This window comes from Lygodium microphyllum, chromosome 1 (assembly GCF_053477565.2).
Source record: "Lygodium microphyllum isolate KBCC chromosome 1, Lygodium_microphyllum_v1.1.10, whole genome shotgun sequence".
NCBI lineage: Eukaryota > Viridiplantae > Streptophyta > Polypodiopsida > Schizaeales > Lygodiaceae > Lygodium > Lygodium microphyllum.
The window spans coordinates 135,779,660-135,851,748 of NC_141135.1; the positions used below are offsets into that span (position 1 = coordinate 135,779,660).

The window sequence follows — 72,089 nt, forward strand, 5'->3', positions numbered from 1 at the left end:
TGTCAAAATCATGATTCTGTAGTGTAGCTACCCACCTACGCTGCTTAGGAGTAAGATTGGACTGAGTAATGAAATACTTAAGAACCCTGTGGTCACTCTGGACTCTAAATTGGCTACCATATAGATAATGGTGTCATTTCTTTATTGCATGCAAGATAGCCAACATCTCCTAGTCATAAACATTCATGGCCATTTCTTTATCTGTAAGCTTATGGCTCTCAAAGGGGATCACTGCAGGGTCTTGTGACAAAATAGCCCCAATGCCATGGCCACTGGCATCACACTGTATGGTAAATTATTTGGAGATGCCCGGGCATACTAAGATAGGAGCAGAAGTACAGAGTCCCTTTAACTGGTTGAAGCTACTATTTGCAAGAGCATCCCAAAAGAAAGCCTCCTTCTTCAACGTGTCAATCAAAGGAGCTGCAATAGCTACATAATGCTTGATGAATCAGCGATAGAATGAAGATAGACCAATGAATACTCTAAGAGAAGTAGTAATAGCGGGTGTTGGCTAATCTTTTATACATTGCACCTTCTTAGGATCAGCTTGTATCCCTTTTTCACTGACAATATGTCCCAAGTATTCCACTTCAGTCTGCATGAAAGAACATTTCTTCTCCTTAGAAGAAAGCTTGTGATGTCTTAATACATCAAAAACCCTCCTCATATGTGCTAAGGAAGAGGAAAGGCTGCAAAATCTTATTCATCAGGCTCTAGAATGTAGCTGGAGCATATGTAAGCCCAAATGGCATCACTAAGAAATGATAGAGTCCTCGATCAATCCTAAAAGCAGTCTTGACTTCATCACCCTCTCACATGCGAATCTGATGATACCCTGACCTCAAATCAATCTTTGTAAAGAATAGAGTCCCCTTGAGCTCATCAAGCAAATCATCAATCATGGGTATCGGATACCTGTTATTCACTGTAATCTTATTAAGATCCCTGTAGTCAATGCACATTCTAAAAGATCCATCTTTCTTTTTGACTAACAAAACTGGAGATGCATAAGTTGAAGAACTTGGTTCAATGAATCCCATCTCAAGAAGTTCCTTGATTTGCTTGGCTACTTCCTCTCGCTCACACTTAGACAATCTGTAAGGTGGCTTATTGACTGTCTTTGAGTTAGACTCCAAATCAATAGGGTGATCTACTGCTCTCTTGGGAGATAATGAAGTAGGCACCTCAAACAAATCCCTATACTCCTCAAGAAGAGCTGCCAAGGCTGGATGACTTGCTGAATTATTGGGCTGATCTTGCATCTCTTTATTCAAATGTAAAACAAATATTTGTGAACGTCTCTTGTCCTCCCTTTTGAGTTGCTAAATGGTGATAAGTTGAAAATCTGATCTACTAGGAATTCCCTGTAAATGGATGAGTTGTCTATTGAAGATAAACTCCATATACAACTGTGAGAAATCCATAGTGATTTTGCCTAATGTCATCAACCAATCACAACCGAGTACCCCATTTCCAAAGTAAGTAGGTTTACTTTTGCTTCAAAATTTTCAACTAGCTATAAAGAAACCTGTGGGCATATTTGTGTGTTGATTTCTTCTTCACCATTGGCCACTTGAACTCTAATGGGATGTTGTAAATCAGTGGGAATACAATTCAGCTTGTCCAAAATGGACTTATTCACAAAACGATGGGTACTGCCACTATCTATCATGATGAACACAGCCTTTCCATGAATGTTACCCTTCATACAGAGTGTATTAGGGCTCAGAACCTATCCAAGCATCCATGGAAATAGAACAACTAGTGGCAGCAAGTGGCTCAAGTCCCATCTGGATAAAAAAGAACACTTCCACCTAGATCAAAAGGAAAAGAGTCGGGTGGATCATAGAAATACTCTTGCCCAACTTCTTCCTCAAGACCTTCATTTTCAACATTAAGTGCAATTACATTAGCTTCATCAATCTCATGTTCAGGATTCTCAAAGACTAACATACTTTGAAGCTTGGGTTTAACACTTTTGTATACACAATTTGTGGCATGATCAGGCGAATACTTTTCCCCACACTTGAAACATAAGACTTTCTCCTTTCTTTCTTTGTAGAGATCCATAGGAACAGACTTAGGATTCATGTTGGTTGAAATGGATTTAGGATTGCTGTCCCCTTGTTTGAAGCCAACTCTAGGATTATTTGCTATCTTGAAATTACTTTGAGGTCTTGAAGCATTGAACAGTGGATAAGTTGGCACTCTTAAGCTTCCACTTGGCACATGATTGTTGCCATAAATATTACCAACTTGTCACTGTTTTAAAACAGTCCTTGGATGTCCAAAACCAGGCTGAAATGAAGATTCTCTTCTATATTTCCTTCCATAGTGCTCTGCAAGCTCAATACCCTTAAAGAGAGAAGTAGGGTTTTGTGCCATGACATCAGCTGATAAAGATGGCTCTAAACCATATACGTTCTTGTGGAGCTTAGCCTCATCACTGATGCTTTCTACATATATGGTTAGGTTGAGAAATTGGTTAGTATACTCTCTTACACTTAGGCCTCTTTGCTCCAAACCATACCATCTTCATGCCGATTTTTCTTTTTCAAGAGGGGAGACAAATACTTCAACCATAAGTGCCTTGAAAGCTTCCCAATTCTCTACAAGTATGTTTTTCCTTTTTATATACCTCCACCAAGTATGGACAAATCCCTCAAAATGCAAAGAAGCAAAATGAATCTTCATGTCATCAGTTTTGGGGAATATGTCAAAGTAAGATTCCATCTTAAAGGTCCACTCTCGGGGAAGTTACTATATATATATCCTCTACATCACGTGCGTTCAAGGCCTACTTCTAAATATCCTTATCTATGAATTTTTCTTGAATAAAACATAACCCTTTTCTATTCAATCTGTAAATAATCCCTTTATATTACACCCTTTTGTATGTAAAAAATGGTATTTTAAAAATACCTTATTTTGAACCCATGTGATACACACATATATTCATGAGTAACTTATCTGAGGATCCACTCCTCTAAATCAGATGGTGAAGATGAATGACTATTAAACTTGGCTAAAATGATATTGTCTTTCAGCTCTCTTTCATGGAATGGTTGCTGTCCGATCATGAGTGCCATGCATTGAACCCCCAAATTGAGATGGAAATCTCCCAATAGTGGCTGAGAACCACTATGCAATCTTCCCATTGGTAGAGGACCCTTAGGAAGTCGAGTATTCAGCCCAAAAGCTTGAGAATTGGCTTTATTCAAACTGCCTAAATAGTCATCATGCCTTTGTGAAGTCTCACCTATTTCATATTGTCTATTTGGGATGCCTCTTTATCCAATATTTCAATGACCATGACCATTTTGGTTAGATGGTTGAAGTGGGGCTAAAGGCTCATTGTTTGAATAAGCTTTCTCCTTTGCTTCTTTAGATCCCATTTGCATTTGCATCCATTGGAAGAATTGAGCCATAATTTGAGCATTGGATTCCACCAACTTGTCAATAGAAGCCTTTGTTTGAGTCATTGAATCCACTAACTTCTCAATGGAAGACTTCGTTTGATCAGTAGACAAAAGCATTTGCTCCATTCTTGATAATAGGGCCTCATGACATTCTCTATGCCTTCGTTCATGTACACACAAGGTATCATTGAGTACAATGATTTTCCCTTGTTGTTGAGGCTCTTCAAGGCTCTCTTGGGGTACATTATCCAACATGGAATCTTTGTTTTGCTGAGCATAATCATCCTGGACCTTATTTTTACCCTTATGCCCTGCCATAATAGTGTAGTCTTGTAGTATCCCCTGTCAGAAAAATGGCTATAACTTTGGCTAGGGAACTTCGATTCTAAAATTTTTAAGTTCAAATTGAAGCCAAGAATGCCCTCTTTGAGATGAGCTATAGCACTCTATAACATATTTAGGACAAAAAATTATGCAACTCAATCTTTGAGTCTGAACTGTTTAGGCCTACACCTTGTTTTAACCAGTGAATGCCCTGTTTTGACCCTGTAAGGTAAAATAGTAACCCTAAATGGCTACCAAACACTATAGAAGACTAAGTAGGACTTGTGGGTACCCTGTAGTACATGCACCTATACTTCAGTAATGAATTTTGTACTTGTATGGACCTATAAATGCCCTGCAGCATCTTGTAAAATCTCTGTTTTACCATGTTTTGAACTTGAAGATACTTGAGCCTTTAGAAACTCTTTAATCTTCAATTCTCCACTTGTTGTACTTGAATGTGGGATAAAATGGCATGACAGGCTCCTTACACGGGCTCTGAATCACTAGGAGGTGGGCAAAGCTCCCCCTGGGTCGGTTGGTTGCACCCCTTCGTGATCTTTGATAGTGAGGGAGGGTCATCTCTCTTTTGTCCCACTATCTCCCTCGGTATCCACCTTTTTCCTCAGTGGATATATCAACATGCCAATGGCATTCTACTCTAATCAACTAGCATGAAATGCATTGCTGAAATATTCATTTAGTCCCTTTCATGAGATGCAATTGAATAAAATCTAGAAAATTTGGATAAGGAAAGGGTCTTACCAATGCAATTCAGTGACTCACTGATTGCTTTAGTACTTACCCTTTTTACAATATTTTAGCTTGGGAAAAAGAATTCAACCAAACAAGTCAAGGTTATGCATCAAACTTGGCAAATTATACCTATGATGAGATTATGATTGAATCAATACTGAAATTCAATGGAATAGATTGAGATTAATGGAAATAATACTAATCTCTGATCTATTGATCAATTTAGAGAATTAATTGATCAATAATCTCTCATCAATAAGTGGAAAAGCATTAGCAAGTGGATTATTAAGAGATTTCAGAGATTAAGCAAGAGAAATACCTTGATTAAGCTTGAAGAGGATGATAGATATCAGCTCCAATCCCATTAATGAAAGAATTTTTCAAAATCCATCATAAATCCACCATGAAGCTTGAAATATCCATTAAATCAGTCCATATGAGCTCCAATATGATCAAATTTGTGAAGAATCAATGCCCCGAGCTTGCTTGAATACTTGAATACCAAAGATTCAAGCCTCTTGAAGGAAAGCCTCAAAATAAACCTTCAATATGAGCTCCAATGTCCTCCACAAGCTTAAATCTTTGCAATTTCTTGAAGAATCCTCACTAAAATGGTACCATGGGCTGAATTGATGAAGAATCCTTAGTGAATTTGTACCGCGGGCTGAATTGATGAAGAATCCTTAAGAAATTGTTGAAGAATGAAAGCTTGGGTTGAAGCTTTCATGGCTGCCCATGGACTGTTCATGTAGGGTTTCAAGAGAGAGAAAGGATGAAGAATGTGGCCCCATTTTGGAGTCTATACATCAGAGAGTTGAAGTAAACAATGCCAAAGATCATTGACAAGCATTAGTTTTGGAGATTAGTTGAAGATTGGTGAAGAACATGCTGAAAAAAATCAGTGCAAATTTTGGGTTGCTGTCCTACACACGTGGTTGTTCCTCTAGTCATGAAAATGGTGTTTAACCTGTAGCATTTGATGTCTAGAAGGCCATTATGCATGCCATTGTTGAAGGAGAGCAAAGATCAGTGAATAAAGAGAATATCTCTACTGAAGAACTCCATGGAAGCGTGGCCAAAGCTTGGAGAAAGAGGAAATGAAGACCTCTTTTGAAAATTAACCACAGTTTAACCCCAAACTAAGCCCAATTAACTCTCCTTTACCCTAGTTACCTCCAATTTTGCATAAAATTTGATGATGACCTGCTACTTTAGCCATCCTCTGCAATATCTAACCTTGGAGATCTCCAGATGTAGTCTTTTACTAATTGTAGATGGTTTGTAACCCTCCACTAGTCACTATCTTCACCAAGTACTTGTCTAAAATTGATTTTTGATGGAGAAAATAGGACTGAAAATAGAAGGAAAAATGGATCAAAGACCAATGCTTTGATACCACTTGTCAGAGAGTGGACTAGAGAGAGAGAAAGAGGAGAGAGAACTATAGAAGAGAGAGAAAGTGAGTGACGAGGAGAGAGAAATACTAGAATTGGAGAGAGAAAGACAGGAAAGAGAGAGAAGCCATAGAAGTTATGAGCAAGATGGGAGAGAAGGACATTAATTGTATTAATGTGTCAAAAGATGTGAAAAATTACATGCCCTCTCCTTTTATACCAATATCAGTGTGACATGGCATAACATCAATATTATTTGTACACTAAATCCTTATTCTTCCTAACTTCTTACAACAAATAGGGCCGAACTGAAGATGCCTAATTTTTTTTTGAATGGGAGAGGATTAATGGTGATCAACACATCCAAAATGGGCTTTTATACCTTGGGAAGGGTCTTACAAATTTTGGTTAACATTTGAGTTCGTATGCAAGAGATACAGAGTCGCGAAGGTTGATGTCTAGTTAGGACTACATGTTGTAATGAGTAGTTGCACAGAAAAGTTTAGGGGCTGAAATCTTCAGAATTTGGTCAAGTGTCTTCAGATAAGCTGTAGATCACAAGCACGCTACATTTTTGCTTTTTAAAGCTTGGGGATCTGAGTTATGGTTCAAAAGATATGAGTAGTTTTTTCCAGGGTGGTCCTATATGACAGTTTTTAGGACAAGATCACACTAAATCTAATGGATATAAAGTATTGCATGTGACATATGATTTGATAGAGACATTTGAGATTGACATGAGGTCATGTAGCTCCCTCTCCTGCCAACCTATCACAAAAGTAGCTCCTATAGAAGAATCCACAACAAAGACAGCTAGCTCGATGTAGACAATACGAGTCTCGAGACTAGGAATACCATGAATTGAGAAAAAAGAGAAGCCCAAGTCAAGAACATGTAGGGCCTCAAAAATAGAGCTCAATGAATGGTCAAACAATAGAGGCAAGGTACCAACATCACTAAAGGCATTATAGGAGAATACCAAAGATATAAAGATTTCGACTTTTGCTTAACAATACAGATGCACTAATGGTAGTTACAGATGCGATATTAGCAGATGGAGCACATGACATGCATGATGTTGAAAAACTTGATGATGTAGAGGAAACTATGGAAGAGCTTGCAGATGATATAGAGATTCAAGATGAAAAAAAAGCTCGAATATGACACATAATTTGTGTGGATGCTACAGAGTTTGATGGTGCAAATATGAAGATTGAAGATGTAGATGCTACAAAAATAGAAGGAATGAATGATATTGAGAAAGAGAATGTGGATAATGTTAAGGGTAAATAGATAATAGAAAATACAAGAGAGACATTGATGTAGGTTATAGAGGATACCGTTGTTCAGGATGCAAAGAAAGATGACCTAAATAGATTAAGTAGGTTAATGACATGAATCGTTGATCGTGGCATATTTCATGTGATATACAAGTTATTTAAAGCCGAAGGGGATGTCTTGCGTGTTTATGCCTTATTGGTCGATTATCTAGGATGTTTGACCCAGGAGGGCGATATGGTTGTTAGAAATTATAGTGACCCAGGAGGGTGATATGACCCATGAGGATTAATAGTGACCAATGCATCCAAAATGGGCTTTGATACCTTGGGAAGGGTCCTACAAAGTTTGGTTGATACCCATGTTCATATACAGGAGATACAATGTCGGGAAGGTCGATATCTGACCAAGATAGCATGTTATAATGAATAGTTGCAGGTTACGTAGAAAATTTTAGGGGCTAAAAACTTCAGAAGTTGATCCCAATGTCTTCAGCAAAGTTGTACACCACAAGTGGGGCTACATTTTTTATTTTTAAAGCTTAGTGATTTGAGTTATGATTCAAAAGATATGAGTAGTTTTTTGCAGGGTGGTCTTGTAGGACAATTTTCTAGATAAGATAAGATTGCATCTGATGGATGTAAATTATTGCATGCGACATATGCTTTGACAGAGATGTTTGAGATTGACATGATGGTACCAAGCCCTCAGACATGGATTTAACTTTGTGTAGATACAAGCCATGTCCCGCCTCTTTGGTAGTAGCCTAGCATACGTCACTGATGAGGAGTCCCTCCACAAGGCCTTCCAAGCACACTGCGAGGTTATCGATTGCCATGTCATCTTGGACTGCGAGACGAACATGTCAAAGGGCTTTGGCTTTGTCACCTTCCTTGAGGAGGCTCGAGAAGATGTTGCATAGTATAAAATGAATAATCAATTCTTGGATGGGTGCATGATAATGTGGACCACATGACACCTTGTCCGCACCGCTGCCTCCCCCTCCATCCTTGCTTGATTTGTCCCCCCAGTATCAAACTTGTTGGAGGTGCCATCAGAGGATTGGGGCTCCATCCCGTCTTCAATTGCTTTGATTCCTCAGAATGCAAGCATGGCATATGCTTCTCCAAAAAAATTGCAAGGACCTAGCAACATTGCAAAAGGCAAAGGAGAAGAAGAAGGGTAGGGACTCTACCAAAGACTCTTTTGCCTTCTAGCCCTAGTGGTGATGGCATCCCTTGCAACTCTCCAATGTCAGAGGAAGTGTATAGTTAGGCATCCTACCTTCATTGATATGCTAGTGAAGTGAACCCAAAGTGCAGTTTTCCACATGCATTTTTGAAGTTTGGTAAGCAAGTCGATATATTGAAAGTATACAAATTGCATTCTAAAGAGCCTCAAAACCTAACATTGTTGCGTGGCTCCAGTAGAAGAGACATGCTACCCAATGGAAACATCACAAACTTGCACTGTCATAGACTTGCCTTGAACACTAATGGATCTTCTCCATCATACATCCGTTTGACTAGTAGCTCCACTATCCACATGCCACAACTTGGGCTATCAAAATACCAAAGGTGACTGAATGACTCTCTCAAGTAGATGAGATGTTTGAAGACCTCCCTAATATTGCAACTCATGCGGGGTCCTTTCCCTTGGTGTAAAAAAACTCACCTTTGTGGGTAACAATGGCAATGCTCTAAGTGATGATGGAAATTATTATTAGAGCATTAATTCTCTTTGTGCTCATCCCTTTTGCAAAAAGCAATTACAAGTTAACTTTGGCAATCACCAAAACACCATTGGATGGCTATTGATGACAAGCTTTCTACTCAAGAACCATAGACACTAACATCTCTCATTCCAAACTATTATGCAAGTGCGAGATGATGAGAAGATTTTAATAAAGATATATCATATTGGGAAAGAAACATGGTCTGAACAGGATGCCATATCCTTTGATCCAATCTCCTTTCTACAAGGAATGATCTAACTACTAAGCTGGTCCATCCATATTGATGTAATCATTCGAGGTCAAGGAATAAAAAAGAATGTATGGATCCTATGGGATAACAACTCATGTTAAACTATTATGTGCCCAAGTGATGCTGCTAAACATAAATGAGCACATCATCAGTAACTTACTAGGAGCCAGGTCAAGAAACTCTCATAGAGCATCTCACAACACTACTCTCCTCAGACGATGATTAAAAGAATAGGTGATAGGATTTTAAAGGCCTCTCAGTACTCGTCCCTTAAGAAACTCTCATAGAGCATCTCACAACACTACTCTCCACACATGATGATTAAAGAATATGTGACAGGATTTGAAAGGCCTCTCATTACCTTTCTCGAGATCCACCCTTACAAGACAATTCCCTGAACATATTAACAATATTAGAAGTAAAACTTTTACATACCTGTGACCTTGGGTGACCCTAAAATACCCTAGGGACTTTGTGATATGTATGCAAACACATGAGCCTTCTAAATTAGGATCCTCATCCAATCCTCAGTTGTACTATTTTGCAAAAAGATTAGACCATACTGTTTAACTTTGTGGAACCATAGCTTTGGCTTAGGAACACCTTGGCAACCTGAAAGTAGGAGATACCATATTCACACCCTCGCTACCATGCTATTGCTTGGCAAACTTCTTTGGCTCCACTTTCTTTTTCGTCTTAACCACCCCAAAGTAGTTGCATCCCACTCCCTCTATTCTGTGCACTACATGATCCCTGAGAGCTTGCACTTGCTAGGATCACAAAATCACCACTCCAGTAATAACATAAGCACCACAATTTACTGTTTCACCAAAGTAAGAACCATGAAACATGTCAATTCAACTTGTGATGATCCCATGAACACTTTAGACCTCTAATAAGCCATGCATAGGATATCCTTAGGACTTCCAAATGCAGCAAACAGGAGCATACATCATCACTTCCGACTTCCTCTTTCGCTTGTTGGTACTACGAATCATCATAATTTGTTGGACGTGTATTGTCCCCTTGAAAACCACTTGCTGATCTAATATCCTTAAGAATGCCATTGTCCACGCAAGTATCTTCATCCTAGCAGCTCGAAGGCCATCCTCTGCCGCGAGCCACGGCTCATATGCTCCAATGGGACCATCAAGAAGTAATCATGATGTAGAAAGATAAAGAACCATCGCTCTTATTCCTAGAGTTGAGGTAAGCAGGACAATGAATAGGAATTTATAGGTACTCCACAAAGGAGTACAATACAAAACTATATAGGTTAGTCAATCTTGTAAAGTACCCTTGAGCCAATGTGGTCCTTACCTCGCTATCAGTCAGCAAGGAAATTGTGCGAACATTAAGTGCAGAAGCAGGATAAACTTGCCCTAGGTAATGGGTCACCGTGTCCATTGTAACATCAGTTTGTCCTGGAAAAGTGATATTCAGTGCCATCCATCATCCCTAAACAAAAGCAATTATGCATTAGGTATAAAACTGCAGGGAATAGCATCAGAATCTAGACTACCTGCATCACGAAACTGCAGGGAATAGCATCAAAATCTAGACTACTTGCATCATGAAACTGGATAGAGATGTACAATTCACAACCCATATCACATTTGAGCCTCAAGGCAAAGTATAAGCTTGATTTTTATTCATGTGAGATTAAAGACCGTGAAGTGGGGATTTGATTACAACCACACATTTGAGCCAAAGCTGCAGCTAGCACTCTTGGCCCTTGTTATGACGACAATTTCTTAGCAACAGGAAGAAAAATGTCCAACTCTGAAGCTACATTCTATATCTTAAAAACTACATGCTCTGCTGAGCATTTTACTACATCCTCCGCAGCAGGAGGCTATATTCTCAAACTTGAACCCCAGTTCATGCTCAAGTAGGTCAAGTGTAGCTTTTTGCATCTGATTACACATGAGAATCATAGTGCCTTTTTTGCTAGCTTGACATGTTTGCTCAGAACGATGTAGAAATACCTCAACATCATTTGCAACTTCATAATGGAAAACCTACACAAACAATATGGTTTAGCACCTCAATAACCTTCCAGAAAAAGGTACATTCCTTTCCACCCAGAATAGAAAACACCAGTAACCAATGTCATGGGAAAAACATTTCATGCTAATATGAAAACATAGATACTATAGTTTTAAGAAGGCATTTTGGATACTACTAAGCCTCAAGGGTACATGTTTTGCAGCGTGTGACATGGTGCAGTAATAATCTCATGGATAAACTTTGCACCATGCACACTCCTTGCCCTTGATGACAAGTATTATGCATGGTTAAATGCAGCGATGATGATGGCAATGCATTTTTTAATAGTCAACTAATAGACCTTTGATTTTTCATGAAGGGATACACCCTACTTCACTTTGGGAATATGCACATGTTGATATACTATCAAAATATGATAAAATAAAAATGTGAATTTCATAATATTTCTTTTGTATGTCATCTCAATTGAAAGTGCCACTGGTTTTGCCAAGCACATGCTAATTGTTTCCAAGATTCGGTGCATAAAAAAATTGGCAAAACCAAAGTGTAATCTGGTACTTACATGCATATATGGGCCCAACCTGCAAAACTGGTCCATGCCTCTTCTACTCCATGCTTAACACTGAGACAACATTGAGATCAATGATTAGTCAAATTCAACTAACATCATATAGCATGAATAAAACTAAATGTGATAAACATGAGGCATCAATAAAATTATAGTAACTCACACTACAAATAATACAAGTACTTAGATCAATATGATGAATCAACCTCTTTATAGGTTTAGAGCTTGATGGGCAAGTAAGAAGATAAGACCCCTACTTACAACTATTCAAAAAGCTCTTGGTGTTGCTCCAATCAAAGCCCGTGATAGATTCTGTAATCCACATATTATAGGAATCATGAATGAAAATAGAGCTGCTATCACTTGAAAGGGAAAGATCTTCAAAGTATTCTAGTCCAGATCAAGCCAATTAAAAAAACATTTTTTTGTTTGTGATTGATCAAGTCTCTTTCTCTTATACTCCACTACTATTCATACAAATAGGCATCAACACCTGCAAGAGATCAGTTCCACTATAATAAGTTAAGGAGTACGTTTTTAAATCTATCCTCTCACTATTGGTCCAATTCTTTTGATTCAATCAAAATGAAAAGAGAAAAATATTTTGTTCTCTTATGTACTCCAACACAGAGGAAAACAGTAAAATTTATACTCACATTCATACAAAAGCAGCTCACATATAGGAATGTTTCACTCTCTTTAGGCTCTGTTGTGTATCTTTCCACAAGCATGCACATGTTGTACATGTACTTTTTTGCTTGGTCTTTCACAATGCCATATTTGTCTGATTACATTAAAATTTGCAGGTACAAATTCATCCAAAATGGCAATTCTAATTTCCTGGGAGTAACAATCCAACATCGATCCGTAGATAAATAGTGAGGCCTATCATCTCAAGCACTCCATTGCGCACAAGCATTTTCATTCCACCATTGCACACAAGTATTTTTATTCCACCACTTCCCCTCAATTCTTGACTATATGCAAAGGCAGAGGCTTACCCACCAATGAAGGCGCCATCTCGACTAGCCTGGTTGGGCATCATCATCGAAACTGGCTGTTGTAGCTGTCACCATGCGAAGTAGATAGTGTCCATGTATTGATAGTTTCCCGCCATGGCATTGAGGATTGAGAAAGAAGAGCCATAAATTTTTGTCTTTTGCGATGGTGCAGAGACAGAAGGGGGGATTGAGAAAGAAGAGTCGTGAATTTTTGTCACATGTCGAGGCCCTAATTTTGTTGTAAAAGGATTTTGAAAATTAACCTTACAAGTATTGGAACCTTAATTAGGCAAACCTATCCTGCATCAAAGAGTGATTAAGGCAAACGTCCACACCTGCATTGTCACCCCTCATACCAATCTCAAGAGTTAGGTGCCTCATTTCTTGAATAAGTGTTGAACCTCCACATTATGTGCCTCAAAAGAGCATCCATCTTCATATATTCCCACATTACGAATTAGCCATCATTTATTTTGGAGAAGTAGCCATCTTGGATTTCAATAGTAGTACAATTATGGTTGTAGACATGGAAAGACAATAGTGCCCTCTGATTTCCATTATGATATTCTAATCACCTTTATTCTTACATTGTGCTTGCTCTCTACTTGTGAATGATGGTGTAAACAACCTTATGGTTGAAATACATACCCAGCATGTGAGGTTGTACAATGCATGCGAAGCCCAGACTTAGTCTATTATAACACTCCCTTTGTCTTGCTTTCAAAAGAAATTGTCCACCCTTTTGTTGATTATTTGATGCAATCACTAGTTCTATTTAAATGAGCCTCTTTTCACGGTTTGATCACCTTATTCACCATGGTCTTCTTCTTGATACATGTCTAGAATATCATTTGCCTCCCTTAAAAGACAATAGCAGCCCCTACTCATGGTTCTGATGGGCCTATTTAGTTAGTGGATCAGTAGTATTTAGATGTGAAGGGGCTTGTAGCCACACCTTTAGATCCTATCATGAATCTTTTGAAGAATCCCCATGCATAACTTTTGATGAGCACACCTATCACTCGTCTGCATGGAAACACTTATGATTGATACACACTAGGCTAGACCTTTCATACTTAGTGTTTTAGTCAATATGTTAATGCACTAAAACTCTCACATTAGATTTCTTATTTACATATGTTAAGATAATTTAAGTGTACTTATGCATATTTCTTACCTTTTAGTAAAGGCTTGATTTTGTAGGGTTACACTAACTCTCATTGGGCAGGATACTTGAACACTTGACATTCCCATGGTGGCTATAATGTTCTTGTCGTGCACAACTCCCATTATTACCATAATCTGTTCCTTCTTTGTTTATCCAGAAACAGGCCCCCCGTTTGTTTTGTTTAGCTGCATGTGGCCCTGATGATGCATAATGGAATTGTCATACAACTAGCAAGAGGTCGATAAGCTGATGAAGGTTTAAATGAGAAATATATGCCTTAGCTATCTACCAGTACCTTTTAGGGCTCCATTAGCACATGAAACTGTATGGAATCCATTTTCATCTCCTAACGCTATAATATTGAAGTTATTGAGGCATGCTTTAGAAACCACATAGGCACAAATCATCCAAGAGGTCACATGCCATAACCAGAATCATACTCTATTCCTATTTCATGCACATCCATTTTTTCTCTATGTGATGTATTTTGATTGGTGTAATTTAATGTTCTATGTGATATCTTTGATAACTGTATTGTGTGAGATGTATATTCATCACTATATTCAAATTGTATCTTTGATCATTGTAAGTTGGAAAAGATTTTATCCCCTACAAGCCAACAAGTGTGATTTATGAATAGACTTGGAATGGTGCTCTATCTAATCTTGGTTAGACATACTAGGTTATCCATGTAAAGAGCCAAAGCTAACTTGTGGGAATCATCACCTTGAGAAAATTTGTTGGCTTAGGAAGGTTTCATGAATGTCTAGACAAAAAAACACCTTAGAATGCATAAATCGAAAGCAATGAAAGGCAGATCAAACATGATTTGAGCACTCTTGCTTTCAAAATTTTCTTGGATTCTTGCATGCATTTGTTTGGTACCAATGGCTAGCCACTCCTTTTTGTGCATTATAGAAAACTATCCACTCACCTCTTGCTTGTCAAATTCAACAAAACTAAGATAGTTCTATCCCACATTGGATAATTTCCACCTCAATTAATGGCTTTTTTGCACACATTTGTCCCCGAATGAATATGAAATGAGCCTGAATAATTTTAGAGCATCGATCCAAATGGCAAACACATTTGTCTTAATTTATATGCTTAGATCCCTTATGGATTACATGGAGATTGCTCAAAAATGGATGTTTGCAAACATCACCACTCTAGAATGAGTTGTGATAAAGAAGCAAAAGTGGAGTAATTCTTGTGTATGTCTAGGACCCCCACGAGAGCTTATAATGCCACCCTTACATTCATTTGGAGAATTTTCTCTCATACGAGTCTCATACTAACTATCGACCAAGCCATTGCAATGGGTTGTTGAACTATGTTGATGTTATTTTGTATTTTTCTTTTTTATGATTGTAATAGTTAAAGAGTGTAACTCCTCTTTTCCAAGGACCTCTCACAAGGGGCCTTACTAGGAGATCCTAGGGTTTTGGAGTTATTTAGAGTATACAACATATGTGTCTTGCTATTTCAAAAACTACTAAAGGAAGATTATGGCTCATTGGGCACTTGCTATCACTAAGGCAGTCAAAGGCTAGCATCATCTTGCTCATTTAAAGAAGTTATACAAATACCAACATTTTCTTCTAACAAGAGTAATAGGATATATAAAAAAGATTGGATCATTTCAACAATCTAGGTCATTAGTCCAAACACTACAACCATTCAAAAGTTTGATGGTATCTCACCCAAGGGTCATAGGGTGCTAGACCAAGATTATGTTTACATTGGCATGTCTAAGCTTACAAGGGTGAGTATTTTACTATTGTTCTTAAATTGACCATGAGTTGTAGACCAATTCATGCAAGGCATGCATGAGAACCTATAGGGTTTTTAATCCGAACATTGCCATGTAGGCCATTATACAATATTCTAAGTCTGCATGAAATGCATTAAATTGTTACACCACCAAAAAAGTTTGAGAAACGAGAGTAATGTTGTACAAAATAGGTATGTAGCTACTTGGTTTGAGGCCGCTTTTTGCAACATGGTGGTCATTTCCAACATTTAGTGCTAGGATAAACAAGCCCGTAACTATATTTAAATATCACCTTTTGATGACTAAAAGTGAAGACAGGTGCATGTGTGTGTGTACGCATGTACACACGTGTTCATATGTGTATGTGTGCACATGTATGTGCATGCAACATGTTCATATGTGTAGGGGGGTTAGAAAATCTAGGTTCACATCCATATGGTTATTTCCAATTTCATTAATTTCATTACAATTGGAGAATGGTGTTCTTACATAATTCTGTTATATAGAGAATTTTGAGAGAACATAGGGAATCTTCATAGTGACCTATGATTCCCTACAAGTAGAAGTAGGAAATTATGTTCATGTATACTCTTATATAGGAAAATTTTAAAGAAAGTAGGAAATAGTCTATATTGACCTTTAATTTCCTACTATTAGATGTGGGGAATGTGTTTCCCTAGTTGTACATAGGGAATACATGCATTCACACATAGGAAATATTACAACATTTTCTACATTACACAAGTTTTCCTATATAGGGATTGATTAAAAGTCCATTATGTATGTAAGTGGAAGGCATTATTCGAGATCCCTTTTTAGTAAGAAAATCATGGCTAGTTTTATGAATTAATAATACCCTTATGTAAAAAATACACATATGGAATATAGATACTCCTTTTATGAATAGATTTATGCATTTTAAATTTTTTCCTTTTGTGAATATATATCTGTAAGACTATATTTTTTAATATTCCCTTCTTTTGAACTCACGTGATGCACATTTTTATACATAGTAACTTACCCGAATTGTCAGCTTGCATTGAGAGCAAAGACACGGGACACGCTGATTAAGATACACCTTGTAATCTTGGACATCACGACCATCATCATTTTCCATTTTGTCTACATTATGATAGATAAGAGGTTTTTGTTCTCATTCTCTTTTTCTTTTGTTATTTGCCTCCCTTTATCCATCTTTGCTGCTCTCTCCCCCTTTATTTCTATAAATGTTTCTTTATTCCCCCCATCTTCCCTCCCCACTCTTACATCTTCTCTCTTTACCTTTCCATTTGCACTCGATGCATCTCACTAAAATCAAAATCAAAGATCAAAAATAAAAAACACACTAAACAAGGCATTGAAAGACTTTCTCACCCCTCTTCATGCCTCTCTTCCCTCTCAACCATTCTCTTTCTATAATATTGTTATCTCTAATTTACTCATTGTTTCTCTCTCTTTCTGTCGCTCTCTATTTTTTTTTCTATCTCTCTTTTTCTTCCTCTTTTTGTCTCTTTTTTTTCAATTTTCTTTTTAGCTCTCTTTTTTTTCAACTCTCCTCCTTCTCTTTACTTCACCCCAAGCTTCACCCTTTTATCCACCTCTCCCTTCACTCTCTATTTCTTGTTCTCTTCCCCCTCTCTCTTGTTTTTCTCCACTATCTTTCTTCTCTTTACTTCACCCTTTTATCCACCTCTTTCTTCACTCTTTGTTTCGTGTTCTCTCCCCCCTCTCTTTCTTTCTCTCTTTCTCTTTCTTTGTTGCCCCTCTCTTTGTTTCTCTTTGCCCCCTTGTTGTTCTTTTGTTCTCTCTCTCTTTCTTTGTTACCCCTCTCTTTGTTTCTCTTCGTCCCCTTGTTGTTTTCTCATCACTCTTCTCTCTCCCTTGCTCTCTCTCTCTCTCTCTCTCTCTCTCTCTCTCTCTCTCTCTCTCTCTCTTTCCACTATCCTTCTTCTCTTTAATTCACCCTTTTATCCACCTCTCCCTTCACTCTTCATTTTCTTGTTCTCTCTCTCTTCTCTTTCTTTCTCTCTTTCTCTTTCTTTGTTGTCCCTCTCTTTATTTCTCTCTGCCCCTCATTGTTTTCTCACTCATTCTCCTCTCTCCCTATTCTTTCATGTTTACTCTCTCTCTCTCTCTCTCTCTCTCTCTCTCTCTCTCTCTCTCTCTCTCTCTCTCTCTCTCTCTCTCTCTCCTTTCTTCATCTCCCTCACTCGTTTCCTCTCTTTCTCCCTCAATGCATCTCATTCTCAAGAAAAAACAAAAGAAAAGAAGAAAGAACAAGAACAAACCAAGAGGAGGCAATGTACTTACCTCAAATGCCCGATGATGAATTTGTTCGCCTTCTCTTTGCGACATCCCCTCTTTCTCCTTCATGCACTTCTCCCTCTTCTTCATGAATGATGGTGGTGGCGGCGATGGTGAGAAGCTCTCATTCTCTCTCATTCTCTCTTCCTCTTCCTTTCCCTCCCAAAGCCACGATCTTTTGCTCTCACTTAAACTCTTTGTGGCAAAATGCTGTGCTTAGATTTTCGTCGCTTTTTTTATCAGAGTGGCATTGCTATTTACGTCACATTTGCAATGCAAATAAATGCGACGCAAATAGCGACGCCGCTATTTTGCATCGAAAACGACCATTGCTATACCCCCATTCCCTTGTAGTGTTAGACATAGTACATACCATAACGATAGAGTTTCTCATGGATTTGGGCCTACATTTATACCATGTTTTGCTATTATAATAAAATTATAATTATAATACTTAAGTGCTTTTGAAGTCCTATAGAGGATATTTACATTGATTTATGCATTTCGACTCATGTGTCTTGTCTATGATGGTACCACTTATCATGTTTCATCAACACATTGATGTATGCATGAGATTTTGAGGTATAATCTATAGATTTTGGTTTATATCTAGTAGATATTATTCATATATTAGTGTGTATCCTAAGCCATAGTCTCAATTTGTGTTGGGCTATCATCCCGAGTGTATGCATGTGCCTTTGTCTTGGGTATATCAATAAGATCTATTAGATGTGCTGTAGATTGATTGCTCTAATGAGTTGTATGAAATGAAATCACTTGATTTCACCTCTATCTTTCTGCATTAAATCTTTCAAATTCCAAATTCTCTTCTTTAATATTATTCTATCTCTTAATCTTCCTACACCCTTCTATCTCTTACCCCTGTAGTAGATCTTGAACCCTATATACTCTGATAACGTGTGTGTATATGCATGCATATATGTGTGCAAATCTATGTATGCATGTGTGCTCATTACAAGGATATGAGGGTATAGCGATGGCCATTTGCGATGAGAAATAGTAGCGTCACTATTTGCGACGGTAATAGCGACGCAAATAGCGACACTACCTAGACGAAAAAAACGCGAGCCGAAATCTGAGCGCGTCATTTTGCGCACATTCAGGAAAGAGAGAGCAAGAGGGAGAGCGAACATCTTGCATTTGAGAGGGAGAGAAAGAGAGAAAGAGAGAGAAAGAAGGCTTCTCATTGTCGCCGCCGCCACCGCCGTTCGCGAAGAAGAAGAGGAGGTGTACGGAGGGCGAAGAGGAGCTGCCATCATGAAGAGGAGCCGCCAAACCCTTCTTTGAGCATTTACAGTGAGTGCATTGTCCATTTTTGCTTTGCTTTTGTGTTTTCCCTCTCTCTTTTACTTGTTTTTGGTATAATTCGTGTGTATTGAGAGAGGGAGAGGAAATGAGAGAGAAAGAGAGGGAGAGGGAGAGGAAATGAGAGAGGGAGAGGGAGAGAGAGGGAGAGAGAAAGAGAGGGAGAGGGAGAGGGGGAGGGAGAGAAAATGAGAGAGGGAGAGGGAGTTTTCTCTCTCTCTTTTACTTGTTTTTGATATAATTCGTGTGTATTGAGAGAGGGAGAGGAAATGAGAGAGAAAGAGAGGGAGAGGGAGGGAGAGGGAGGAAATGGGAGAGGGAGGGAGGGAAAGAGAAAGAGAGGGAGACATTAAACATAATAGGGAAATGAGTGGGAGAGGAAATGAGAGAGGGAGAGGGAGGGAGACATCAAACATAATAGGGAAAGAAAGAAATAGAGGGAGAGGGAGAGGGGGGGAGAGGAAAGGAGAGAAAAAACATTAAACATAATAGGGAAAGAGAGAAAGAGAGGGAGAGGGTGAGGGAGGGAGAAGAAATGAGAGAGGGAGAGGAAGAGAGCAAAAGGAAATGAGAGGGAAAGAGAGAAAGAGAGGGTGAGGGTGAGGGAGGGAGAAGAAATAAGAGAGGGAGAGGAAGAGAGCAAAAGGAAATGAGAGAGGAGAGGAGAGAGAAAAAATGAGAGAAGGAAAGGAGAGAGAAAAAGAGAGTAAAGATGTTAAACATAATAGGAAAAGAGAGAAAGAGAGGGAAAGGGTTAGGGTGAGGGAGGAAGAGGAAATGAGAGAGAGAGAGAGGAGAGAGAAAAAGAGAGAAAAAACATTAAACATAATAGGGAAAGAGAGAAAGAGAGGGAGAGGGTGAGGGAGGGAGAGAAAATGAGAGAGGGAGAGAAAAAATGAGAGAAAGAGAAAAAAAATGAGAGAGGGATAAAAAAATGAGAGAAAGAGAGAGAAAAAAAGAGAAAGGGAGAGGAGAGAGAAAAACATTAAAACTGATAGGGAAAGAGAGAAAGAGAGGGTGAGGGTGAGGGAGGGAGAGGAAACGAGAGAGGGAGAGAAAGAGAGAAAAGGAAATGAGAGAGGGGGAGGAGAGATAAAAAATGAGAGAGGGAGAGGAGAGAGAAAAAGAGATAAAAAACATTAAACCTAATAGGAGAGAAAGAGAGAAAAGAAAATGAGAGAGGGAAAAAATGAGAGAGGGAGAGGAGAGAGAAAAAGAGAGAAAAAACATTAAACCTGATAGGGAAAGAGAGAAAGAGAGAGAGAAGGTGAGGGAGGGAGAGGAAATGAGAGAGGGAGAGGAAGAGAGAAAAGGAAATTAATTGTTGTTTTTTGTAGTAGTAGTAGTAGTTTTTTTTTCTTTTCTTGTTTATTGTTGTTTAGTTTTTTTTTTTTTTGTAGTAGTTGTTTTTTATTTCCTTCTTTTCTTGTTTATTATAGTGGTCATAGTCGTGGTAGTGGTAGTGGTAGATGTGGTGGTCGTAGTCGTGGTAGTGGTAGTCGTGGTCGTGGTCGTTGTCATGGTCATGGTCGTCATAGTCGTGGTTGTAGTCGTGGTCGTGGTCGTGGTCATAGTCGTGGTCGTAGTCGTAGTCGTAGTTGTAGTCGTGGTCATGGTCGTCGTAGTCGTAGTCGTGATCGTTAAAGAAAATGAGAGAGGGGGAGGAATAGAAAAAAGAATAAGGAATGAGAGAGAGGGAATAAACATACAGCATAATAAAGAAAGAGAAAAAGAGAGAGAGATGGAAGGAGAGGAGATAATGAATGGATAAAAAACAAAGAGAGAGTGGTGGCGAGGTCCGGTGCAACACCACGAGACGGGAAATACTCTGACATATATATGTTAATCTATGGGTGGGTGGGTGGAGACTTTACATGCGTTAATTTTTGCTAAGTTACAAGAGAATAAATCCCTTCTCAAACAATTTAAGAAAGAAAAAAATAATGATAACAAAAACAAATTGTTTGTCGTAACGTAGACAAAATGGAAAACAATGAAGGTCTTGTTGTTCAAGATCGCGAGGCGTATCTTAATCAGCGTGTCCCATGTCCTTACTCTCAATGCAAGCTGGCAATTAGACGAAAACGTCCATTGTCTATAGAATACGTATACGACGCTTCGGCGAGTTTTAATCTGAGATCATTGATTAGGCGATCTTGGATTTTCAACAAACGGTAAGAAAAGTTAATATCAATCATGCATTGTACTCGCAAGCTAATTGAATACCATATACAAGAAGATTGGGTGTGACTGGCGAATTTTCTATCTAGGGAGGTGACGTCTCGTCCCAAGGAGGAGTGCACCCTTTGTAGCCAATTAGAAGAGTTCGTGGGCGTGCGATGGATGGAGTGCCTGAGCCAATCCACCACTTGGAAGGTACTACCCAATCTATACCGTCAATACCAGAGGAGACAGGCCGCCTTCCAGACGTACCTACAATCTTGGAGCCTGAGATGGAGGCAATGATCGATGCATTGATTCCCATGGATGTCGAGACTTCTGATCCGCTTAGAGAGGAAGCATCCATACCATTATATGATGGGTGCCAAGTATCTCACCTGAAGACACTACTTGCACTCCTAAGTGTGCAAGCAAAATACGGGTGGAGGGGTGTGAGTGTGACCGAGTTGTTTAGGTATCTTGTACGTACTCTTCATTGATTTCTTTTCAGCACTATCATTAAAAATATTTGTGCTTTTTCGAGGCGTTTTATGATTTTTTTCAAGTTACTAAAATATCATATATTACCACCTGCAAATACCATGCTTGAGTCTCCTGATGATGCACGACATGTTTTACGAAAGCTTGGCATGGACTACAACAGCATCCATGCATGTATCAATGATTGCATACTGTTTCAAGAAGAATACGAGACTATGGAGACATGTCCAAAGTGTGGTGCTCACAGGTATCGATAGGACTTGCAAGGGCAAACCATCCCTCAAAAAGTTCTTAGACACTTTTTTCTTATCCCTCGCATAAACCACATGTTTCATACGTCTGGCATGGTGAGCTTGACAACCTGGCATGCACAGAATAGGTCCACAGATGGAGTTCAACGAATATCAGTGAATTCACGCGCATAGAGCCACATTGACTCTACCTTCCCAGGCTTTGCCCGAGAGCCAAGGAATCTTTGGCTCGGTCTTGCAATGGATGGTGTGAACCCATTCGGTCTGTGCTCAACTTCTTACAGTGTGTGGCCTATAGTCCTTGTCAACTACAATATCCCTCCATGGCTGTCTACGAAGAAAGGACATCTCATCCTTATCTTACTCATCCCTGGCCGCTACAAAGTAAAAAATATGGACGTGTATCTTCGTCCATTAGTCGATGAGCTTAAGATTTTGTGGGAGGAGGGGGTCACCGTGCAAGATATGAGTAAGCGCGATGGTCGAAGGTCCGCCAATATTTGAGCCATTCTCATGTGGACGATGCATGACTTTCCGGGATTCGGAGAGTGCTCAAGTAAATAGGCTTTCGTCCTCGTTGGTAATATCTATATTTTATCTCATTTAAGTTTGTATTCGCTGGATAGAGGTGTTGGAACAGGTCTGGTTACCTCAGGTTATCATGCATGTCCATTGTGCGGGCCACAGTTAGACTCTCAAAGGTCACAAACCATAAAGAAGATGGTATATCAAGGACACACCGCTTTCTTGCTAGAGGGTCATGAACTCAGGGAAGGTTTTCTTGGACGACCTCCAGCATGTATGAATGCCGCAACTGGTATGAGCTGAAAATGGTCCATGCGGAGTCACATCCAAATGGAATGCGACAGTTCTTAGTTTTCTATGAGTTGCCATATTGGACCCACTCACAGATTAACCACTTGTTGGATCCCATGCATATTTTCAAGAATGTGGCCAACTTGCTATGGGATCAGATCACAGGAAAGAGAGACACTATAGGGGCACAAATGGATTTGAAGGAGATAGGCAAGATGGAGGCACTTTGGATGCAGTCGAGTGCTGATGGTCGCATGCAGCTACCTCGCGCTCCTTGGGTTTTGCCCACTAAAGAAGAGCGCATTGTGAAGCAAGTAGTCAAGTCTATCTGCACTTCGACGGGTATGATGTGTTCTCTCAGGTCTGCATTTTCTAAAGGCGACCAATTATCAGGGCTAAAATCCCATGATTGGCATAAGATATGTCAGGTTTGTACTACGAATGGATTGTAATTGGCATGCACATTTTGCTATTTGGAGTGTAGCCATTGTTCATAGTGCTTTCTCATTTGTGGCAATTTGTACTACTGATCGCGATCGTAGGATGCCTTACTCCAGAAATACGCGGGGCCATTTATAGGTTGTCGACTTTAGTGGAAAGGATCTCACAGAAGGAGATTAAGACGTCCTCTATTGAATCCGCGAGGCGGGGAGCAGTGGAGACGGTCTGTCTCTTTGAGAAATACCTGTCTATCAGCATGCTCACGATACAAATCCACCTTCTTGTGTATCTTGTAGATGAAGTGGAGATTGCTGTGGACCTGTCCATATGCGATGAATGTTCTTCTTGGAGCGCTTCATGAAAGCCCTGAAAGACTTTATGCAACAATGAGCTCGGCCAGAAGGTAGCATGGTTGAAGGTTGGTTGGTGTCTGAGACGCTAGTGCATATTTGACAATGGCTACCAATGGTGGATCTAGACAACAAAATGCTATGGTCGCTGAAGGATGATGATAGACTGACCGGAGATGTGGTGGTTGGAAATGGGGTAGAAAAAAGAATGGATACTCAATGGAGGAGAAGGTGAATTGCTTTTGTATATTGTACCATGCCTCTATGGAGACGTGGCTCACCACGTACCAGATCGCTAGGTAAGATCGAGAGGAAGTGCGATCTGAATTTTGACGTAGTATGAGCCATTGACTGATTTGATATCCCCAGGGCATGGAGGAGATACCACATTTCTTGTCAATGCGATGGTTGCATGGAGCTTTGACCGCAGCGTCTCACGAAGGGGTGGAGGTCTCAATTGAGGAGTGGGAATTCTCGAGGGGATGTAGTCCAAAGGTGATGATGTTTTTAGGATTTGTCGTATCTATATTTTATATGCGACAACTAATTTGAGTGTTTCAATGTACAATACAAAATATATAGTGCAGCGTGGTCGTGCAGACTGCATTTTCACATGGAGTGTACTGACAAAATACGCTCCACAATGGACTGTGGTATCATGTCAAGGTTCGAGCAAGAGAGCCGACGACGAGAAACGGATCCAAATACGGTTATAGATGAGATGGAGCATTTTGGGAACTTGCAAAGTATTGTTACGGTAGATTATCGTAGCTTCTCCATGATACTATTCGATGTATAGTGGTTCAAAGTGGTACTTGAAGGAGCTAGAGCAACAATTCGACGAGGTTCATCTAGATTTCTCAAAATAGATTCCGAAAAAAAAGGATGGATTTGCACGACACCTTTGTGTTGCCGACCCATTGTGAATAGGTGCATGAACTCATTTGTTTATTAATTGTATTACGACATGGTACATGTCATAATAGTTTAATTTCTCTTGTACGTGTTTGTGAACAGGTTTACTTTTTTATCCAAACCCCCGACAGCCTCAATGGTGGTATGTTACACCTTCAGCACCCCGAAGTGCGAGAGTATATGATCAAAGTGATGTTCTGAGCATAGATGAGGATAATATGCAAATAGAGGGATCAATATTGCAAGGGGTGGAGGCCACCGAAATCTTGGAGCATGTAGAGGAGCCAGCATTGGCTAATAATGATGGAAATATAGGAGTCCAAGAATTCTTTGAGAACAAGGTGGACTAATCCTTTTGTGGTGACATGTCTATCGACCGTTGAGTGTATGTGGAGTTGTGTGAGGAGATTAACATGGGACCATAGGATACTTCATACTTGGAGCATCCACTTACTCAATTCGTTGACTAATCTCTTATAAGGGTACATAAGATATGCATTTTAAGCGAGATCATTTTTTTATGATTTGTATTACCGTGCTTTGTATGATTTAAATTAATTATGCTAACATCATTTTTTATCTATGTAGGTGACCTTTTTGGATACTTAGATCATCAGGATGAGTCGAGGGATGAGCGATAAGGAGTTGCATGATATCTTCACGCGTATGTCTCCAGATCAGATGGTAAGATTCAGAGACATGGCGGACCAGGAGCTGTCTTGGATATCGTCAGGCCGCTCTATTAGATCTACTTCGGCGCGATCAGATGCTTCAGCTTTGAGCAAACGAGGTTGACACTTCAGACTTGGGCCAGAGGGAGGGAGTGCTTCACGGTTAGGGGGATGCTATAGAGATACGGAGGCAGTGAGCATGCGGTCGGTACAGGATACAGGTGCTACTGCTTGCTCTCGTGGCGGTTCCAAGGAGCGTGGCTTAGGTGGTTGCTATGGAGGCACAGACATGGTGTCTCCATCTTGTCATTCTGCTGGAGTTGTGTCACCTCCAGGATTTGCCACACTTGTGGGGATGTCTACTCCAGTTACTCCGTCTGCAGGTGGCACCCCTATGGGTGCTACACCGATAGATACTATCCCGATCGGTACACCGGATGTACAGAGGTCTCCTAGATATGCCTAGGAGCATGGACGCAGGTGGGAGAGGACCCATCTTAGGCATACCCCAGAGGGATATGCCTATCTTGTCGATGATAGGTTACGAGACATCATCATGAATGATGAGGGGAGGAGGGTGATGGCTCGCATGAGAGAGTTGTGCCAACAAGTTTTTCGGCACAACGTCTTAGATCATTGGAAAAACATACTGGAGGGGAGCAAGGACTACATAGTAGCATCCTTGCATGAGGAGTTTCCGGTTCCAACCACAATAGATAGATTTTCTATGGGTTGGATAATGGACTGCATGCGTGCATATATGTCACACAGACGATCGGACGCACGCAAGGCACTCAAGAGTGGGGCTGCAAAGCCCGAGTGGCTAGACGCGGACGATTGGCGCCGACTGAGGGAGGAGGCTACAAATTCTCCAGGACGTTGGAGTCAGCAGCGCGAGGTGACGAGGGTATGACGAGAGGCCGGAGTGGTCCATTATCTTAGGAGTGGCGGCCACAGGACATATCTGGAGGACTTTCTAAGTTCTTCTTTTGTTTTACTTGCTTATTTTTTGTAATATCCTTTGTACTGACAATCATGTTTCTAACAGTTAGTATTTTGTTTTCTTTGTAGCACTCCATTAGAAATCATGATCCGACCGGCCTTGAGACTCGATATGTAGAGAGGCACGGTCTCACTACATTGATCAACCCATTGTATAGACGTGATGGCCCTGTAAGTCACTCATCTTTCTTGTCTGTAGTTACCATGTTTAATTAGAATGCATTATTGTATGGTGGGCTGATGTGTAGTTATTTCTTTTTTTGCAGAGTCCGTTCGATGCTCCTTTGCAGCAGGACGAGCTTTTGGATGGCGAGGATGTATAGCTCACCCTTGGATCCCTGGAGCTCACACACCCTTCTTTTTTAGTCGCCTGATTTGTGTAGACATTTTCTAGGTAGTAGTGATATCTTGCCATGATTGTACCAATCACTTTCATTATGCGATCATGTATTTATTTCATGTATCAGTGTTATGATTTAAGTACACTTTGTTTTTGTTTACATGAGCATTGTATATAGTGCAGAAACTATTTTGTATGGCCCAAATAAAGCACATAGTGCTATATGTGGCAGGGCAGCTTGCTGCCTTGCCACAAATTTTTTTCCATGTTACTGTCACTATTAGCGTCGCAAATTTATTGCATGCATCGTTATTGGCATTGTTATTAGCGTCACAGAGTGTCGTTATCAGCATTGTTATTTGCATTGGTATCAGCGTCGACGCTGATACTGACACAAATAGCGACGCTGATATCGACTGTTCTACGACGTCGCCAATAACGACACTTTTTGCGACGACGGGGGCAAATTTTGTTATTTACATTTTCGTCGCTTTTAACGTTAGTATAAGGCCTATATCGTGTAGTGGCTTAATACATATGCTTCCATGCATATGTTCTGATCTCTCTCCCTCTTATTATTTTTATCTTGCATTATTTCTTTCTTTTCTTGAGTCTCCTATCTCTCATCCTTTTTCACCTCGTACGTGTGCATGTCATTTACGCATATATGTATGCATGGATGTATGTGCCAAGTATGTGTTCGTGCATGGATGTATATATCTACATGTGTGTGTATGCATGTATGTATGTGCATGTTGTATAAGTTTTTATCCATTGTCTTGTGTCTCCTTTATTTCCTCTCTTTTCTCTTTCATAGTCCTCTTTCTCTTTCTCATTGAGTTTTTCTATCTCCCTCCCTCCTCTTTCTCTCCATTTTTTTCCTTACTCCTATGTTTATGTGTATATAGACATGTGTGTGTATGCGTATACATAAATGAATGTGTTTGCACATATGTATACATGTGTACATATATTATGTGTGCTTTTATAGAGCATGTACATTTATGCATGTTTTTAGAATATGCACACATTACATGCATGTGTTTAACCATTGAAATATCATTTGATCAAGAAAATCAATCTCTCTTATTTTAGAGTATGTGCATCTTTGTGGCTATTTTTAGAGTATGCATACATTGCATACACATGTTTAATCGTTAGCACATCATTTCATCTCATATCTTCAATTAGAAAAGAAATTCATCTCTCTAGGAGAGAGAGAGAGAGAGAGAGAGAGAGAGAGAGAGAGAGAGAGAGAGAGAGAGAGAGAGAGAGAGAGAGAGAGAGAGAGAGAGAGAGAGAGAGAGAGAGAGAGAGAGAGAGAGAGAGAGAGCCACAAATAACTTTTCAAAGACTCATGTATTCTCTTTTCATCATCATAAAGCCCTTCAAAAGAAAACCCCTCTTATTTATTGTATGTGCAACCTTTCTCCTGCTCTCTTAGAGAGAGAGAGAGAGAGAGAGAGAGAGAGAGAGAGAGAGAGAGAGAGAACCACATGCAAGTTTTCAAAGATTCATATTTCCCTTTTTCATTATTATAATATCAGCCTTCAAAAAAAATTCTCTTTATTTCTTAAGTACCAAACCTCTTCTCACATAGGCTCGAGGATTTTCTCCTTGGTTTGGGAGTCACCCAAGTAAACCTTTAAATAATAAATATTAATCACACATAGAAATGTAAACTAAATTGCAAAAATTACCTTGCTCTTCTTGACATGACATTTCGAGTCGTAATACTTACTTTGGAGCATTACCTTCTCTTGTCAACCTTCCTATGTATCTTAATCTCCATTTCATTAAGTATGATGTATACACAGGATTATAAGTTAGCCATCATACTACTGGTACCTTACCCTTGATTTGAGAGAGAGAGAGAGAGAGAGAGAGAGAGAGAGAGAGAGAGAGAGAGAATGTGATACCAAGTTAATGGTGTCATAAAATGATCGGATATGAAGACATAAAATACATCACAATGGCCTACAAATGGATGGCCATAAATTCTCTAGAAAAATAACTCATTTTGGGCCTAACCCATTGGAAGCCATTGTGAACATACTCAACAATCTCCTTACGAGTTTTCGATGGGGGAAATCCTAGAATGGGTAGGACAACATATCCATGGAAAAGGTGATGATACATAAGATTGTGAATATGGAGTTCGAGGAGGGTAGCTCAAGGGCTGTTAATGAATAAGTTCGTGAAGAATGGCTACTTTGAATATGGAGGTCTAGGAAGGTAGCTCAGGGGCCGTTAATTAATAAGTTCGTGAAGAATGGATAGTAGGTGGTAATCAGGAGACGGCGCGGGAGGGGGGCTGCTTGTTGCAAGAGGAGAGGGCGGTGGGGGGGTAGATGAAGCGGCCTTGGAGGAAGCGCTGGAGGATGCCGTGGATGGTGTGGTCGGTGAAGTGGATGCCGTCCCAGCTCAGGAAGGACTGGGGGTCCTGGCAGACCCGGGTGTCCGGCCCGCACGACGCCAGCGCGTGGAAGCCGTTCACAGTCCCCGGCAGGCTCTCCGGCGCGCCGCAGCAGGCGTTCAATGTATCCGTCAGGCCTGCATCCCATCCCCATGCACCACCACCCCCTTTATGACATGTATGATGCATGTGCACATTGGACCTCCCTGTTATTATCCTTATCCTCGTTTTGTATAATTATCCTTATCCCACATTTATGACATGTATGTACACATTGGACGTCACTCTTATTATTATCCTTATCCACGTTTTTTATAATTAACCTCATCCCACATTTTCTATCGTCTTTTTAAAAAAAAAGGGAGTGCTCATCCCACATTTTCTAATGTCTAGGGTTATTCTACTTATAAAATGGCCCAAAAACTACAAAATCCAAGGCAATCCTAACTTTCTCGGAATACATTTTTTAAAAATATTTTTCCTTTCAACAATAATGCCTCTAGAGGTCTACATAGGATTCAAACACACACACACACACACACACACACACACACACACACACACACACACACACACGCACACCCCTATGAAACTCAATCCGTGCCTCTACCATTGAGCTATGACCCCATTGGCTTGTGTAGTGTGAACACTCTTGACACCATAACTTTCTTTTTTGAACACTCTCGATACTGTATCTAAGAAACTTACTTAGAGCTATGTTGTCCCAAGATGAGTGGCAGCAAACGATTGAAATTCTAGCCCCACTCACCTTGAGGTTGCACCATAGGGTGAATGCAGGGGGAAATTTAATATAAGTCATAATTTCTAGCAACCAACACACTCAAGTTTCAAGGAAATGTAAAAAGAGACTGACATCTGATAGGCTCATCATCTCTACACCTCGTTAGATGATCCAATCAAAAAGAAGAAATTGAGTTCGCCCTACTAGTCTTGTGCTAGCACCAAGATTTTCACAAGTGCTAATAGGGTGACTGTGTAATTAAGATCACCCCACTCAACTTGCAGACCTTGGGTGCGACCAAGTGTTAACAGGGGGAGTGGGGTTCCACTCTCCCTCCTGCTAACCCTAGCTATAACCCAACTCTTACTTTGCTAACTTGTTTTTAGCTTTCAAAAGTATTTGGGATACCAATTTCTACGACGTATTTTAGTTTTAGAATTTCCAAGTACTTGAAAGTACTTTCCAAATTACTTCAATAGTTTGCATATCTCATTGGGGAAGCACATTAGTAGTCTCTGACAAAAATGTTGGGAAAACAAATTTCTTGCTCTGTTAGTAACGTTTTTAACCACAAATGATAGAAAAACTTTATAGAAAATGCATATCTTAGAAGTTTAATTCGAAGCATTTGAAGTCAAAGACCGATGTATGCCTTTGAGAGATTATTAGAAGAAACACTTTGTAATGTGCATTATTTATTGGCATATGTTTAAAACAAGTCTTACCATAATCACTAGGGTTTGCGATAATATCCTCAAATGCTGCATAGAGGTCAAGGAAAACAAAGCTTGAGTTGGGAAGAGTATCTTGCATATATGATGCAAGAGAGCCCAATGAGTTTGTATAGTTACGAGAAATCTCATTAACCCATGCAATACATCCTTGTGTATCTAGAGTACTTCTAGGTAGGAAGTATTTTGTTTGGGGACTACATCCCATAGTGCCAATTCCACTAATTACAAAAGTGCGAGCCCCTTGCTCATACAAGTGCTGCATCAAACGAAAGGAAACATTAGATATTCAACCAACACATGTATTCATATTTATGGGATATATCAATAAATATCACTTATATGCCCAGTTTTATGTACAAGGTGTTATCACATGGCATCACCCAAAAGTCATGTACATATATGCATATTTATGCGATATATCAATAGTCATTTAAATGCCCAGCTAAGTACAAGGTGTTATCACATGGCATGACCCAAAAGTCATGTACATATATGCATATCTATGGGATATATCAACGATCACTTAAATGCCAAGCTATACATACAAGGTGTTATCACATGGCATCACCCAAAAGTCACGTACATATAGTGGTCTTATGCATTATGCGAGTAGAAAAAGTTGTACGCACTAAGTTTTACTATCCTAGAAGACAAAAAAAGTACTATTTAAGTAAAGCATAAAAACACACGTAAATGTTCATAAACAAAATGATGTACAAACCTCAATAGCATCCCTGATTTTTTCCAATATGGTTGGCAACATCCTTATGATCTCCTCATATGTCATTGAGTTTTCAAGGTAATTTGTAATGTCATTACCCCCAAACTCAATGTAATAAATGGAATCCTCAATTGCACTAGCATTTGGTAGCTTGGTCACTAGTCCATCTAACCCTACAATAGCAATGATATTATGTATGTGTCAAGACAAGGAATGTCAAGCTAGACCAAACACATTTACATTACATACGAATGCACAAGAAAATTTTTACTAGCTTACTTCTTCTAACCTGCATTTATGAGTTTCAAAACAGAGTCATGCCATTGGAGTTGGACATCCAAGGTATAAGGGACCATTGGAGGGGCACCAAGAGCTGTGGAATAGGATGTGTTGAGGGCAGTGGCACTTGCCATGGCATAGTTTACCCCTGCCGAGAAGTCTGTGCCCACAAAGTCCAAGAAGGGGTTCAAGAAGGGCAAGCCCAAGGTAGACACTGCAATTTAACAAAAACTAGGTGAATTATAAAATGATAGCTTCTCGAGACATAACAGACTTAATGCTCATTTGAATTCTCTCTTTCAAGACAAGGTGTTAAAAACATTATTCACAAAGAAACTAAGGTTTAGTGCTAAGTGAATTGCTAAATTTGAAAAAAATCCATGAAATTATTGGAGAGAATGTTGGGAATTTTTTAAATCTAGGATCATTTTGGTTATAATATGACAAAATACTTTCCAAATCCAAGAGACAACTATGCTATTCATGAACTATCCCATGTTCGGTATTAGAAGCATGGCCTCTATAGCTATAGTATAGGAAGATTGTTGAGGAAACCCACTCCCACCAATAGGTTCCCCTTCCCCCCACTACCACACAGTCACCCATATGCCAATAGTGGGAGTGGGGTTTGGATTCCCATGAGTACCCCCCCATGAACCTTAGCAAAAAAATACAGTTGTAGTACAAGGCTAGTAGGGTTAACAAGTTCCATGGGTTCCTATTGCTCCAAAAAAAAGCTCAAGAAATGATCCACCAATCACACATAGGAATTCAATGGCCTTTTTTGTCATGTTCCTTGAGAAAACCATTAACACAAAGGCTATCCCTAGCACTCGCACAAGGTGTGACCGTGAGGTGAGGGAGAGGATTTGAAAACCCCACTAGCCCCATTTGCACCACCCATTTGCACCAAGTGCAACAGTGCTCTAATAGTGGAGTAACTCTTTAGAAAGAGTTGTACTCTAGCCAAGTTTCGGCAAGCAACACTAAATGGGAGTCCATACAGTTCAGCCAAGAAATCCAGAAGGGTACATTGGTACTAATTAAGTGTTGAGTGTAATTAAACCCTTTGAACTGTAATCAAAGCCAAACGATACATTGGTCTTAATTACTTTTAGGCTGCTAATTAGAGATTAGTGCAAGTAAAACCTTTGAGAGTGAAGAATGTCTTCAATGAGAGGCTCTCGCTGAATGGAACGGAACTATTGAGGACTTCTCTTGCTGAACTTTATTTCTTTTGAACGTGTTGGCGTAGCCAAGAAGAGAACCAACCATAGAGAAGGTAAATAAGAATTTGACTAGAGCCTGCCAGCAGCTAGGTTGCCATGGCGGAGATTGAAGGCATGGAAGGGCTTATTGATAAGCAAAGGTGGAGCCTCATCTCTATGAAGTCGGAGAGAGAGAGAGAGAGAGAGAGAGAGAGAGAGAGAGAGAGAGAGAGAGAGAGAGCGCGTGTGTGTGTAATTACCGAGATGGTCGATGAGGATGCGGCCGTTGGAGAAGCGATCAGCGGGGCGCTGGAAGAAGGTGGAGCCGTAGGGGAGGGAGCGGGGCTGCTTGAGGACGGGGTGGAATATGCGCACCACGTTGCCTGTGTCAGTGAGAGAGTCCCCAAACGCGAAGACGGCAGGGGCGTCGCACAGTGCACTACTAGAGGAGGAGGATGACGATGATATGGAAGCAGCTGATGGCGTCGATGATGCAGTCTTATAAAGGACAGAAGAAAAAGAAGGTGATTCTGACGCTGATGGTGATAGTGCTAGCGTTGCCAAGAAGAAGAAGAAGAAGAAGAGCGCGGCCATGAGAGAGACGCCATGTCTGCCCGCCATGCTCCACGCTCTCTCTCTCTCTCTCGCTGCACTTCTCTGCTCCGAGCCCATCCTTTAAACCTCTCCCGATGAAGTGAATTCACTAGATCTACCTTTTTTTTATTCACATTTTCGATGTGAAATATATTGATATTGCGCTCGTCATTTAAGACGTTCCGCAAGTATAAAAAACGTTGGATGCCCGAAACATTATCATATCCTTCCCTTTATAAGGTACTAAAAAAGCTAATTAAAATCATGCTCATTGTGTCTAGCCTTATCCTTTACAATGCTTACAAAGATAACATAAGCCATGAGTATAGAGTTCTTATCTATGGCAACTCTATTTCTATTGTGCCAAACAGTTTTGATTGTACAAAGGCTCTAAGTATGTTCCATAGCTTCAAACTTGTCATCAAGCATTCCTTTGTCCCCAAAAATGCCAATTTCAAGCTTAGCATTTGAGTTAAATTTTGTAGATTGGACTCATAATTCCAAGCTTAGCATTCGAGTTAAATCTTGTAGATTGGACTCATAATTCCTTGGTCCTCTTCCATATCCCTTGGCTTGTTCGACATTGCCACAGAGCATGTGGAATGGACCCATTCCTTGCTCCTCTTCCATATCCCTTGGCTTGTTCCACATTGCTAGAAAGCATGTGGAATGGTGTTTTTGGCCTTAAGACAAAGAGGCCACCAAGAGGAGACCTTCATGAACTTCTCCACCCTATCATTTGTACTGAGTTGCCTAGAATACACCTTCCATAGCATGATACTTAGTTTGTTAAAGTGGGTATTTGATCAAAACTTATTGATCTTACATCTCCATCTCTTCCAATGATCCCTTGGAAATGTAGACTTCCAAGCCTCTTGAAGGATGAGGAAGTTGTCATTCTTCTTTTTCTCATAATCTCTCATTTTCTAATTTGTAGCATTGATTTGTTTACCTTTAGCTATTTCCAAATATTTAATCATTGCTTTCTCTATATAAACTTGAGACGTGAGCCAATCCTCTCCCTTAGCATTTAGTGTTTCATTAAGCCATTTAGCCGCATCTTAGCATAAGTTGACTCATGCTTGGGCATAAGCCATTCAGTATTAGTTTGAATCATGCTTGGGCTTCTTCTATCTCCATAAAATTTTTCCTAGAAGAAACCTAGGGGTCCTTGCATCTATGAATGCCTTTCTTATCCAAAGCAAAGGACATCATAAGATTCCTACAAATTAGGGGAATATGATCAATTTGTGTGAAGTAGTCCATCCTTGGTTATGGCGCATTAAGTATACCAATCCTTCTCTCCTTAGTGAGTTTACGCTAAATTGCTAACCTGGTTGTGTACTCACTTGCCCACCGTGCCTAAACGTGGTTTTTCTCTCTCCCACCTACTACCGTTTATATATATATATATATATACCTATAATAATAATAATGGCATACTAGGCACCACGTGCCTAGGACCCATTTAAGCATAAGTGCCTAGGGTGCCTATAAAGCAAGGGCGTGTAAACCCTTCCCTTCCCCCCCCCCCCCCCCCCTTCTCCTCTCTCTCTCTCTCTCTCTCTCAATTTCATTTTTGACCCTAGAAAGCTCGTTTGAGTAACTTTTTGATTGATCACTCATTGGTTTAATGAGGAATGGCCATATTTAGACCAATTGAGTAATGAAGAGACACCCACATATGGTCAACTTGCACTCATTGGGCGTGATCCTCACTTACATTTTGCACAACATGTGGACTTACTTAATGCTTTAAGTGCAAATTGTGTGCACATATTGCTCAAATTTGATATAAATTGCTCCAATTCAATACATACAAACCCAAAAACTCATACCATAAATCGAAGAAAAACAAAGGAAAACAAAAGATAAGAAAAAAAGGTTTGGGATGCCTTGAATCTTGCATGCAATATGACATACATACATACATACATACATACATACATACATACATACATACATACATACATACATACATACATACATACATACATACATACATACATACATACATACATACATACATACATACATACATACATACATACATATGAGAATCTATTTAAAAAATTAGAGAGAGAGCCATAGGTAGTGCATTTAATTGAAGCAATGCTTCATAGGTCACCCACATGCAAGATGTGTGTGTGTGTGTGTGTGATGTTAATAATGTTAAAAAATGCAATCCATGATCCATCCTCAAGTAATCAACAATATTAAATTACAACTGCATTTTACAAAAGAGCATGGCTTTACATAGCTTTGGCACTTTGGTTTCAACTTTATATTCTTGATTGCTTCTTAATGTAACATCATCCCCCTCCTAGATGAGTATCAATCCCTTAGCACTTGCTATCAAAGATCTCATGATATAGCTTGTACCATGATAGGTATGAAATGCTTGGGATAATCTTGATGTGGTCTATTGGACAAGAAATGGCTAATGTTTCTAATGAATGTGAAGAATGCATCTAGGATGCAATAGATGATAGGTGACATGGTAACTGATGGTAAGGCTTGTAGAGGATTGTGTAATTGATGAAGGTATACTTGTCCTTCCTTATTTGATGGAGGTTTGAAGTGTCATGGAGGATAGATTGTGAAGTAAAGATATTGGGTGAGGTTTTCCCACAAATTGTTGTACCTATAATTATAACCTCATATGATTTCAATTCCTAAGGAGATTCGTAGTCTTCTATTCATGTGCATTAGACATATTTTGTTGGATAACAATATGCATCAAACTCAAAGCAATCCTAAGGTATTATTCCACACTTGAAGACCTAATCTGTGCATAGATTATGGTGCAATTAATATGTGAGTATGCACATATAACTCCATGGGATTCTTCTTTTGGTAGTCAATAAATAAAGGAAACTCATTGTTGAATATGGTAAAAGTTCTCATTGGTGTGTTTACATAGAAGATCATGGGGGAACATAGGAAGTGGAGTAGATTTATGGATCTTAATTCAAGTATTTCTCGAAAGTCATGGCCTCTAGTGGACCAACTTCCAATGCCTTGTTTGAACAAGATTATTCCCTAGTTCTAAAGTGAATGAGATATAGAGGAGAAGATTGCAAGTGACTCAAAGAGACATGTCTAAGTATAGTTGACTAGAGATTCCTTAAGTGATAGAGTTGGAAGAAGAATGAAGATTGTAGAGAGAGAGAGAGAGAGAGAGAGAGAGAGAGAGAGAGAGAGAGAGAGAGAGAGAGAGAGAGAGAGAGAGAATTCACTATGTTTGTGGCACCTCAAAGAGCTCTATCATAAAGGAGCACCTTATTTTCTTATTTGCTAAATAATAAAGAATGTGTACATGTATTGCTAGAGTTAGTGAAACTAGCCACATTGGCCTTTACACCCACCACCTCCCAAATAAAGGCCAATGTGCCTTTAAGGGAGACAAAAAGAATTATGGTCACCCATTGCCCATCAACTTCCTACAATATGCAAACCTTTTCAAGGGTAGAATCTTGGTGAGAAAGTTTGCAAGGTTATCACCAGCATGAACTTGGACAAGCCCAACTTGCTTATCCTTAAGCACTTGATGAATGAATTGATATCTCATTTCTATGTGCTTCGTTTTTGCATGAAACACAAGATTATTTTCCAACATGATGGCACTCTAGTAAGTAACACTATGTAACAATGCCATGTCTTTGCTAAGGCCCAAGTCTTCTACTAGATGACTAAGCCATATGCTTTCTTTGCATGGCTCAAGTCTCCCACTAGAGGAGTAATAAAAAAGCCCAAGTATCCCACTAGATGACTAAGCCATATGGCTTCTTTGTATACCTCCATGGCTACAACATACTTAACCTCAATGGTGGATAATCATCACCTTTCTACTTCCGGACCATGGGCACACCCCTATTGTTTTGGGAGTTTGACCTACAAAGCATGGGCCATCTCTCACCTAGTCCATTTGTGCTTGCACAAACACACATATAATCCAAGCTATAATGTAGTGAGTGTGCTTACATTTACTGATCAATTTGTAGTCACAATGTTGGCATGTGTCACACCATGATCTATGCACATTGCACCTTGGTTACTACCTTGCATCCATGGTTTCTTAACATGACAAATGGTTGTAAGCAAATAGGGAGGAAAAAGAAAGAGACACGCTTCATAGATGCATCTCTTGCCCCCTTACGATCCCCTTACCCTCTCTATCTCTCACTCTCTCATGTCCACATGTACTTAGCATAATGAAATAAGAAGAGGTAGATAGGCTAGAAGGGAGAACGCTTCTCTCTTCGATCCTCACTATCTCACACTTCCTCACTCTCTTACAAGAACCACAAAAGAAGATAAGGGCATAGTTTCCACATACTTGAATAACTTCTACATTAGTTCTCATTCTTTTTATACACAATTGGTACGTGTTGTCTTGATGTCCACCCCATTTGCATGTGCTAATGTCTTCTTATGGACTCACTTAGGTTTCTTGAAAAATAGCGTTTATAATTTGCATAGAAGTGATCCCAAATCTCATTTTCAAAATCAAAATCTTTAACATAATCCAAAACATTTTGTAGCTTGTGTTGCATGATCAGGATGGTTAACATTACTTTCCCCCTAGATGAGTGCTAGTCCCCTCACATGTTGGTGAAGAATGAAGTGCAAGGGATGGTAGCTGATGTTACTTTGTTGGCAAGCCATACCTATCTAGAGATTCGATGAAAATGTAACTCTCTAGATCTATTGGGGATACATGAGAAGATAGAATAGGGTGATTCACCACCAATGTTGTTGGTTCTACAATAAAATCTTTAGCAAATCCATGGGTCTTCATAGAACCTGCAAGGTATGTGCTCTCCTTGGGGCATGCACATGCCATTGTGTAGTGTTTGTGCTCATGCATGTGTACTTGGGAGATGGATTGAGCTCTAAGAATACTTAGGTGTTATCCACCCTTGAGGACAAAGTTATTGTGCAAGGTTTTGTTGTGCAATTCATACATAGGGTGATAGATCATCTAAGGAAGCTTGGGATGGTCTACCTTGATGTGCCCTTAGGTTGCATAGTGGGGAGAAGGGCTCAGGGGTTTAGAAACAGAGCTAGCCAACCAAGGCCACAAGTTGCATCTAATTTAAGGATCCCTAGATGCAATTGTAGCTTTTGCTTTATTTCTTTTCTTTGTTCTTACTCTCTTTTTCTTTTCTCTTTTTCTTTTTTGTGGGATTTCACTTTTTTGGGACTAGTTGTAGGGTGACGCTAAGAAACCCCCTACTAATGAGCATATAATCATTGAGTGATTCTCTTAGGTCTATGGAGGACTCGAAGTAGAAGAGATGAGTACACAATGAAAAATGGATATCCACCATACCTTCTAATAGCACCATACTGGAAAGGAAGGAGAGCAGTGGGAAGGTGCACTCATACCATGGTCACCCTATCTAATGTCTACCTTGATGTTGAACAATAAAGCGAGCGCTCTTTCTTCATATTATATGATGTCATACTCCAACTTGATCATGAGATGGAGGTAGTTACAAATGGTAATGAAGGCAGGGCCCGGGCAATACAAAAAGTGTTTGAGGAACATGATAAAAGATGGCTATAAGTCCTTTGCGTAGAACAATAACAACTTCTCTTTCATTGGAGCATTTACATTGGTGAACATGGGAAAGTTCTATTGGTCATGGATCTATGGATTAAAATGTAGGTGTTTCCTTGGATAAGGACAATGAAGCTCATTTTCTCTATCATAGCTTTCAATATAGCAAAATGTTGACTTGGTGAGGTCATCTACTTCTAGGATTACATACCATCGTTCTAGCCAAAACTTCCAAATTTCTATAAGTTAGATGCTTACCTCAGCGCTTTCTCACTTAGAGTTGGCAAGCTTGCCATAGGGCATCTTCGTCATGTTGCTCCTTCCACTTCCTTGCAAGGTTTCTAGTTGCTCTAATTAATGAGTGCATTGATTTTGGAGGCAAGGTCTAATGCAACTTTCTTCTTTAGACACCTTAAAATCAAACACTACTTTCTAACCTACTTGTGGTTCCTGATACTTCCTTATTGGCCCCTCCAAGTCATCTCATTGCTTCTCATATTTGGTGTAGTTAAGTGGTTAATCAATGACTTTTTGAGTGGGGTCTTCAATGTATTATTGAATGTGAGAGGACTCTCCTACACTTTTGGTGGTATCTCCATTACTAGGGGTGGTCCTAGTGTTACGTCTTCTAAACCTTCCCTTGGATTATCAAATTCTTAAGGTTCTACAAATGTAATATTTCCGTTGAAAAATATTACTAGCCCACGTGAGACTCATGCAAGGAAATTCTGGCATCAAAGTTAGGGATGGTGCGAACTTTAACACGACGTATCATGATCTCCGTTGGCAGAATCGAGACTAAGGTTTAAAGAAACCCGCATATTTTCATGTGAACCTCCTCTTGGGAGGAGGTCAGGGGGATATTTGAGAAGATTTATGGCAAATTTTTTTAAATCCTTCTTTTTCCCCCAACCTAAGGCTGTGCTGGAAGAGGGGGAGTAAGGTGTGGGTGCGTAAGCCTCCTTGCTAGAGGTCATGGGGGGGAGAATGGCCATGCATTTGGCTGCGTGGGAGGGAGAGGTCTCCTCTCCCTACCCTATAAAAACCCCCTGTGGGGGGGAAAGTAAAGGGAGGGAAGAGCTGTAACGCCGCCAGTCTGAGAGAGAGAAGAGAGTAACATCGCCTCTGTGTGCACTGTGAGGGGGGAGGAAGTCTGCAGAAGAGCCGCCAGCTGCTATTGCGTTGCCATCGCTCGACTTCTGCCCGCCAACAAATGTCATTGAAAATCGTCTCTTCTTCTGTGAGCCACAGAAGCTTCCAAGAAGCTTCTCAGGAAGCTTCTAAGGGCCCCTTAGAAAGCCCCCTTTCCTATGGCCTTTCATAAGCCCCTTCCAAGTGGGTTTTATAAACCCCACCGCCCCCCCCCCCCCCCCCCCCGGTGGGATTTAAGCACCCATTCCCGTGGGGTACCACCCAAGTCCCCTTTCTCCTTGCAATTTCCACCCAAGTCCCCTTAATGTTCGACTTACTCTGAGAATTAAACCCCTTTTCCCCCCCTTGGTTTCCCCAAAAGACACCATAGCCGGGTTTTTCAAAGCCTTCCCCTTAGCATTTCCACAAAGCCATTCCCGTGGATTTCCCCCACACAAGTTCTTTTAAAGCCCTTCCTGGGGACTTTTATAAACCCTTCCCAAGGGGTCTTTATAACCCCCGAAATTTAAGTAACCTTTCCCCCTTGCATACTACAAAGCTATTTTTCTCATTTCCGTGGATTTCCACACTAGACAGTTAAGCCCCTTTCCGTGAAGAACAATTGTATTCCCGGAACTTCTATGAAAAGAAGGGGAGTTCACAAGTTTCCATTTCTAAAGCCCGGTTCTGAAAGATGGTGGAATTGGTCAAGGAAGCCGAATCTCAAAAAGGAATTGCGCGTGCGAGGAAGACGGGCCAAGATCATAAGTCTGCCGGCCAAGGCAAGAAGGTTGAATTCTCGATGGCCCCTAAAAAGGCACAAGGCGCAACCGCAGGAGGATCATCTCCTAACATCCATGTGGACATTTCACCGAATCCACAAGTCCAAGTTTTCTTCCTATTTTTGATTTATGTCGGAATATCGTAATTATGCATGGTTAATTCACGAAAGTAAGATGCACTTTTACGAATGAAAAACGTTGGCTATCTTAGGGAAAATAACTCACAATCGAGAAATTGGTCATTTGTATTTTTCAAAGGAACGAATGAAAGAAGGACATAAGACATCTTTGCATTCTTAGCAAATTTTTTATATGCATTGCAAAGTAACGAATTTAGATCAACTAATGATCATCTTTACAAGTCAAAATTATGGAAGTACACTTCGATTATGCATGGAAAGAATAAATCGCATGTCGCATTATTAGACATCTTTTCTTCGAAATGATTCTTTAAAGGAGGTTGCTAATAACCATAGGAATTTGCAAGGCATGGAAATGATTCTAGGGCTGCATGAAGTAGATTAATCTCTAGGAAATTGACATAAATCTCAATCAATTACGTAAGCAGTTACGAAAGGTTGTGTAAATTCAGCATGCGAATAATTCATTTAGAAAAATGAAACTAGGAAAAGGCTGCATGGTTCGTTTAAACATAAAACCCTAAAGCTTAGTAGCATGAATCTTGATTGCATGTTATAGAAGGGTCAATAGAAATTATGTCATAACTTAACATACGCTTTGATCTTAACCAGAAAAGTTAGAGATTGTAAATCTAATCATACGTAGGCAATAAATTGTGTGCTTACGAGAATGGTATCGTAATGCAATTAGTTTTTCTCCTATTCGATCAAGACAATATCTTCATGAATAGACAAGTAATTTGGTTTAACATAAACACCTAAAACCACGAAGAAATCGCTTAGGAAGACCGAAAACTTTTCTCAATCATGATGACAACAAGAGGATCGTTTCAAAGGAAATGAATAACAAGTGCGCTGACCTAGAGTCTAAGTTATAATAATCTTGATTTACGCTGTTTTAGGGGAACGGAATGGGACTATGCCTTATGGAAGAGAGGTTGAGCTTTGCATCCCTCTCGTTTCCCATTCTCCTTGAATCAAGTGCAGCGTGAATCCGCTTCGGCCTTGGCATTTCTGCGTAAAGTAGTTCGCTCAGGGTTCGACGCTAGTTGCCGTTTAGGAAATGATCATTAGGGAAAACCCTGATTTAGGTCGGTCCTAAGTGGGAACGATAGGGATACTTCTGCTACATAGCAGACGCGGAAAGTCCTAGATCGCAAACCCCGTAACATTCCATGGGAGTGCCGGGCGGAGCTTCCTAGATCTCCTTTCAGATGGACTGCTAAGACGTGTCCTGAAGGGAACAGGTGGACACGTTACAGCAAAATCTACTAAGGTGGATATTATCTCTAGTGGCTATAGTGGAAATGATAATTCTTATCCTAAAGTGTTTGGATTGCCTAGTCTGATAGCTTCCAATTCCTAGTCTTCATATCCAACACCTTTTAGATTATGTTGAAGTATTTCTTTAATTGAGGTTGAAGCTAAAGGATCTTGTACTTGGCCAAAGTTTATATTGCCTAATGCTACATTGGCCAAGGTAAATTGTGCCTTTAGCTCAGTTATATCATTATTGTTATAGTGAAGATTATTTGAACGCTTTTTTTGTAGACCTCTTACTATCTCATCATGAGAGATTTATAGATTTCTGGTTGTGATTGGAGCTAAGTCTCTTTGGCCACCCAGTGAATTGGCTAACTCATTTGTCAACATTTTGATACTTCCCCCAATCTCCTATTTTATTTCATTCTCAATTATTTTGACTACTTCAAGTAGGTCTACATCAATGGTTTGTTATAAACCTACATAGGCTATCTTCAAGTGCTCTTGAGCCCTTCAATTCACTTAGATTTCTCTCTCTTGCAAGGCTTCCTTAGTCTTCTCTTGTTGCAACAATGCTCTAAGGTCTATGATTTGAGCTTGCAATTCTTCTTTTCTCTTGATTCCATTGCCTCACCCTTTTCCTTTAATTGGATTTGGAGGTCCTGAATCTAACACTTTGGTTGGAATGAACTGAATGGTCCTAAATCTAACAATTTGGTTGGATGGATCGAATGGTTATGTTTTGTGTGCAATTTATAAGGGTTCCGAAGTTGATGTTAGTGAGCCTTTTGTGCTCAATTTGGGATCCAAATATGGCAATTTCCCTTGTAGTAGCCTTGCATGATTGGAAGCTTTTTGAGTATCCGTGTGGACTTGAAGTCGGGTTTTGACATGGTCTACTACTTGTGGTCTTTTTTCGACTTGACACGAGTTCTCATGATAATTTTGTGAGGGTTGCTATAGTGTCATGAAATTGCCAATGGGTAATCAGTGATTACTCTAGGCTAAAGGTAGCTCTTTTTGTAGAATTTCTACTTGTTTTGCAAGCATCATAGATTGACTAGGTTTGATGGAATTTAATCGATCATTACTCAAGTTTGTTTTGTTGAATGTGGAGATTATTTTAGCCCTTGGAAGAAAGATATGGATACATTTCTCTACAAAATCAACTTGACATTGGAATTTGCACTTGAATGGTCACCCAAACAAAATCTACCATCCTACATTTTGGTTAGGAAGGACATATACTAACAGAGGGATACTTTCTATCTCAATTGTTGCCATCAACTTACATTTGCCTAACACTGAGTATGAAAAACCTCCATATAAATTTAGCCTTGCATTAGATGGTGTTAAGGAGGGTTGACCTAGTTGTTGCCAAAACTCATAAGGAAAGATGGTGAAATCCGATCCCTCATCATGAGCATTGACTAGGTTTTCTTTCCAGTTGTTAGATTTAGACACAAGTATGCCAGTGGAATGATTTCCTTCTACTTCTTGTCTAGATTATTTATTGAGACTACTTAGAGTTGGAGGGCCTATTGTTAGCTTCATACACAAGTATGCTAGTGGGATGATGGCCTCCCCCTCGTCTAGATTGCTTATGAGACTACTCGAACTTGGAGGGCCTAATGTGATGCGATGTTTCCTTTTGGTGTAGGATTTCTTTTATTGCTCTGGGACCTTGCTATGGCATTATGTATTACGGTGTTCTTGTAATGCAAACATACGTTTGAGATGGAGGGATGCAAGTCCATATTGACTCCTATGGATCGGAATTGGAAGGCCACAACACATCTTTATTCATCATTGGTAGATCCTACTTGTTATAGGAAAATAATTAAGTCCTTGATTTGGCTTCTAAAAACTCATATTGATTTTTGTAATGATGTAGGCTTGTTGGCTGGGAACCTAAGAAGGTCCATTGGCAAGCTACTATGAGGATTTTGTGGTTCTTGAGGGGGACCCCTGATCTAGGGATCTTGTATCCAGCACATACAAATGGTTCAGATCTTGTGCTTACAGGTTGGAGTGAGGGCTAGAGATGTGGACCACATGAGGTCCATGATAGGTTATTGCTTTACCTTGGGTGTAGGTGATGTTTCATAGAGTAGTAAGAAGCAACCCACAGTTGCCTTATTTTCAATTTAGGCAAAGTATCAAGTGGCATCTTCCACCATATGCGAGATGGTGTGGCTTCAGAGGTTATAATTTGAGGAGCTTAGCTACTAGAAAATAGGTCCTACTACACTTCATTGTGATAATGAAATTTGCATTGGCTTGGGCCGGAACCTAGTGTTTCATGCTAGGACAAAGCACATTGAGATACAATATCATTTTATTCAAGAGAAGATTCTAGATGAGACTATCTATGTGGTTTACTGCAAGAAGGAGGACAATCTAGTAGATTTGTTTATGAAGGCACTTCCCCAAGCTTTACTCCAACAACATTCTAGATCCCTTAGCCTCATCCTATGTCCAAGATTTGAGAGAGGGCTCTAGAGATATGGTCATCCCCTACACAAATTGGGTAGTGTTTATGCATTTTACTGTCAGAGACAAGCATTTGAGAGAGGGCATACTATAATAGGAGCAAAAGTAAGGATATTTTTTAACTAGTTAAAGCTCGTATTTGCAAGTGCATCCCAAAAGAAAGCTTCATTCTTTAACTTGTGAGCCAAAGGAGCTACAACAGCCACATAATGCTTAATGAATTGGTGATAAAATGAGGATAGTAGACGAAGAAATCCTCTAAGTGAAGTAGTGGTAGTAGGTGTTGGCCAATCTTTAACACATTGCACCTTCTTAGGGTTAGCATGTATCCCTTTTTCACTAACAATATAGCCCAAACACTCCATGCCAGTCTGGATGAAAGAGCCCTTCTTCTCCTTTGTAAAGAGTCTGTGATGCCTCATTACATTAAAAAACCTTCCTCATATGTAATAAATGGTCCTATAGAGTCTTATTGTGAATTAATATAAGAAGAGTGGCACAAACTGAAAGAGAAAAGGATGCAAAATCTTGTTCATCAAACTGTGGAAGGTAGCTGGAGCATTAGTAAGCCCAAATGGCATCACCAAGAAATTCTATAGCCCTCAATCAGTCATCCTAAAGGAAGTCTTAATTATATCATGCTCTCGCATATGGATCTGATGATACCCTAACCTCAAGTCAATCTTGGTAAATAAACTAGCCCCCTTGAGTTCATCAAGTAAATCATCAACTCTAGGTATTGGGTACCTATTCTTCACTATGATCTTATTTAGATCCCTATAGTCAATACACATCTTGAAGGATCCATATTTCTTGTTCACTAACAAGACTAGAGATACATGAGGTGAAGAACTAGGTTCAAACAATCCCATCTCTAGAAGCTCCTCGACTTGCATAGCTACCTCTTCATACTCACACTTAGACAATTTGTAGGGTCACTTATTGATTGGCTTTGAGTTGGGTTCCAAATTGATAGGGTGATCTACTATTCTCTTAGGAGGTAATGAAGTAGGTACTTCAAGAAAATCCATGCACTCCTCAAGAAGAGCTTTCAAAATTGGATGATCTATTGAACTTTTGGACTGATCTTCAATCTCTTTATTTAGGTGCAAAACAAAAATCTATGAGCCCGTCTTGTACTCCTTCTTGAGTTGTTGAATGGTGATAAGTTGAAAATTAGATTTACTAGAGATTCCATGTAAATGGATAGGCCATCCACTATCAAAGATAAACTCCATATATAGCTATGAGAAATCCATGGTAATATTTTCTAACATCATCAGCTAATCACATCTGAGTACAACACCCATGGGCCCCATTTCCAAGGAAATCAGGTTTACTTTGGCTTTATAAATTTCAACCAGTTGTAAAGAAGCCTATGGGCAAATTTGAGTGCCTGATTTTTTCTTCACCATTTGCTATTTGAACTCTCATGGGCTATTGTAAATTAGTACTGGAAAGACAATTTGATCTATCTACAATGGACTTATTCACAAAATTGTGTGTATTGCCACTATCTATCAATATAAACACATCCTTCCCACCATGAATATTACCCTTTATACAAAGAAGTGTATTACAGATCTTAAAACTTATCCAAGTATCCATGGAAATGGAACAAATAGTGGTAGGCTCACCATGAGTTCCTTATACGAATTAAAAGGAAAACTACCACTCAGATAAAAAGAAAATGTGTCAGCAAGATCATAGAAGCGTTCTTGCCCAACTTCCTCCTTAACTTTCTCATTTTTAGTGGTAGTCACAAATGCATTGGCCTTATCATTTTCATCCTCCGAATCCTCAAAGACTAACATACTATGGACCTTCACTTTTGCACTTTTATACACACTGTTGCATGATGAGTTTCATACTTCTCTCCACATTTGAAACATAAGCCTTTTTTCTTTCTTTCTTTATAGAGATACATAGGAATAGACTTTGGATTCACATTTGGAAGCATTGAATGATGCATAAGTTGGCACTCTTAAGCTCCCACTTGGTACATGATTGCTACCATAAACATTGCCAGCTTGTCCATGTTTTAAAATAGTCAGTAGGGCAATCCATAACTAGGATGAAATAAAGACTCTCTTCTATACTTTCTTCCATAATGTTATGCAATCTCGATAGCTTTGAAAAGATTGGTGGGGTTTTGCACCAGAACATCAATTGATAAAGAAGGTTCTAAACCATACATATACTTATGGAGTTTAGCTTCATCACTAATACTCTCTACATACATGGTAAGGTTTAGAAATTGATTTGCATAATCCTGTACACTTAGGCCTCTTTGCTCTAATCCATACCATCTCCATTCCAATTTCTTTTTGTCAAGAGGAGAGACAAAGACTTCAACCATAAGTGTCTTGAATGGATCCCAACTCTCTACAAGAATGTTCTCTTTCTTGATGTATCTCCACCAAGTATGTGCAAACCCTTCCAAATGTAAGGATGCAAAATGAATCTTCATATCATCAGTTCTAGGGAATATATAAAAATAGGATACTAATTTTTAAATCCATTTCTCTAGATCGGATGGCGAAGATGACTGCCCACCATTGTACTTTGCTAAAATAATTTTATCCTTCAACTCCCTTTCACAACAATTTTGTTGTCCCAAAATAGAGTGCTCATGGTTACTAGGCATTGAACCTTCAAAATAAGATGGTACTCTTCCAAAAGGTATATGAGAGCTAGTGTGAAACCTTCTCGATGGTAGAGGATCTCTAGGGGGTTTAGCCCATAAGATTGGGAATTAGCACCATTTGTATGATCCAAATAGTCATCATATCTTTGTGAAGTCTCTCCTACTTCATATTGACTATTGGAAATAACCCTTTGTCCAAGGATTCCTTAACTTTGGTCATTTTTGTTAGGTGGTTGAAGTAGGGCTGTGGGATCACTGTTTGAATGAGCTTTCTTCCTAGCTTCCTTGGTTCCCATTTGAATTTGCATCCATTTGGAGAATTGAGCCATTATTTGAGCATTTAATTGTACTAATTTTTCAATTGAAGCCTTTGTTTGGGTAGTGGAATCCATCAACTTCTCAAAGGAAGACTTCGTTTGATTAGTAGATAATACTATATGTTCAAGTTTAGATAACAACTCCATATGCCTTTGAGCGTGTCTACTCTCATGTTCACACATGGTATTATTAAGTGTAATAATTTCTCCTTGTATTTGAGGCTCTTCAAGGCTCTCTTGAAGCGTATTTTCTAGCATAGAATCTTTGATTTGTTGAGCATATTCATCCTTGGCCTTACTCTTTCCCTTACGACCTACCATAGTAAGGCAGTCCTATAGTATCCCCTCTCAAAAAATTGACTATAACTTGAGCTAGGAAACTCCAATTTCCAAAGTTTTTGATTTAAAGTGGAGCCAACAATGTCATCTTTAAGAGGAGCTACAATATGCCATAACATGTTTAGGACAGAAAATTCTACAACTCAATATCTAATGCTCAATTGTCTAGGCCTGCACCTCGTTTTAACATATATGATAAAAATTTATGCAACTCAATCTTTGAGGCTGAACTATCTAGGCCTGCATCCTATTTTAACATGTAAGCATCGCGTTTCCACTTGTGAGAGCAAAATTGTGGTACTTAATGGCTTTTAAACCCTAGGGGGAGCTGAATAGGACCTGCGAGCAACTTGTAGTACTTGCACCTATACTTCAATGATGAAGAAATATCTCTAATAACCTGGATATACCTTGTATTGTCTTGTAAAATCCATTTTTTATCTTATTTTGATCTTCAAGGTACTTGAGCCTTTGAAAGTGCTTCAATCTTCAATTGTCCATTTGTTATATCTATGTGAGTGAAAGTAGTCCTCCCACAAATAAAAACAACCACAAAATCGAGGACAAAGCACACAAAATTTATGTGTATGGCTCTGCCTAATCTCAAAATAAAAAATAAACCATAAATCTCTCTCTCTTAATAATGAACCAATTCGTCATCTTCATCCATAGCTTCAACCATTATGCACAAAAGAAAGAGAAAAAGGAAAAAGAGGAATTCATGCACAAAAGACAGAGGAGAGAGGAGAAAGAAAGATTGGCACCATACAAAAAGAGAATGTGTGTGACTTGGAAGAAAGGAGAGAAAGAGGCACATAATCAGCCGTGCACTCCACCCCATCTTTTCCCCAAAAGACACACAATCCTTCATATTTTTATTATTTCTTTGATTTTTTGATACATTTGTATTCATAAGGCTTTAGCCTTTACATTTTAATTCTTTCTAACTTTTTACAAATGCATGCACATACACTTTTGTGTGTACCATTTATTTATGATGGTGGATGTGGCCCCCTCATGTCAAGTGTATTTTAGTGCTTTTTGCAACAATATAAATATTATTCACTTTACAAAAGATGAACTTGTGATATATACATGGACATTTTTTTGTTTCTTTTGGTGTCATCAATGAGGGATAAAACAGTAGGCCACACTCCCTATATAGGCTTTGAATCACTAGGAAGTGGGCAAAGTTTCCCCTTGGTCGGTTGGTTTCACCCTTTTGAGATCTTTAATAGTGGGGGAGGGTCACCTCTCTATTGTCCAACTATCTCCTATGGTATCCACCTTTTTCCTTGGTGTGGGAATATTAACATGGCAGTAATATACTACTCTAATCAATCAACATAATATGCATTACTGAAATTTCCATTCAGCTTTTTCCATGCAATGCAAGAGGATTGAAATTGGCAAAATGAATAGGGAGAGGGTCTTACCACACGTAGTGACTCATTGCCGACTTATCTTTTTACAATGGTTTATGATATATTTTGCCATGAAACATCAATCATTAGCAAATCAATGGATTAGAGTAAGAAATCTAATCAACCGATTGGACTTTAATCAATGGGTTTCAATGTTATGCTTAAACTTCAAGCAAGAGCTTCTAATTCACTGATTGAATCAAGTATGAACCAAGTAAATAATGCATTCCACGAATGAGCTAATTTAACCAATGATGAGTTGAATTTTGATAGAAATTTTACGATTCTTTAATCACTCAAAATCAATTGGATGAAGCTCAGCAATTGGATGAATGAGAGAGATTAAGAATTAAAGAGGAATACATTTTCTTAGCTCGATAAAGGCTTGAATGATCCCCAAATACTTGGTGAAGCCTCTAGTTGCTCAATGTTGCTGAAATAATCTTCAATCCTTGTCCATTTAATGCTTAAAGCAATATTTAAGCTTCAAAGGCTTAAGATTAAAGCATTGAACCGTTTTTCCCAAATTATGACTCCATGGAAGCTCTTGAAGTTGAATCCTTGGCCATTCTTGCTTGATCCTTGCAATTTCTTCAAGAATCTTTACTAAAATAAGTCCTAGGGCTGAAATGATGAAGAGTCTTCAAGAAATTGATGAGAAATCAAAGCTTGAGTTGAAGATTTCATGGTTGTCCATGAACTGCATTGGTAGGGTTTGGAGAAGAGGAAGACTATTGAAATAGTGGAAAAGAATGCTCAAATATGAAGATTACAACCTCTAATGATGAGTAACAATGATACTTGTCATCAAGGAACCTAGAGGAGGGAGAAAGAGGAGAGTGAAGACTACAAGAAAAAGAGAAGAAGAGCGCATAGGAGAGAAACTCTAGAGGATAGAGAAGTATTGAAAACAAAGAGAGAAAGAAAGGCAAGAAGGAAAGAGATGATTTGCAGCTATGAAAGAACATAAAGAGTTAGAGATGTGAAGGAAAAAGTTGTATTATTGTAAAAAAAAAAAGATGTTGTGCATATGTTCTTTTCCCTTTTTATATATATCCATACCCATTCTATTATAAGTATTAATTCCAAGAACTCACAAAATCATTCAATTTGTGAGAGAAATCTCCCTTGTAGAGTAAAGGTTGAAAGGAGATGGATAAAATGTGCACATCGCTCCCTCTCTAGTTGGTTTATTTCAAATATATGTTGCTTAATAAGGAGATTAAATCCTAATTTAAAATTCCCTTTTTGAGTCTATGTCTTCCTTGATGCTTTGGAGTACATTTTGCTTTGGGTAAAGAACTTGTTGGAGCCATATATAGCTCACCCTATTTAGATTAGGCCTCTTCTATATATATGTAGATTGTGATCAATATGAAATAGTCTTTGGGAGTGTACATGGTGTGTCTCTTTTCTCCCTCTCACATCTCTACATATCTTTTGTCTCTACATCTCTACGTACCTTTTCCTCCTTCGAAATCTCAATATCATTATTTCATGACTTTTATTAATAACTTATTAAGATACACCACTATTTTTCTCTTACGACACAAATCAAAATGTTTATTATTATTTTAAGCAATATCAAAAAGCTATAGAACTTCATACTCATCATCACATTAAGAAACTCCGCAGTGATAATGATGGAGAATATATTTTAAATAAATTTGATGATTATTGTAATAATCAAGGTATTCATTGTGAATATACGGCTCTCTACTCTCCTCAATAGAATGGTATTGTTGAATGTAAAAGCAAGACTATCCTCAATGCCATGCAATGTATACTCATTAATTTTGGCTTATCTCGATGTTTCTGGGATAAAGCAGTCTTAATAGCAATATTTGTGTAAAGCATCTCTTCTTATGATTAGTCCTTTTGGTAAAATACAAATTAGTACTTGGACATGTAAAACTCCTTCTATTTCATATTTTCAAACCTTTGGATGGATGATTTATATTCATGTGCCCAAAGAGACTCGCAAAAAACTCGATCCTCCTAGTTTAAAAGTTATTTCATTGGATATTCAAATTTTTCTAAGGGATACAAGTTTCATGATCCGTTCTCGCAGTGCGTAGGGTTGATGGTCACCATAGGGGTTTGGCAAGAAAACTGAACAAGATAGATAGAGATGTGTCTTCAAGAGATAAGTAGATTACAATGAATGTTTAAAGGTTCAAGAGGTACTTCACGGTCAATCACAGGGGTTTGAGAGAGAAGAATATATGGGGGTTCAAGAGCTTAGACTCTGCAGATGGTAAGGATAAGAGAAGGGTTGAAGGTTTCAAGCCAAGTTCTTGAAGATGTTAATAGAGCTTCCAACTGCATGTTCTTAGCAAAGATCACAAGAGTATTATCTCATGAGTTCTCACTCAAATCAAGCTTGTTTTCTTGACCATAAGAGCATTCACAAATTATAAAATCAAGTACAATATGATGTCATGTATCATAAACAACTCTGCATCCCATCATTCATACATGATGCCATAGCATGAATCAACTTTGCATGATTACATTCAATGTAGACTGTTAGGGACAAGAGCTTATGAGTCAATTACAAGGCTTGTATGGCAAATAAACTTACTTCAAGAGAGTTTCAAATTGAGTTCCTGATAAGGATAAGTTATCACCTCCAAGAAATAAGAGAAAAAGCTTCTCTTAATTCAACTCAAAACATCTATGAATGATCTACAAACATTGCCCTACCATAGAGGCACATAATACTTGCATATTTTGACAAGATGACTTCTTTAGAATAAGAAATGAATTAAAAGAAAAATGTTGTAGCTAATTCTTTGAAAATGGTTGAAGATATCAGCCCCCAATCAGCCTAAATATCTTCCAAACTTCACCTCTGATAATAGCATAAACTTCCCCTAACATGGTGTCGGAGTATTTGGTGTCGAAAGTCCACCACGGGGGTAAGAGAAAGTAGGGTGAATGTAGATTCAAGGAGAGGAGTGGACGGAAGAGAAGGGGTTCAAAGAAATTGAAGACGTTGAAGAATACTCCCAAAAAGAATTTAAAAATGTAGAAGAATACTAATAGAGATGAAGCCTGCCAGTTTATTTCAGCATTATGAGAAGATAAAAATCTAATAGACAAAAACGTGTATAAAATAATACCTTTCTCTATGCTACTCAAATCGCCAATTTGATCCTTCCATTGGCTCCAAAAGGGGGGTAAACTACTAGTACACCTGTCGGGAATTCAGCCAGATCACTCCTTCTTTATCTCCCACTTTGAAATGCTATTCACTGCTTAAAAACAACCATCGCACATTGCGCGATTTCGCCAATCTCTCTTTTTACATAAAATCCTCTCAATTTTGTTGAAAGCTACATGCTTTCTTTTATATGTTATCATAATCTAGAAGTTGTCTACAATTTTATGGATTTTTACAAGAGATAGTATTTAAAATATCAAAAATTGGCTAAAATCTAATATTTTTGAACCATGGACACTAACACTAATGTCTAAAATGGCATTGGCTCTCTAAATCATTAAGAAAGCCACACTCTAGTTTTTTTTACATAGTGTGTGCGTAGTGGCATGACATCCATCCCCTCCTAACCTGCACATCCTCTGGCATGTGCCAAAGTCTTACAGATCTGCAGTGTCATAAGAAGTATCTTCTGCCATTCTGCCATGTCAATATCTTCATCTTTTGCCTCTTCTTCTTTTTCTATGTCTTCATGCTCTTGAATTACATCCAAGTCTTTTAACTCATATGTTGAACTTTCTCTTTGTTTGAAGAGCTTGATTTTTTTTCCAGCTACTGGTATCTTTATGGTGGTCCCATCCAATTCAGCCAATGAATATGTGGCATTGTCATGAATGACCTTTACCACATATGGGACAAACCAACGCTTTACCATCTTCCTAGAAGCACTGTATTGATTGTCTAGGCTATTGTCATAGACAAGCACCCAGTCATTTTCTTGAATTGCTCTTGGCCGATGTCGATGTCATTTATCAAATCTTCTTTTGTTCTTTAGTCTTGCTGTCTTTAGCTTCTCAATAGCTGCTTGAACATCTTCAGGCCTTCTTTCTAGTTGATATATGCGCAAAGTCAGCAACTCTTCTCTACTGATATCTTCCTCCGAAGGTAGAAGACTCCATGTGAGAATAGATTCTTCAATTGGCATAATTGGTTGTTGTCCATGCATAAGTTCATTTGGCATATAGTCAGTCACTGTACTGTGAGTAGTCCGATCAGCCCATAATGCAAAAGGTAGCATTTTAGGCCATTCTTTGATCTTTCCTCTACAAGACTTTGCTAGAGCTTTGAGAATAGACTGGCACCCCCTCTCACTTTTCCCATTACCTTCAGGGTTGTAGGCTGATGTTAAAGCCAACTCAATACCCAATTGAGCAAAGAAGTTGCATGCCTCATTAGCATCCAACTCTCCTCTATCGGCAGTTACTTTATCCACACAACCATATCTGCAAAATGCATCTTCAAGCAAAAAATGACAAACAACTTGAGTGGTCTTGGTTGTTAAGGCTTTTCCTTCAACTTGATTGGTTAGATCCTCTCTTGCAAGTACTAAATATGTAAGAAGCTAGGAATAAGGATTTAGTGTAAATAACATTGATATTATGCCATGTCACACTGACATTGGTATAAAAGGAGAGGACATGTAAATTTTCATATCTTTTTGACACATTAATACAATTACTGTCCTTCTCTTCCATCTTGCTCACAGCTTCTATGGCTTCTCCCTCTTTCTTGTCTTTCTCTCTCCAAATCTAGTCTTTCTCTCTCCTCATCACTCTTCTTATCTCTCTTCCTACAATCTTTCTCTCTCTTCTGTAGTCTTCTCTCTTCTCTTTCTCTCTCCCTAGTTCACTCTCTGATAAAATATTGCATATTCCATATTCCTATATGCATGGTTACAAGATCAATAACCCATCTATACTACAAAACACATCTTCAAGCAAAAAACGACAAATAGCTTGAGTGGTCTTGGTTGTTAAGGATTTTCCTTCAACTTGATTGGTTAGATCCTCTCTTGCAAGTACTAAATATTGCATATTCCATATTCCTACAGGCATGGTTACAAGATCAATAACCCATCTATGACGTATAGACAAGGGATAAGTCGGTTGTAACCCATCTCAATGCTTGACCATAGAATACATCTGACACACATAACATGTTTCAATAAAATGTGCTATGTCTCGATACATGTTTTGCCACCAATATTTTTCTTTGACTTTACTAAAGGTTCCCCATATGCCTCTATGGCCAACCCGCAGGCTTTCATGAAATTCCTTCATTACCTATTGTTGCAATCTTTTGTTACCTAAAACTCGGACGTGCGCTCCTTTCTTCTTCTTTGTGTGCTTCCATAGATGCCCTTCTTTAAGAAAAAAGACATAAGCTTTCCTCTTAATATGCTTGAACTCTTCATCAGTCCAAAACTCCTTCATTGTGCTCAAATATTGGCCGATCTTCTTCATAATCTTCTTTAAGGAAATGAACTAGAACTTGAGCAATGCAATGAGCATGCTGGCTTTTAGTTGACCACCCTTCTTCCATAGATAAATCTTTGATCTTTGTTGTTGTATGGTGATTTACAGCAATACCTTTTCCTATTCCTAATGTACTTAATGCTATACCATTAAAAAGATCAGCTTCACCTGCAAGATTCAGCTTTGGGTTTGTATATGCAACAATTGAAAAGGTACTTTCAATAGCCATCGAATGAAATTCAGCAAGTATAGATTCTTCAACTTCATCTTCTTCCATAAGCTCTTCTTCATTGTCATATCTTGCACGTGATAGCATGTTAGCAACTGGATTCACCTTTCCTACAATATGCTTTAATTCAGGGTTGAGAGATTTAATATATGCAATCCATCTTAGCATAGCAATGTTGGGTGTAGAGCAGTTGGCAATCATGCCTAAGAGTGGAAGACAATTAGTTTCTACCACTACGGAAGCACCTATAAAGTATTCACGATCACGCTTTAATGCTGTTACAACTCCCCACAATTCCCTTTTTACTTGTGCATACCTTCTTTTACATTCATCGAGAACCTTTGCTCCAAAATGAATTGCATACATGTTACCTTCATGGTCTTCTTGGCCAATAGCCCATCCTATCCCAATGGGACTTGTATCCACAATAACGATGATGGGTTGACCATTTGAATAATTAGCTCTTTTGAGAGTGGGGACTAAAATTAACTTCTTTACTTTGCATACAGTGAGAGTATGCTCTTTCCCCCAAGAGAATCTTTGGCCTTTTCTTAATAATTGATAGAGATTCTTAGCGACATGAGTAAAATGTGGTATCCATATGAGATAGAATACATATGTGCCAAGAAATATTCTCACCTCTGATATATTTGTGCATTTTTCTTGCATTCTGCTGATGGCTTCTATCTTGATTAGTGAAGGTTTACATTTGTAGGGGCCACACAGATGTCCGACCACTAGGACTTCTTCTACTCCAAAAATCGACTTAGCTCCAGAAAGGGTAAGATGTATCTCTTCTAGCCTTGTCAAAATCTAGTCACAATCATGAATATGGTTAACTACAAAGGTCCTGCAGCCATCTTTGTCAAGCTCCTCATTCTTTTCGTTGACTTCACATCCGTTGATAGGTACATCATCAAGAAACGGAAGAGTAAGTTGTGGAATATAGTTCCTTAAGACTTTGTGCATGGCATTCATCATATGGGCTATGGAGTTTGTTGCACCTTGTGGTAGAGTGCACATGCGGACCAATCCAAGAGGTGTCTTCATTGTGGTAATGTCTCGAATTTCTAATGAAAGTTGAAATTGGTCATATCGTGAATATAGGTCACCCATAGAATAAATTGCTCTACCTACAAAAGCTTTAGCAAGCTCGTCAACAATTGGACCTGAACCAACATTTTGGATTGTGACATGATTAATAGACTATAGATCTTGAATGAATTGTAAAGATACATTTTTCTTGGGTACGGTAAACCATCAATTTGAGTAAGGTGCTGAAGAAGGTTCTAAAATCTTCATTTTAATATTTTCATTTAGAAGTTCCGGTAACTTGGGCAAATGTGCCCTTGAAACGGGAATGGGCTTGAGGTTCCAAGGCACATGTGGGACCGTAAAAATGACCATAGGAGCAACAATTATTGGATCCACATAGCCTATTTCACTTGGCTGAAATGCAAAATCTTTTCCATGTTTCATTAGCATTTGCATAAAAGAGTGTTTTTTAGCCCGGCAAAAGGAAAGAATTTTCACCTATTTTGAGCTCTTTTATACTTTTAGATGTGAACTTGTGACCAACGTTGGAAGGATCACAAAGACTTGACTGATTTGCTGCCCTATCAGCCAACCCTTCACTTTTAAGATAGTGGGACTGCCACAGGCTTGAATTTCTTATCCACTGTCTTGTATTTTGTCTCCACTTGCGCTTCAGCATTGTTGAGTAAACCAATGTCTTCCTGCTCAACAAATTCTTGAATTGTTTGATAAAAATCCAATGTACATACTTCTATGGACTGATTTTCAGCCTGATTTTTTGTATGAGCAGCTACATATATTTCAGCCAATGTGTCAGTAGTAACCAATCCAAAAAAAAAGCTCAAAATATCTTCATTTTTAGTCATCATATCATAAACACAATATTAGTGAGTTTGGGAATATCCCAATTTTTATTTTTTGAATACTAAAAAGGTGACACCCGGATAACATACCCATAAGTTTCTCAAAACCATATGATGTGACCTATCATTGGAAAGTGCTTGAAAAATGGAATCTATTGAGCTATAGAGTGCTTGATTTGGAGTTATAGTATTCAAGTTATGACAAATCCAAAGATTCGACCACGTGTCCCAAACTTATGGGAAATTTCCATATTCCCCAATATGTTGTTCATAAGTTTTTAGCTCCCTTTTTACATGACATAAATATTTTCTTTCAGCTTTAGTCATGGCTGGAAGAGGCTTATAACAACCCATACTATTGGTTGTACATACATACAAATTTGCTAGAGACACAGTTTCTGTAGTATAAGGAGGTTCAATATTTTTAGATAATGCACTGCCATAGCCTCCTTTTATAGCAGTGCATCCCAAAAATCCTTGAATTCTTGGGCATTAGGAGGCACCGATAATGACATAGTCGATCTCTGTTTCGATGATGGTTAACACACACAATAAGACTTCAGAAATGTAAGGTTGTCCAAGAATGATAGGGTAACTACAAGAATCATTTGGAGAGTTCTATTCGACAAAATAGGCTCTTTCTCCGTTACCCTACACAAATGGAACTTACACAGATCAAAGCCTTTGGTCCCCGACCCTAATAGCAAATCACCGTAAAAATACCTAAATTACCTGCCCTTTCATAACTAGACCTTTAGAATTGCATATAGCCATTGCTTTTTTCGGGAGGTTGGCCAGCCCCAGCCAATGTTTGGTCGCGTATTTTTTTGTCAGTATGTGGGCGGCATGATTATTTCTTAATTTCCGGTTGCCATCAGATGTAGTAAGGAGTTTATGAAATTGATGATTACTTAGCAAAGGATCCAGTGGTGTTGGGTTGAGTCCCATGTTGCCGTTGCCATTACCATTTTTAGAACCTGGCAACAGACTTTTACAAAGGTGATACTGAACGATGAGTTCATGTACTCGGACACGTCTCGAACAAAAAAGTGAAAATTGTCTTTTATGTCTCTAATAGGTACCTGCACATTAGGACATGCAGCATATAACTCTCCAGAAGAGTTGTTTGCAACTCTCATTTGCCAACCTGGATCAACATCTTTGGGCCATTCGTTGCTTTCATAGAGACTCCTTGCCATAACGTTTATCTCAGAACCATGGTCTAAGAGTGCAATACATGTTGTTTCTTTTTCTCTAATTTTGACGATTGTCTTTGTTGTTGCTCTTGCCCAATGTGTACGGGAGTAGTGACTGCTTGTAATGAATTGGGCTTCTTCCTCATCATGCATGTGTTGTAGACGACCTTCTTTTTAAGAGGTGAGCTGCTCAACTAGTTTGGACCAGTCGACCATTACATTTTCAGCCTTCACTTCTTTAATTTTTGCATCAATGCTTTCTTTGTCTTTAGCTTCAATTGCTGCAATTAACTTTTTAACTGCTTCAAGCTAGATTCCTTGTGCAGTCAGCTTCTCTTCATCCTACACAAAGACTCGAAGAGCTTGTAAAAAAGCATGCACTGTTTCTTCAGCATCATCACCAACATATTGTCTTTTTCTTTTGATTACATTAATAATTACATCATGAAATTCACGTTTGGAAATTTCAAGAATTTCACCTAAAACACCATATTGGGGAATATGGGAATTTTCCATAAGTTTGGGACACGTGGTCAAATCTTTGGATTTATCATAACTTGAACACTATAACTCCAAATCGAGTGCTCTATAGCTCAATATATTCCATTTTTCAAGCTCTTTCCAATGATAGGTCACATCATATGGTTTTGAGAAACTTATGGGCATGTTATCCGGGTGCCACCTTTTTAGTATTCAAAAAATGGAAATTGGGAGATTCCCAAACTCACTAATATTGTGTTCTAAGGTGAACTCAATTTTACTTCCTAGAATTCGTTCTTCTAGAACTCGTTTGAGATCGGTTGCAGATCTATGCCAGATTGCAATTTGTAGCCTGGTTTCTTGCCTTTTTTCTTTCCTTCGGTCTTCTTTGTTTGTGGCGCATCTTCCATCTCTTGATTTAGGGTTATATTTTCAGCAAGCTTTGGTTATTCAGACGTTCTTCTAGTTACCCGTTTCAGAGGGCCAGAGAGGAAGGCCCAGGTTCTTCTCTTCTTCTCTTTTCTTCAATCAAGACTTCTTTATGATGATTGACGTCAGCCAAATGTACAAAGGTAGAGAAAGAATCTACTGGTTCTTTCCAACTAGTTATTCCTCGAATGCACTGATTGGCGTTAGTTAAATCATCTTTGGCTACTTTTCCGCGTTCCATTCAATCTAATGCATGCATCCATACTTTAGATCGCACATTAGATTTACAAGCTTTCAAATTTGATTTACTTGGCTCAATCTACAACCCATAGGTAGCTGCATTAATTGTTGCATAGGCATTCTTTACAGTTAAATCTTCTAATCTTTTCTTCATTCCACCATTGCCAAAATTTGGCTCTAGTGGAAGACCAGTTTCAGCTACATGATTTTTTTTGTCTTTCCAAAAGACGAGCTTTTGTGCTTCAGCCTCACGGAAGGCAGAACACTCTCTCTTGTCATGTTGTTGGCTATCACACCAAATATAATGCCTCTTATAGCCTTCTCTCATGGGTCTTTGAGTTGATGATTGTCCTCGTTCTTCAACTTTGACATCCAACTTCTCCATCTTGGAACTAATTTCTGTAAGATACAGATGAAGGTCACAAATGCTCTTAATGAGTTCATCCATTACATCATTTTTAGAAGGAACAAAAGAAAAAAGATTTGGTTGATTAGTTAAAGGAATAGGGGATTTTGAAGGTGGAACAAGCTCCATCAATGGAGTTGTTGAAGTTAAAGTAGAGCCCAATCTTAGTTGCATCCGCTCTCTTCATGAAATCATGTTAATTGCATTAGTAACATCTGTCATGCAGTCTTGACTCCTGATTCAGAGGTAGCATCTTCTACGCGATCAGCAAGCTTCTCTTGCAGAATGGGATCTGCAGCCTTAAGGAATAATTCAATCTTCTGACCTTCCATACTTTGTTGGTCTTCAACATCAAGTTGCCCAAATTTACTTTCAAACTCATGGTATAAATCTATTGCAACTAAACCTTTGTTGGGTTTCTCAACCCAATCAGTGAAACTTTTCTTCGTCATTAGGCTAGATTCTTCTAAGAAGAAATCTTTGTGTAGGGCTTTTTTGAATGTAGCCCAATCCGCATCTCATTGGAAAAGACCATGGATTCTTTCTTAAGACCATGCTTGGCTAGTCTAGCAAAATAGCGACTCCATGCATGTTGCAGTACACCAAAGAAGAGCATTTTCTCAACATACAAGTGAATAAAAGCAAATACATTTTGACCATAAATTTTTTTAAATTCCCAGCTAACTTCCTCTAGGCCCTTGATAGCTGTGGAATCAATCTTCTCTTCGTCTTGCCTTTGTTATTGTTGTTGTAACATTTGGATTTGTTGTTGTTGAGTCTATTGCAGTATGTGTACCAATTGTTATAGAGTATCTCCTGAATAATTCCCCATCTTGGAGTTCTCTTACACCGACCTTCACATTGGTTCACCAATGTCGCAGTGTGTAGGGTTGAAGGTCACCATAGGGATTTGGCAAGAAAATTGAACAAGATAGATACAGATGTGTCTTCAAGAGATAACTAGATTACAGTGAATGTTTAAAGGTTCAAAAGGTACTTCACGGTCAATCACAGGGGTTTGAGAGAGAAGAATATATGGGGGTTCAAGAGCTTAGACTCCGGAGATGGTAGAGATAAGAGAAGGGTTAAAGGTTTCAAGCCAAGTTCTTGGAGATGTTAATAGAGCTTCCAACTGCATGTTCTTAGCAAAGATCACAATAGTATTATCTCATAAGGTCTCACTCAAATCAAGCTTGTTTTCTTGACCATAAGAGTAGTCACAAATTATAAAATCAAGTATAATATGCTGTCATGTATCATAAACAACTCTGCATCCCATCATTCATACATGATGCCATAGCATGAATCAACTTTGCATGATTACATTCAATGTAGACTGTTAGGGACAAAAGCTTTTGAGTCAATTACAAGGCTTGTAGGGAACTTTCTCTCGTGTTATTTGTATTACCAGTATTTGGGTCTTGTTAGTTTTTGCTATTGAGCTTGATTTGAGGTTCATCAAAAAGATGTGAGAACTTCTTTTGTTAATGATGATTTAAAAGGAAGAGATGTACATAGAGCAACTAGAGGGATTTATAGTCAAACATAAGGAAAATCTTGCTTGTATAGTTCATCGAGTACTCTATGGTCTCAAATAGTCTTCACGAGCTTGGTATTAAAAGATTGATCTCTTCCTTACAAAACAAGGTTTTATCTCTTGTTCTTTAGATCCTAACTTATATGTCAAGTGTTGTAATGATATTTTTGTTATTCTTGCTCTATATGTTGATGGTACCATACTTATTTCTAGCAATCTCAACCTCCTTCAATAAGTAAAGAAGGTTTTATCTTTTGCATTTGACGTGGTGGATCTTGGAGACACACACTCATGTCTTGGTATTCGAATTCAATGCTATCGAGAAAAGGGTGTTTTATTACTAAATCAAATAAAGTTCATTGAATATATTATTTAGAAGTTTGGTTTGGGTTTTGCACATCCTGTTACTAATACTCCTTGTCTTGTGAACCCTACCAAATACTCGCACTTTCTGCAGAATGATGGACAATTAGCATTATATCAAAGTTATGCAAATCATGTTGGATCTCTTCAATTTATTGGCTTAAATTCTCATCCTAACATTCTTTTTACCACAAATTTTCTTGGACAACATCTTAGTTCTCCATGCCTTAAACATTGGACTATAACTAAATGAGTTTTGAAGTATTTGAAAGGCATAAAGATTTTGGGTTGGTTTATCGGCACCAACAAAACTCTGATTCTCTGCATTCACTTCAACTTTTGGGTTATATAGGTGCAGATTGGATAAGTTCTCACTTATCTATGCATTCTACAAGTGAAAATTGTTTCTTTAACAATAGTTGTCTTGTTTCTTGGACTAGCAAGACACAACATTCTGTTGTTGTTTCCACTATAGCGACTGAATATGTAGCTACATCTTTATTGGCTTGAGAGTTAGTATGGCTTTGACAAGTTCTATCAGATATTGGCCATCGTCCTCTCTCCAACACACCATTTTGATGTCATAACCAAAGTGTTATTAGTCTTGCTAAAGACAATGTTCAACATAACAAGTCTAAACATATTGCAATCATTATCATTATGTTCCATATGAAGTGAAGAAAGGCACGATCATGATTGAACATTGTCCAAGTGATTAGATGACTGTAGATATATTCACCAAAGGACTGCAGATATGAAGTAAAGAAGGGAACGATCATGATTGAACATTGTCCAAGTGATCAGATAACTGCAAATATATTCACCAAAGGACTTAATGAAGCACACTTCACTCTACTGCGCTCAGAACTTGGAGTTTTCTCAACTTCAATATTTGGGAATTAATCTACTATGACATTGCAGTGCCATTGTACATACTCCTTGTAGGCACCATACACTTCACACATGCATATACACCTTAGACCTCTTGATCATCTTTGTACATACATATTCAGTTTGACTTCACATGCACACAATAATCCTTCTTAATCATGTTTGTACATTTTTATATAGGAGCTCTAGTTTTTCTCTTGTGCTCCCCAAGGGTTTTTTCATCCACAACTAGAGACCTTTGTTTGAGTGGGGGTGTTGGAGCTATATATAGCTCACCATATCAAGACTAGGTTTCACATGTATATATGTAGATTGTGATCAAGATGAAATATTCTTTGGGAGTGTACATAGTGTGTCTCTTCTCTCCCTCTCGCATATCTACATATATTCTCTCTCCACATCTCAACAAAACTCTCTTATAAAACAATCCTTATAGTATCTTGTGCTTTGAGTAGATGGTTCTGAGAATATTTTTGATGAGCCAAATTCCACTCTTTGCATAGGGATATAAGGAACCAAAGTGCATGTAAATAACATTGGGTTAATTATTTCAACAAGAAAAAAAGGTGATCCTTGATTGTTTGCTAGTCTTTGTCTTTATTTTTAAACAAACACTAGGGCAATCACAAAGTGCTTAATATCTTGTGTATTTTGTCCTCTCATGGGTTGCACATATCCTAGACATGAAGCATTGGGTTAGACAATAACAATTAAGAATATATAAACTTTTTTAAATGGACTTGCATCCTAGCTTAGCAATGTTAGTTGATCGTATGGTTATTGTTTGATACTATTTGGAATATATTTTCTTTAACTAGGTGAAAACTATTTCATTAGTCTTCATTTATAATTAGTTCAAAATTTTGATTTTACATTATGCTTATTATCTATAAGTTGTGTACACATTGATTATTGAATATTTCATATTATATTATATGTATGTGTACACAAGATGTATGCATATGTCTATTATTGTTCATATTTCTAAAAGTTATGAATGTTCAAAGTATTATTGTGTGTTTACTTATGTCTATGAGTATTCTTAAAGCGCAAAGTAATTAATGTTCTCATCCTTATTGCATATTTACTTATTTTTTCATGATTATTATATGTCACATGAATTAAAAATAGAAAATCCTCAAAATGTCTACATTTTGTGAATTGTATACAATTGGAAAAATGATATAGAAATAATACTTACATGTACATGTGCTTTTTTAATTATTAATTGCACTTAACTTATATGTTGAAGATTCTAAATCTGAATAATTGAATAATTATCTGTTAATTTATTTATTCCATAGATTTTATCATGTGTTAGTTTTTTCTTTGTTGTGAGCATTTGTTTTACATTGTAGCTACTAATATTATAGAAGAGTGATCATTCATCACTTACTTGCTACATCCACGTGTATTGTAGTATCCAATAATATAAGGGTAACAATTCTCCAATTTCCAAAGACAACTAATGCTTCTTCCTTTGACCTGCCAAATGCAAAGTTCTCATTGCAAGAAAAAGTCAATGAGAATGGAAGACACTTTATCAAAAGCCTTTTATGTGGATATATGCATTGGAAGTGTAAATTTTGCCAAACAAGTAGCCAAAGCCATTCAAGAGTACTATGAATGCAAGAAGGCTTCTATTACAAGATTGTCATGTGAAGAAGTTGAGATAAAGTGTGATGCAAAGAAGAGTATCATGCAAAGATTCCATTTAATGGCACATGCCAGTCGGCACGCCCATTGTACCATGCACAAGCAAGGAGAGAGAGAGAGAGAGAGAGAGAGAGAGAGAGAGAGAGAGAGAGAGAGAGAGAGAGAGAGAGAGAGAGAGAGAGAGAGAGAGAGAGAGTGTGTGTGTGTGTGTGTGTGTGTATGTGTGTGTGTGTGTGAACCTCAAGAGAAAGAGTGAAATGAAGCCATAGGGTTCTCTCGGGCTCTATTTTTATAGATTTTGAAGGCCTATAAGTTTTTTATGAGGCCATTTGGCTATCTCAAAAGGCATGCTAAGTTTTGGCCAATTTCTAGCTTATGTTTTATTTTCTCAAGAGTGATCAAAAGTCAATGTAAACATGTTAAAATAGTAGTCCCACACCCTAGTTACTTAAAATTTTAAGTAATTACATTAATACTTAATCATTGTATACTACAAGCTATCCACAAGTCATAGTGTGTTTCATGCTATCTAGAAGTCATAGTATATTTTAGGTTATCCAAAGGGCATAGTACATTTTATTCACTATCTTGTGATATGACAAAGTGGATAAAAACTAGTGTAAATGTTATATAGATTGGATGTGAGACTTGTGTGCATAGCGAGCGGAAGAAGCTCTCTTTCACTCTCTTTTTCTTATAAAAATGAAAGCATGACTCATAAAACTCAAAATAGACGTAAAAAAGAGTAAAGCAAAATTGAGTGATACACTGTTGGGTACAATTTCTCCCTCGTAATATGGAGTAGGCATCTCTTCCATGCTGTATTTATAATATTAAAATGAATCTTGCTTTGCCCAAAGATAGGCCCTTTGAAATCACTCTTTTTGCAAAAGAGTTTGAGTTTACTGAATATATGGTTGCAATTAGTTGCATAACTCTTGAGAGTCATCAAATGTTTCTAGAATATCTTCAATATATCTCCTAGAATCTCAAGTATTAATAAATATTTACAAAGAGGATGTGCCCACGCTACCTTAAAATAAACGGTAGTGCATTTATTTAAATAATTCTATAAAGAAGTCTATGGAATAAATTGCACTTGCAACATGTATCAAATTCATCAGACTCTACACATCAACTGCCAAAATTCACAAAATTATGTTAAAAATAATTAACTAAATAAATACAACTAGCCGTAACAAATCAAATAATCATTGAAATTCTATTAAATAATCAAATCATGTAGATGTTAGTATTTGGGATATGAATATTGTGGCATTATCCATGTACAGCTTCACTTGCATTCACACTTACAAGTCTCACACTTGGAAAGGATAGGTGTTCCCATCAACCTTCCACCCAAGATGAAAAATAATTCGCTCTTAGGAATGTGCCCCATGCTAATAGAGAACCATTCAAGGAACTCATCTTGTCAATGTGCATACAAGGGAGAACCATGGAAGGTGCTCATCCCCTTGTGTAGGTGCCACCATCTAGAGCACATCCCCAAAACTTGACCTTCTAAGACAAGAGGATGCCAGTTACCTACTAATCATAGTGACCAAAAAACGCTTGCCCTCCCCCCACAAAGTTGAGAAAGAAGCTTTAAATTTCTTAAAGCTTAAATAGATCTTTAATTAAAAACTTAATTAAACTTTGCTAATCCTTCTTTTTGCCATAAAACTCCCAAAATGATGGTACCCTCCTAAGGGGTGTGATTTTTCAATGTCGAATAGAACTGCAAAATTTTTGGGTAGAGATTGGGGGGTTTGGGATTTTAAAGCCCTTGGAATCCACCCATGAACTTGGTTTAAGCTGAGATGGACCATAAACCCCAATTGCTTCAAAAAGCTTGCCTTCATGCAAGACAGTAATGTGATTGGAAGCCCCAAGCTGAGCTCTGATACCACTGTCCCACAAATCGAATTGCATGTAGCGAACAAAAGAAGCTCTCCCTCACTCTCTTTATTCTTATAAAAATGAAAGCACACCTCATAAAACTCAAAATAGATTTAAAGAAGAGTAAAGCAAAATTGAGAGACATACTATTGAATCCAATTTCCCCCTCATACATGGAGTGGGCATCTCCTCCAAACCGTATTTATAATATTACAATGAATCTTTCTTTGCCCAAAGATAGGCCCTTTACAATCATTCTTTTCACAAAAGAGTTTGATATTACTGAATTGATGGTTATAAATAGTTGCACAAATCACAACTACTGAGAGCCATAAAATATTTTTAGAATATTTTCAATATATATCCTAGAAACTCAAGTACTAATAAATATATACAAAGAGTATGCATGAACACCTTAGAATAAATGATCCTGTGTCTATTTAAATAATTCAATGAAGAATTCTATGGAGTAAATTGTGATTACCGCATGTATCCAATTCATCTTGCTCTACACATCTGCCAAAAATTTAGAAAATCATGTTCAAAAAATAATTAACTGAAGCATATCTCCTTTCTATGGCACACAACTATATACCAAAATTATTTGCATGAAGATGTATTTAAAAGCATGTTTTTTCAAGTTTTCATCTATACAAAATTTATCTTATTTTCTTTTATAAAATATATATAACTATACAAAATTATGAATATACAAAATTTTCCTCTCGCACATGTGTTCTACTTAGCAAGATTGCATATCTTCTATCTCATTCATCTTAAATTATTGCATTCACAATTTCTATAAAGCATATCAAGTGTATATGTAACACACACACACACACACACACACACACACACACACACACACACACACACACACACACACACACACACACACACACACACACACACACACACACACACACACACACACACACACACACACACACACACACACACACACACACACACACACACACACACACACACACACACACACACACACACACACACACACACACACACACACACACACACACACACACACAATCTTGATAATCACAATACATGAGTTGAAAGTAAACCAAAAAAGTTTACATCCATAATCCCTAGTGTTATCTAAAACTTACAAGAACTTAGTTGTGGATTGCATGATTGCAATGTAATCCCATTTGTACATACACACAATGATAGAAATGGTAAAAGTTATTGGGGTCAACTTGTATCACTATACCTATTTAATTCTCTATTTCTTTCCAAGCTCAAATTTTATCAATTGTGGACATGAGGAAGACTTCTTTCACTCTAAAAGTTTTCATATATCGTATACTAATTGAGCATGCCAAATGTTCAAGCTTACGCCTTTGTATACATTAATCATTTACAATGCTTAAAGTTTTTTACATCAAAGATGTAGAGTTATGAAGATTGAAAGTGAATCCATTACTGCATCCTACTATTCTAACTACTAAAATATCTCTTGGGACTAAGTCTTCCTTATGAGGAAGATGCTCCTCAATGTCTGTGTCTACTACCCCATACTTTTCTGGGTCTTAATGTCCATTGTAATGGCTTTTTTCCCTCAAAAATAGTTGACCTCATTAGATACTCATCCCTCTATCTTTGAATAATCACAATTATACATCGATAGGGGCATAGCCTTCTCATTGCCATCACTCTTAGGAATATGCAAGATTAATCATTGTAATGCATGTACACCAACTTCTTGGCCTATTAGCCAACAATCTATTTCAAATAATGTCGTGCACATGTTTATATGTGCTCCAACCTCACTCAATCTAGAGTTACTAATGTATTTATTTCATACATGTAATGCGAGCAATGTCAAATATTGATAAGTATCCCCTACATTCATGTTCCACCACATCCATGCTAGTTTCTCCTTAGCGGTCTCTCACTTAGAGGATTAGAGGAGGGACCTTCTCTTAGTCTAAATTTGGAATCTCATTCACACATTCTTTGTGCACTACTTCATCTTTTGCATAAAATATGTTGAGTGTAGTGTAGAAATTTGTAGCCACCTCATTGTTACTCCACTAATCTAGTCCCCTATTTAGCATCTAGCAAGTATATGACACTATACAATGGTGTATGCATGGCAACCCACTTTCATTAAAAGTATTTTGATAACAGATTCCTTTGAAAAGTCTTGAAAGACTTTTTCCATAACTTTGTAATGGATTTCTTAATCTCCTTAGTGGACTCTAAACTATCTTGCATTGTACACCATGTCATCCATACTTTTCCCATGATAGCCACCCTTTCCTCCACGCTGCATATAGCATACATGACATGTATCAATACATGATACACATCAACCATAGAACACCACCAGTTGTCTCTATTCAAACAATGGAATCCAAATCAATAGCCCTATTCCTCACTCGTACACTTTGCTAGACCTCTAAGTCATCAATGTCTATGCATGAGAATGTCTTTATCCTAGTAGCCTTGTTTTGAAGCAAGGACTCTAAAGTGTAAAAGTGGGTATAAAATTCTATCTAGGAAAGAAGATTTAGCATGCATGACATCTGAGCCAGACATTCAACCTCTCTTGAGAAAAAACTTGATAATTCTCTTGCAATCATCAACAATAGCAACAAACCAATTTGTATCCTCCTTTTTATACTAAATGGCTGAGTGGTGTTGTAACCACTGCATGCAATCTATGGTTAGCATTATTGTACAATTGTGGTGGCATTTTTGAAATTCTTTGCAATATTTATAACCACCTACACCACATGTTCAAACTTTACCTCTTCAATGGTTTTGTATAAGATCTGCACAATGCTATTTGATAAACAATCTTAAAAAAAAAAGAATTTGCACTTCATAGATGGCATGCCACATGCTTGAGCTGCAATCAAGATGCAAATGTACAAGGTTAATAGAGGATAATAAAAACATGTAAAGGCACACACACACAAACACACATAAACACATGCACACACACACATTTACAAATACATGTATGTGTTTTTATTTTGTCTGTGTGTGCGTGTGCATATTACAAGCATAGGGGTGTACTGAAAGACGTAAGGATATTTATGATATGAGATTTTTTTAAATCTCACATTCATATGCACATGCATAGACACACACAACACATACAACACATGGAGTCTTGAAACTTATTACACCATTGACAATGATCAATACTTCATAGAGACACTTTTCTCTATAAATAGATTTACCTTGTGTTATCAATAAAGCAAATTAGTCTTAGTTCAAAGATTAAACAACTTAATCTTAATTAAAAATACTAGACGTTTGACCCATGTTGTTGAGTTTAAAGGATTTCTGAATATAGCTAACTTATTAGCTATTCATACTTATGTGTGCTTAAAGGCACTTAAGTGAGCTACACTCATGAGCCTTTTGGACCAAACAATATAGGCTAGAGGTTTAATCACTATACCAAGAAGTTGTTGACATTGCTACATAGTGATTCCTTGCTTTCTAACATAAGTGCTAGTATTTGCTAGTTATTAGAAGCCGCTCTTCTAGTTCAATCAAAGAATTTCCATTTTCTCTAAAACCAAGTAGTGGTTTCCAATGTCTTTACAAAATATCATTGTCATTTGGTTAACATTTAGGTATAAGACCTATCGTAGAAGGTAATTTGTGATCAAGCGTAGTAGAATTTGGTCAAAATTCCTCTCACAGAGTTTAGAGGAGATCTAGGAGAATATTTTGTCCTCTCATAGGTTCGATCCAATTCTTTACTTTTTTGGAGATATAAGCCTTCAAAAATAAAAAATAAAAAATATTAACACTTTCAAAAAAATCATATTTTGCCTTTTGTACTTTCTTTTCGTTTTTAGTAGTTTTGCATGCAAGTGATGATTTGGGAGGATTGCATCAATTTTGGCACGTGCTTTTCTTGGAAAATGCGCCATTCTTGGAAAAGCCTATTCTACATGCATGAAGCCCTCTTGGCAAAAAAGTTGAATGAATAGTTATCTTTATCACATCTTGTTCTTTCGAAATCCAAGATTGAGACTGTGATTGTGATTGTGATTGCAATTGAGATTGTGAGCAAGTGTGTGATTGAGAGTGAGATTGTGATTCTTTGATGTTCATGAAATTAGCTCAAGGTTGGCTGAGAGATTTGAGCTCCTCATTGGAGTGCAATTTTTTATTGGTATCTATAGCTCCGCTATTTCCTTCAAACTATAATATAGATTTCTCTTTCTATTTTCCTACTTACGTATCTCTATAAAACATTGTGTTACTTTTTATTAGATTGGGACTAGTCATGCTGCAAGTGGTATCAAAACAGTTCTAATCCATGAAGATGGAAATCTTCGAGCAAAGAGTCAAGGAGCAAGAAGAACTCATTCAATGCATTTTTTCAGACTTGAGAAAAGAACAAGCTGGTAAAGAAGCTGCAAAGATACAAGAGATCATTATGGATCTAAGAGGTGAAATGAATATAACTGGCATGGATGGATCAACTACAGAGCTGCCTCAAAAATCCTAGTCAGAATAGTAGATAAAGAGAAGAGAAAGATCTTTTGAAGTTGATGCTCGAGAATTTGTATTGAGTATATATTCAAGAAGGTGAAACTAAATGACACTGATAGTAAAAAAAGAAATAGGGAAAGATTTGGAAGCATGGCTTGAAGACCTTGAAGATTTCTTTACATTGCGAGAATTTTTTGAAGAATCAAAAGCCAAGATTGTGATTCTTTGCAATATCTATAACCACCTACACCACATGTTTGGACCTTATCTCTTCAATGGTTTTGTATAAGATTTGCGCAATGCTTTTTGATAAACAATTAAAAAAATGAATTTGCACTTCATAGATGGCATGCCACATGCTTGAGCTACAATCAAGATGCAAATGTACAAGGTTAATAGAGGATAATAAAAACATGTAAAGGCACACACACAAACACACATAAACACATGCACACACACACATTTACAAATACATGTATGTGTTTTTATTTTGTGTGTGTGTGCGTGTGCATATTACAAGCGTAGGGGTGTACTGAAAGACGTAAGGATATTTATGATATGAGATTTATTTAAATAGACACACACAACACATACAACACATACAACACATGGAGTCTTGAAACTTATTACACCATTGACAATGATCAATACTTCATAGAGACACTTTTCTCTATAAATAGATTTACCTTGTGTTATCAATAAAGCAAATTAGTCTTAGATCAAAGATTAAAAAACTTAATCTTAATTAAAAATACTAGACGTTTGACCCATGTTGTTGAGTTTAAAGGATTTTTGAATATAGCTAACTTATTAGCTATTCATACTTATGTGTGCTTAAAGGCACTTAAGTGTCAAGATTGTGGGAGAGAAGGAAGGAGTCTCACTTGTAGCTTTCTTGCTTGCACAATGGGGGAATACACACAGAGGTGGAGGCTGAAAATAGTTTTCCTCTTCTTAGTTGTGTAAGCCAAAAAGAACTCTAGTACATAGAAATAGAAGAACCCTATATATGGGTCTCAAAACCAAACTCAACTAACTAAGGTGGCATACTAACTGAGCTAGAACTAGAGTAGATAAGGATAGCTGTCATCTAGCTATTATTCATGGGCGGTGTACCAACCGCATCTGCAAACTGACAAGTCGGTGACATAAATGCACAACGGTCACCCTGGCATATCACGAGTGGAGCTCGATATCTCAACACTCCCCCTCGAGCTCAATCCCAATTCCTGCACACCAAGCAGGTCTCTGAACTTGCACAGCTTCTCTGCACCCAATGCCTTCGTGAATATGTCAGCTACCTGATCCTCTGTGCTGACATAAACTAGATCAATAAGACCTAGTAA

General features: G+C 38.3%; 1 protein-coding gene across 1 annotated transcript; it reads right to left on the reverse strand.

Annotated features, from left to right (window-relative positions):
* Window positions 1-28,670: 28,670 nt before the first annotated feature.
* On the reverse strand, window positions 28,671-33,548 carry LOC148041716 (GDSL esterase/lipase At1g09390-like). The gene is made up of 5 exons (XM_087681670.1): window positions 33,118-33,548; window positions 31,660-31,863; window positions 31,371-31,543; window positions 30,641-30,905; window positions 28,671-29,310 (listed from the first exon to the last, which is right to left on the reverse strand). The coding sequence occupies exons 1-5, from the start codon at window positions 33,527-33,529 to the stop codon at window positions 29,048-29,050; spliced, it is 1,317 nt and encodes a 438-aa protein (XP_087537796.1). The 5' UTR covers window positions 33,530-33,548; the 3' UTR covers window positions 28,671-29,047.
* Window positions 33,549-72,089: the final 38,541 nt, after the last annotated feature.

Bases quoted from the DNA above. Each gene is read 5' to 3' on its own strand.
- LOC148041716 (XM_087681670.1), bottom strand. From the start codon at position 33,529: ATGGGCTCGGAGCAGAGAAGTGCAGCGAGAGAGAGAGAGAGAGCGTGG. The intron at 31,864-33,117 runs GTAATTACACAC...GTTAAATTGCAG, and splicing joins CATCCTCATCGACCATCTCG to TGTCTACCTTGGGCTTGCCC. The intron at 31,544-31,659 runs GTTAGAAGAAGT...TTGCTATTGTAG, and splicing joins TTTGAAACTCATAAATGCAG to GGTTAGATGGACTAGTGACC.